At 42.6% G+C, this 62,157-nt stretch overlaps 3 protein-coding genes across 3 annotated transcripts in view; 1 reads left to right on the top strand and 2 right to left on the bottom strand.

Moving 5' to 3' along the window:
* Positions 1–6,729: 6,729 nt before the first annotated feature.
* On the top strand, positions 6,730–34,362 carry ptk2bb (protein tyrosine kinase 2 beta, b). The gene is made up of 31 exons (XM_080790533.1): positions 6,730–6,855; positions 12,457–12,701; positions 14,679–14,857; positions 16,043–16,130; positions 16,641–16,720; positions 17,698–17,760; positions 17,868–17,922; positions 18,393–18,533; positions 19,359–19,433; positions 20,670–20,771; positions 21,325–21,442; positions 21,736–21,775; positions 22,047–22,084; positions 22,399–22,443; positions 22,545–22,642; positions 22,763–22,844; positions 23,788–23,888; positions 24,440–24,555; positions 26,805–26,905; positions 27,388–27,477; positions 28,108–28,312; positions 29,628–29,748; positions 29,840–29,899; positions 31,067–31,189; positions 32,284–32,436; positions 32,695–32,730; positions 32,985–33,009; positions 33,117–33,151; positions 33,249–33,383; positions 33,660–33,743; positions 34,081–34,362. The coding sequence occupies exons 2-31, from the start codon at positions 12,498–12,500 to the stop codon at positions 34,300–34,302; spliced, it is 3,015 nt and encodes a 1,004-aa protein (XP_080646659.1). The 5' UTR covers positions 6,730–6,855; positions 12,457–12,497; the 3' UTR covers positions 34,303–34,362.
* Positions 34,363–37,943: 3,581 nt separating this feature from the next.
* On the bottom strand, positions 37,944–49,668 carry chrna2b (cholinergic receptor, nicotinic, alpha 2b (neuronal)). Its single transcript, XM_080790253.1, has 6 exons — positions 49,534–49,668; positions 44,459–44,610; positions 43,491–43,535; positions 42,668–42,777; positions 39,691–41,062; positions 37,944–39,236 (listed from the first exon to the last, which is right to left on the bottom strand). The coding sequence occupies exons 1-6, from the start codon at positions 49,607–49,609 to the stop codon at positions 39,111–39,113; spliced, it is 1,881 nt and encodes a 626-aa protein (XP_080646379.1). The 5' UTR covers positions 49,610–49,668; the 3' UTR covers positions 37,944–39,110.
* A 6,449-nt stretch (positions 49,669–56,117) lies between these two features.
* LOC308333912 (uncharacterized protein) overlaps positions 56,118–62,157 on the bottom strand; it is a 16,151-nt gene continuing 10,111 nt past the window's right edge. Inside the window, exons 2-3 of the mRNA XM_080790437.1 lie at positions 59,464–60,059; positions 56,118–58,175 (exon numbers count right to left, since the gene is read on the bottom strand). Of these exons, the coding sequence (XP_080646563.1) occupies positions 58,037–58,175; positions 59,464–60,050 (726 nt within the window). The 5' untranslated portion in view covers positions 60,051–60,059 and the 3' untranslated portion in view covers positions 56,118–58,036. The remainder of the gene's footprint in view (positions 58,176–59,463; positions 60,060–62,157) is intronic.

Here is a 62,157-nt window from a genome sequence, read left to right as displayed (position 1 = left end):
TGGGTACCCAAAGTCGCTTTACAGAAAGAGGTACAGACATATTTATTTAAAAACGATTTAAAAAGGTTTAAAAGGTTAAAAACTAGAAATCAAAATCAAAAGAGGGACAAACAAGAAGGGGGTGTGTGTGTGTGGGGGGTTATGTAGGGAAAGCCAGTTTGAAAAGTTGGGTTTTGAGTGTGCTTTTGAACATTTCGAGGGTGGGGGCAGCTCTGATGTGAGTTGGGAGTGAGTTCCAGAGAGAAGGGGCAGCCACTGCGAAGGCCCTGTCTGTCTCCCCATGTCCGTTTGTTAGACTTGTGGGGTTCCAGTTGGTTGGCAGTGCTTGACCTGAGGGAGCTGGAGGGGACATGGCGGTTGATGAGTTCAGAGAGGTGGAGGGGGGCCTACTATCAGTGTTGTGTGAAATCTCAGCCTCTATAGCTGTGATACAACAATCTGTAAACGTTATTTCCAAACTGGGGTGAATATTTGCACACCCTACGTATAATAACTTTCCCCCGCCATTAGTGTGAACCCCGTCACGCTGTCAGGATTGACCTCTGTCATGTTTCTACACCAGCTGATGCCCCCGGGCAGCTGGTGCCCCTTAAATCCATCCAAGTATGCCCCCCGTCCATGGCATCGCTGGCCTTTGTCTGTGTCCCAGCAATCCAGGAATATTAACACTGAGTGACATACCGAGGATGGTTCTTTTACGCAGTGTCAAAGGGGTATGACTGGTAAACATCTCCACGCTAAACTATATGTGACCATATTTGACTGAGAGTCAAGGGGTATGACTGGTAAACATCTCCATGCTAAACTATATGTGACCATATTTTTGACTGAGAGCCTGCTGCCATCGCGCAAATTCCAGGAGAAAAACTTTTTTTTGAGTGGTGCAACCACTCCAAGGAACAGCAATGTCCGTGTTCACCTATGTGTGCGCCTATGTGACGTTAACCCACCTATGTGACTGTGAGCACCAGTATGGCTATTAGTACCAGTAGGGGCACTGTTGTGCCAGAAACAGAGAGAGAGAGATAGTGCTGCACTGTTGCCTGCTAATGAGGGGGGGGGGGGGGGGGGAGTTGCACCACTCAGTTCACACGGGTGTGATTTTTCACATACTAGAGCATGTCTGAAATAAGTGTCAGAGCTGAAATCCACATAAATATGAAATAAATGCTTAAAAATGTAGCGAGGTGTAATGTTAGAGACCACAGAAGTGAACCTTTCAAGCCTGTTTTCTGTAAGACATTATACTCTATAAGCCATATCTCCAAAACTGGTGGTCAAACTGAACAAGCAATATGTCAATTTGAAGCTATGATTCCCTGCTTTCATAAGACATGAAAAAAAAATCCAATGGCAGTCCCTCAGTCAAATTTGGTCACATTAATTATGTCATGCTTCACTTTGTCAAATCTGAAGTAAGCACAACCATGTTACAACCATAAACCTAACAATGCAATCACTTATTCATTGAGGAAATAATGTTTGTACAACGTACAGGAAAATAAAGGTTTGAGTGATGGCCGGTCGCTTTCGTCATGAATCATGGCCTTTATCTGTGGTGAATCACTCATATACAGTACGTAAGCATAATTGCTAGACGTCATAGGTTGAGATGACCATCGACTACTGTACTTATCAGAGGCTGACGTCTGTGTACAGTACAAATGATACAATGTTCCTGCCCATTCTGTTCATATCCTTGTTTTCCATATCTTCTGGTCACGTCATGTGTCAACTTTACTTTATTTTGACAGCATTATATTCATGAACATTACAAATAATTTGCAACGTAAATACCATCAGCAAAGAGGTTAAATTCCATCCGCAGTCCCCACTCAAAACATAACAAAAACAAAACAGGGCATGCAGGCAGGCTAGCTGTGGACATTAGCGGTACATTACGAGATAAGGCATAATCAAATGAAATCAAATGAAATCAAACTTTATTTATAGGGCACATTTAAAACATAAAAATTGACCAAAGTGCTACAGAGTTAGATAAAAAAAAACATCTGCAATTAGTGCAATAAACAAACATTAAGTGCGGTTAAAAGCCAAAGAATAAAAGTGTGTTTTGAGAAGTGAGTTTGCATTTTTTATATATAAAAGGTCAGGCTGTTCCAGAGCCTATAGGAGCATAAGAACATACGGTACACATACAATAAACTAAGTACAAGGTATGAAGTGCATCTATATGGTTTAGCAGCGTTTTTAAAGGCCAATGCAGAACCTCAATTTATTTATTTTAGCAGTTAATTGAATAATTTATGACGCATGAATCTAAAAGAGAGGCCTTGTGTTGTGTTGCATTTTGGGCAAACATTACACTACTGTAAAATAAAGTCATGACTTGAAGGTTTACAGAAGACTTGCAACATGCTTCTCTTTTTCCACTTTTGACTCAATTTATGTATTTAATCAGTTAATTGAAGAATTTATGACGCATGGATCTAAAAGAGAGGCCTTGTGTTTTGATGCATTCTGAGCAAACTTTACTTACACTACTGTAAATAATGTATTGTAAATCAAATGCAAAGTGTTATTGTGTTATCCTGTCAGCCTTATCCTACTAGTATTGACTAGTCTAACCTGAGTTCAACTTTCTGTTGTTTTATTATGGGCCACCATTAACTAGCCTGGGTTCCAGCCTGATTCGCTGAGTTTCGCAGATCTAAAAATGTCACAGTGACTTCTTCCAGATCCTCGTAACGCAGCGAATCAGACTGGCCGAAACCCAGGCTAACCATTAACCACCGTGAGGCCTCACACCTTGGTGAACACAGAGTGTGTTGATGGGATGAAATGACCCCCCCCCCCCCCCACACACACACACACAGGATTGCTACCTAGTGCATGCAGCCATGCACGCACACCCACACACACACGCGCGCACACATGCATGTACGCACGCACACACATGGGATTACTCATTTAGATTACTCACACATTCACTCATACCTACTACCCCCCCCCCTCCCCCCCTCTGCCCACATGAAACCAACCCTGTCTCTGCTCCATTGCCCCGGGCTCTTATTATCTCTTTATCTTCTAGGAGGCCATTAAACAGGTCAAAGGTGAGCAAATACAAAAAAACGATGGGCTAAACATTATATCCAAACACAGCCGTGCAGCAGCCGGGAGGTGATGTCATGTTGGTCAACAGTGACAGCATCGTGTGTGCCCTGGCTGGGGGAAAAAAAAAAGAAGCCATTGGGTGAAAGAATGTGGACTTAATGACCATCAAGGGAAAGATAAATATTTTAGACATTGACGTGGCGGGGCAGAAGAGGTGGGATGGGATGGGGTGTAGACTTAAAATACGTAAGATCAAAAGCATTCCATGTGACCTATTTGCACAGAGCTTTCAGTGGGACATTGACTTAAGGGTGGAGGCGTTGGGTTATTGGGTGGGGTGGTTTTAATGGGAGAGGGAGGGGTCTTTTGAGCCGTAGTAATACTTAAAAAACCAGCCACTAAAAATAACACCAGGTCAAAATATATAACAAAATATTGCGGCAAAAAAGAAAAAGTCCCATGAGTAAAATGGTTCTAAAAATGCTGTGTTGTATTTCATTGAAGAAATGCATGGCACTACACACACACACACGCACGCGCGCGCACACACACACACACACACACACACACACACACACACACACACACACACACACACACACACACACACACACACACACACACACACACACAACACACAGTTGAAGAAATAAAATGGGTATGCCTGAAGGGATGCATTACCATTCATTTTTTTCCAAGCCTTTCATTGCCAGAGCGTTTTTTATCTACACATCATAAGTCTGGGATGATGAAATGACATCCAATTTTGCGGATCACAGTCAATCATATTATTAGCTCCTGATGTGGCATTTTAACACCGTCACTCAGAATGTACGGTTACATTTCCCTCAACACGTCCCCAGGCAGCTTGTGAATGTCCCCGGAGAGGAGGAGAGGAGTGAAGCACGTATTCTAAAGGGGAATGCCAGAAGGCCAACTATCCACTGTGCCCTGAGCTTGTATTTCCCAGAGATTGGCAGCGCACCACGTACTCTTGTGGTATAATCCTCCTCACTTTCCAACAAGGGCACAGACTCTGAGAATGAAGTGAGACCAAGAAGCACTGCCATTACCATTACAATCACTTACTTCTACTAGTACTGCTTAAAATGACAACTTCAATTATAGTAATAGTCATAATGAGGGACACTTTGAAAGATAGACATTATACCAGCTGTGCAAACCTTACCGGTGACCTTCTGCTTACTAGATAGCCTCGATCTTCTACACCCACTAACTAACCTATAGTGTGTTTTCAGTTAATTAAAACATGTATAATATAACAATGCAATTGTAAACAATACATCTTAAAAGTATTTCTTTAGTATATAATACATATTTGGGGCTTTTCAATAAACCGTGTTAAATAAAGCAATGGATGCAATCATTAATCAAAAGCTGAAAAAAATATTAGTTAGTGGGATAAATAGTTCTCCCATTAAATGATAAATCATGTGATTTTAAAATATTTGTTTAAGCGATATCATCTACCATGAGTGCCCTATCTGAAACCAGTGGTGGACTGCAAATAAAGTACATTTACTTAAGTACTGTAGCATTTGAGTATTTTGTTTCTTTTTTTTCTCCAAGCTGATGTCTTGTTTCAATCTGCTACATTTTAAACAGAGATGTTGTACTTTTTTTTGGCTCAACTACATTTCTAGGAAGGGACTTCAAAAATATATTTGGACCCACCAAAAATATATAGTTTTAATGAATCACTTAATATCTAATTATATATTAGTCCTATTTCGAATATAGGCTATAGTGAACCGATCTTCTGTTTTCACCACTTCTGAACATTTATGAAATGTTCAGATTTTTATTTAATTAAGTGCATTGATATTCATGATTAAATATATATATATGGGCGTGACATAATAATAATGAATTGAATTGCATTTTTATAGCGCTTTTCCAAGTGCTCAAAACGCTTTACAATGGTTCATTCATTCATACATCATCATACCTGGAAGTTATGCGGGAACCACCTAATGAGTGGTAACAAAAAAACTACTTTCTGCAAGACGACAGCCCATAGTATACATCCAAACAGAAAAGTCCCATTGGATTGCATTAAACAACGTTAAACAATGTAAACAAACTCACTTTTCCACTCAATTTGCCACTCACTTTAAGCATGCAGCGCATACCATACCATACAGTGTCACCAGGTCCACCCCTGAAAGCGTGTGTAGGCCTACTAGTGGCACCTGTTGCAGAGTATTCTGGTCCTTGACACTGACTGTGGCGTGGTGGCAGGTGGGTGTGGCTCTTGGTCTTGCCCGACCCTGCCCCAGACTTGAACTCACAGCTGTCATCATCATCAACACACAACTATTCAAGACTTTCTAGCAAGCAAGAGCATGTTGCTGCTGAGGCTGGCATGCTGGCATGTTGCTGCTGAGGCTGGCATGCTGCTGATGCTAGTGGTACTAGTGGTGGTTAAAAGTACTCAATTTTTTTACTTAAGTAAAAGTACCAATACTGCAATTTAGAAGTACTTTGTTACAAGTAATGTAATATGGAATTGAAAATGTACAATCAATGCGACGCATTGTGAGCTTGTAGAATCAGATCGGCTATTTTCAAATGGCCGAAATGTATAGCAGGGTTGAAGTGGTTAATGTATGTTTTCTAATCAAAATTAAAATCTCCAAAGTAACTAAAGTTTTCAAATAATTGTAGTGGAGTAAAAGTACAAATTTTGGCTCTTAGATGTAGTGGAGTAGAAGTAAAAGTACTGGGAATTGGAAATACTCAAGTAAAGTACAACAATTGTACTTAAGTAAAATGATGAAGAAGAAGGAAATTGACAGCTGACTGAGCAGAATTTAGTGGTGATCAATAACGTCAATTGTTTGTTTGTGTACAAAATGCTGTACCCCCTCCAACTGTAGGCCTATATACTTTCCCCATTTTCAACTGTTTTTATTGTAGTGACACTCATGCCAACAAAGCTCCTTTGAATTTAATTGAATTGTTTGTTATAGTGATTTCGATATAGCAAATTATTTAGCTACTATTAACATTATTCTATTGTATTGTAACAACCATGAAGTTGTGCTATATATGAATGGGATGGCCTGACATTAAGTTCAGCCTTTTCTAAGCTCATGGCCCCCTCTGCTGTTTGATTTAAGTATTACATAAATACATGATTTAATTTATTCTATTTTATTAATGCGTAGGAAGGCTATCTAGTGGAAACGATAGTGGAAGAAACGTTCATGCATTTGTATATAACCTACGTATAGTAGCCTATAGGCCTGTTTAAAAGTTTAGTTTTTGTCTTTATAGCAGTTTCGTTTTAATTTACCCGACTTTTAACTAGCGCACTATACAGCAGCGAATTAGTTATTCTCAACGCCATTATCTTTTAATAGTCGTTTATTTTTTTAAATAGCCTATTTATTGACCAGCCAGTTAATCAACCGACCAGCAGGTGTATATATATGTGGCTTTAATAACTTAACTTGTTTCTATCCGAAGTTTACAATAGTGTGGTTTTCAAACAATAAAATGTTTACATTCTTTCCCTACTTCTTATTTGTAGACTATCAATAAGGAAGCGCGTCCCCCTTTGCAGTGAACTGCAGAGGTGAGGGTGTGGCTCTGTAAACATTCAGTTCCCATGCACCTTACGACAACTGGGAGACAAACTGTCTGTCAGGCCTAGGACTACAGCTCCGCAAGGAATAAGGAATTATATTTTGCAACAACAACAACAACAACAAGCTGTTCGTCTCTGATTCTTGGACGAGAACAATCTGCATAAAGGTGAGTCTAAAATGCCCTGCACTGATAGTTCTATTCACTTTAAATACAAACGGGGTGCGCCGACTGATCCCTGGAGAATGTCACAGTTATAGTAGTAGGTTAAAAGCCTTCCCCAGGCTACCCAAAAGCGTCCCAAAGTGCAAGTGGCAGCAACACAGGCATGTAGGCTACAGCAGGCCATGTAGTATAGCTGTTTAATAGGCGCAACATTGATGTCCGCGCTGTTCAAAGGTATTAATTATTATTCTAAACAGTTGTGTATCCAACCATGACACAACACTGTTGTTGGATACAAAGAAAACGGCGTTGCCTCTTGTAAATATAAGAATGTATTTTCTATTGCTTTGTGCAAAACAAAAGTTAATTAAATGTGGCCACATGAATGACTGAATATTTCTATTTTTTTTAGGACAATGAGATGAATATAACACCATGATGTATCAGAGATAGCCTGTTAGCCTAACTGCCATAGCCTACTGTAAGTTTGCTGCCTGTCGGGTGCATGCATTGCTTTATCAAAGCAAGTCTGTGCAGGTGGTGAAATTGTTGGCCAACATTCCACAGGCCTGGGGACACATGACGTTGCAACACGGCCGAATCTCTGCTGCAAAACGTTATTGCTTTCCCTCTCCCTCAAGAAGATATGACAGGCTTTCTAGATTTACTCTTATTATTGTGGAGATGTAGATTAATAAACTAAACATGTTTTTTTTTTATCACAAAAGTCTCCAGACTGCACCAGTAACTATTCACTAAAGAGACCATGGTGGTTGCTAATTTAATATGGATATTAATCCAGGTACAACTGCATTACATGTTCAGTCATGTCATATACTGTACAGTTGGCCTTACAGTGGACACACACACACACACATGCTGACACATCCTACTTCTCTTTTCACACTAAACTAAACAGTGCCTTCTTCTTGTGTCACAGTTTAGTTATTGTTGCAGTGTGTTTGAGCAGTACTGTCAGTAGTGAGTGACGAGCTGTTTACCTAGGCCTATATAAGTTGGTCCCTAGCAACACAACAAGTGTCTATTTGTACGTCTCTAAATGGTTTTATGAATTGAACAAGGTGGACCCTCTTGTAAACAAGTGTAATGCTTTATTTATTGGGTCGTCCACTCACAGTTAACAGTCTTTGTACTGAGGTTGTGCTTGAAATAGATACAGCTATAGATACAGCTCTTGAAATTAGAAGTACTAGTAGAACATTATAGCTAATAGGATACTTAGTACTAGATAGTAAGTTGGCGTAACAATAGCTCTGGTTAAACAGTTACGGTTTATAAGTCAACCCAATATCATTGTGTTAACCATTACCCAAATCAGAAGATAAATGAAAGTCATATATAACAAATATGACAACATAGGCTATGATACAAAAATGCTATAAATGCTACATATATAAAGGAGTATTGGATAATACCTTATTACCTTGCAACATTATAGTATGACACATTGTTAGGTTAGATGGTTCTCTGCTCATTACTACTTAAATACAAATTGGACAAAATCAATTCTGTGCTGACTGACACTCTTATTTTTCTGCTTTAGGCTACATGGATTTATTTATTTCTGTGGACTTAGTTAGAATTACTCCAAGTAAATAGATGTATTTTCTGCCAAGCACGCTCTTGATTCAACTATTATTTTCCCAGCAGTTGGGAACCTGAAGTGGAATTCCCTCTCTTATCTGTCAATAGAAATCACCCAGAAATGGTTCACACTTCACAGTTAGTGTCATTCACTTTATATCTCTCAAAAATGAGTAGATAGGATAATAGCCAGCTCTAGCATGTGCTATTGTGATTTCCCCTGAAATCAGCCGTCATTTGAGGAGCCAATTGTTCTGTATGTCACACACTAACAGGGACGTGCACAGTCAGAGTGTCAGGGAGGCAGGGGCTGAAATCCCGTAAAAGAGGGCACTTTTGGACAAAAACAGCGAAAATAGCTGATCTACAAGCTCACAACGCTTATGGAGATGCAGGTGTAACGACATGCATTTCTAAACAAAATTAGTTCAACGCAAAAATGCTGCGTTCAAGTTCAGGAGACTGAATGCTGCCTTCCGGTATGGCATGGAAAGGAGAGGAGAGGAGAGGAGGGCATGTGCATTTCTTTCACCATGTAGTAATAGTATAAATGCTGCATTCGTGGTCTGGAAAGGGCAGTGTTCCAGGCGGGTAAAAAGGCAGGTGCTGAAGCCCCCCTTTGATGTCTACTGTATGTGTGCATGCGTCCCTGCACACTATAACGTATATTAGTCACTATTCCAAACGTCCTCCTTGCACATGACCGGTCTTGTGGCTTGTTGTGGTGAAAGTGTTGCTTCACACACACACACACACACTACTGTAGTTCTTCAGTGATTGTGATAAAATCTCCCACAGGAACGACTCGAGTACCAACATGACAGTGTCTGTGAGAAACATCACAAGTGTGCCTGGAAAGTTCACAGTAGCTTTTTTCCATTCAATATAAAGGACTGTCTACAGCATCTTTAAAAAAACAACAACAGGCAGATATAATGAGTTGGTTGCCAACTATTAAAATACACGAGGGTTCCTTTCCTTGTGCATGTAATAATGGCATAGTACACAATAGTTAATCCACTGTTGAGTTGTGTTGATTTAGTGTAATTCTCTCTGTGAACTTTGTTTGATAAGACCTTTCTAAGCCATGGACTAGTAGTGGCGTAGGGGCATTCCAAATAACACAACACACAGCTTGTGAAAGTGTTCACGTTTAGTTCTAGCATGCTTCTGCTTTCCCTTTAGGTGAAACCCAGTCCAGCTCTCCCATCTATGCTCAATTGTTCTAGGTTTTAGCGTTTGCCTGCCAAAGTAAAAAAAACCCGACAGAGATCAAGTCTCACACACTCGTTATCCGAACCGGTCTAGAGGGGTCACAGACATGTTGCTCATTCCAAAGAAAAGAAATACTGTATGTCCACAAGTTACGCACAGCCAAAATGGTTTGGGTTCATCATGTAGGGCTATTTCACTTTCTTTTAGTCTAGAACACACATAGTAAACAGTAAACACAGCTATTTTCTTTTAAAACGGTAATCAACATAACACATTATATGTTGGTGTTATTCCTCCTTCTGAATAATGTTGTTTTTAAGATTGTTATGCCTTTGCCACCGTGGCACATGTTGTGCATTGAATATTTACCTCTGTTTACTGTCTGTGTCATATGCCATGTGCTATTAAATTCAGTCCAGCTCAATTCAATGATCAAAATATATAAAGATAAAACATAAAACGTAAGTATGTAAGTAAACGTAAGTAAACTTACGCTCTCTCTCATTCAAAGGAGCTTTATTGGCATGAGAAAACGTACGTTTACATTGCCAGAGCAAAGCTCTCTCTCTCTCTCTCTCTCTCTCTCTCTCGCTCTCTCTCTCACACACACACACACACACACACACACACACACACAGAGAGAGGATGTCCACATTTCACATAATTATATGAATATCATACATTTTACTTTATTATTACGCCCTCTCTCTCATACCCTCTACCTCATGCCTCCCACACCTGTGGTGTTGCAAGGTGCTGGCAGACACATGCATCTCTCTGCCTTGTCCATCTCACATGCACACACACTCTCTCTCTCTCTCTCTCTCTCTCTCTCTCTCTCTCTCTCTCTCTCTCTCTCTCTATCACACACACTCACACAGTTGAGGAATTCATGGCCTCGGGCTAACACAACAGTACCCTCTGCAACAGCAGTGAAAGCCATGAGAGAGAGAGAGAAAGAGAGAGAGAGAGAGACAGACACACACAATTCAGCTACCTTTAACAGAGCAGACTAACAGTGTGGACTCATCATTTATGAAGACACGTTATGACAGTTACGTATATTTCTGATGGACAGTACGGTGAGTAAGGTGGGTACAAGTCTGAGGTAGAGGTCTCTGTAGCTGTAGTAGTGATGTTTGCAGGGTCAACTTGCCTTCTTTTTAGCTAGACTGACAGAGTATCAACTCTCTAAATATCCTAGGAATGTGTAGTCGGGTATGGACAGGTTATTAGCGCATATACAGTAGTAGATGGATGCAATTGTATTTATTTGAGACGCAGCTTTATAGTTCGATGCCAACCACCACGCGAGAGTGAACATTATTAAGGCAATTGTTGCAGGTGTGGTATTCTTGCTGTGTGCTATTTGTGATCATTGATGACAGTGCAATGAGTAATGTTTTTTTATTTCGTTCTTTTCTTTTGAAGCCAGGCAATTTGTTGCAAAATCCCCTATCTCTGGAACATATTTCCTCCGAGTGGTCAATGTCTTAAGATGGCTAGAACAAACATAATGACTGCCTCCTTCCTAGATTACAGTCTGCGTACTTTGTTTCAAAGCACAGGGCCTTGTGTGAACAAAATGCACCGTGCTTACATAACTGCCCAGAGCTATGAAAACACTGGAGGGCTGTTCTCTACGCTGTCCTACTGGTAATTGTTTCAGATCTAGTGGTTTTTAGGGTGTTTAAATTCAATTTCCCCCCCAAAAAAAGTTCAATTTGTTTTGCAGTCCTTAATCCGATTCATGGCAATCCGTTCATTACATTTTGTGATATAATATTGTACAGGTTTGGCCGAATGGTTTGCAGAAGGGGAGGGAGGGGGTAATGGGGTGACTACAATAATCAGAAGGATTCGTTCATCCTCTGCAGAGCAAGAATGTGCACAGCTAATTCCATGGAAATCCAGCCAGCAGTTTTCCAAGATATCTTGTTTGTGAACAAGTGGTCGAAAAAAATCCTTGCCAAAGGAAAGGAAAGTTACCATGTTTACCCAGGGTAACTGGACTAAGCTCAAGAACTTGTTTACAGCCAGGCCCTGCTCATAGAAGATTTCATGGTAGAGGTTCAATGCCTTGTCCAAGCTCGGCACTTCAGCGGTGGTAATTTTAACGTGCCGGTCCGGGGATACGAACTATAGCGACCTTTCCGATATCAAGACCGCTCCGCAAACCGTTCGGCAAACCGCTGCCATAGCGCCACACTGCTCAAAATGAGTGTATTTCCACTAGTGTCACTGAAGATGCAAGAGTTGTGAATCACAGGCCCTCACTTGAATTAGTAGGCTGCGAGGAATGTACTGTAATCACCCCATCTCAGTCAGAACTGAATGATTTGAGTCATTGCCACATACAGTATGTACATTACACAGGCTGATAGAATGAATGTGAAACATACAATAATATGACCTTGATACTCTGACATTAGCAGCTTCTAGAACAATACAATACAGTCAGTAACGTAGTGTACTGTACCACTATTCGTGAAACGTGTATTGAGCACAACATGCAAGTGAAAATGTGTTTGGATGTGCATTTAAACCAAATCAAACGATGGCATGTTCACCATGAACGTGCCATCCTGGCCTCGGATAAATAGCTGCAACAAACCGCTGTTATCTTGTTCCCTTCCATGATTTCTCTTCACTATATGTTCTTTATTGTATCTTATCCCTGTACAGATTAAACAACAAGTCCCTAATTAATAACACATGGGGCTTACTATTAACAACGTAGACCCGTACGGTCTCTAAATATAACTCTCTTTTTGTCTTTGTCAGGATGATGTGGGTATGATGGTGTCGTTGGCCCTGCTGTGAGAATGTACGAGGAGATGTTTGGTGATGCTCTGGGCTGGAAGGCCACCAGCCCAGGGCCAGAAGGCCCAGCTCCCGAGCCCAGCCCGGAATCATCGTTCATCGGGGAGAACGGGCCCGTCAAGATCCTCAAAGTGTGCTTCTGCACCAACAACAATCTGAGCAAGAACTTCAAGTTGGTCAAATGTGACAGTACCTGGCAAATCAGGGTGAGTAACAGTGTTGTTTTAATGTGACAGTACCTGGCAAATCAGGGTGAGTAACAGTGTTGTTTTAATGTGACAGTACCTGGCAAATCAGGGTGAGTAACAGTGTTGTTTTAATGTGACAGTACCTGGCAAATCAGGGTGAGTAACAGTGTTGTTTTAATGTGACAGTACCTGGCAAATCAGGGTGAGTAACAGTGTTGTTTTAATGTGACAGTACCTGGCAAATCAGGGTGAGTAACAGTGTTGTTTTAATGTGACAGTACCTGGCAAATCAGGGTGAGTAACAGTGTTGTTTTAATGTGACAGTACCTGGCAAATCAGGGTGAGTAACAGTGTTGTTTTAATGTGACAGTACCTGGCAAATCAGGGTGAGTAACAGTGTTGTTTTAATGTGACAGTACCTGGCAAATCAGGGTGAGTAACAGTGTTGTTTTAATGTGACAGTACCTGGCAAATCAGGGTGAGTAACAGTGTTGTTTTAATGTGACAGTACCTGGCAAATCAGGGTGAGTAACAGTGTTGTTTTAATGTGACAGTACCTGGCAAATCAGGGTGAGTAACAGTGTTGTTTTAATGTGACAGTACCTGGCAAATCAGGGTGAGTAACAGTGTTGTTTTAATGTGACAGTACCTGGCAAATCAGGGTGAGTAACAGTGTTGTTTTAATGTGACAGTACCTGGCAAATCAGGGTGAGTAACAGTGTTGTTTTAATGTGACAGTACCTGGCAAATCAGGGTGAGTAACAGTGTTGTTTTAATGTGACAGTACCTGGCAAATCAGGGTGAGTAACAGTGTTGTTTTAATGTGACAGTACCTGGCAAATCAGGGTGAGTAACAGTGTTGTTTTAATGTGACAGTACCTGGCAAATCAGGGTGAGTAACAGTGTTGTTTTAATGTGACAGTACCTGGCAAATCAGGGTGAGTAACAGTGTTGTTTTAATGTGACAGTACCTGGCAAATCAGGGTGAGTAACAGTGTTGTTTTAATGTGACAGTACCTGGCAAATCAGGGTGAGTAGCAGTGTTGTTTTCGTCGACTAAAACTAAGACGAAAAATGTTCGTCGACTACCTTCTTTCACTAACTAAAACTAAATGGAAACCAAATGAAAACTAAGCCATGATGACTAAAACTAAGACTAAATATACTGACAATTTCGTCAACAAATAAAAACTAGACTAAAATGTTAGGAAGGGACTAGTGGACAAGAGATCCAGTGTAAGTCATTTTACACTTGTTTGCATGCTGAAAATAGCAGATCTACAAGCTCAGCTCAGCTTGTAGATCTGATATTTTCAGCATATGTAAAATCTGCCATTACGACGGCATCAAGGCCCGCCAAAATGCATTTTAGTCGACTAAATCAACTGTAGATTTAGTCGACTAAAATCTCATGACATTTAGTCGACTGAAACTAGACTAGCACTAAAACATTCCGGGTGACTAAAATGTGACAAAAACTAAATTAACACTATTCCAAAGACTATGACTAAAACTAAAATAGAAACTTGCTGCCAAAAACAACACTGGTGAGTAAGATATAGATTATACGTTTATTTGCACATGTTGACTAATGTAAGAAATATCAGAAATTGGAGTCTTACTTAGACTGCTTATAGTGTTACAGACCATTTTATTTGCCTCCTTAAACACTTAAGCCCTATCAATATACTTGGTCATTAACCAAATAGCGAAAATAGCCTAGCGAAAATCAGCTACCGTAATTCCTGGACTATAAGCCGCTGCTTTTTTCCCATGCTTTGAACCCTGCCCCTTTACATCTATCTCTATGGCCTCTTGTATAATTATGTACACGTTCGTTTTTTCCCCCTAAATTCAGCTGGTGAGGCTTATATTCAGGTGCGCTTTATAGTCCGGAAATTACGGTATTTATTTATTTTTAATGAAAATATTCTTGAAATGATGAAATTCACTATAAAACATCAGGTCTTTTGATCTATAATACGTGTCCTTCAGGCCATCATCCATTCCATCCTGATCAGCGGTCGCCTGGGGCCAAACATCCAACACAGCGGTTGCTATGGTCTCCTCCTGAAGCACCTGAAGTCAGAGGAGGTCCACTGGCTTCATCCAGACCTGACCGTGGAGGAGGTGGAAGAACGCTATGAGAGCCACCATGTGGAGGCGGAGTGGAGGTGAATCAATGGATTATTGACACTGAACTAAAGGCCTATTCATAGTCTGGATTTTCGGTGGTGAGGTGACCACCGCTCCGGTGGTGAGGTGACCACCGCTCCGGTGGTGTGCTGACCACCGCTCCGGTGGTGAGGTGACCACCGCTCCGGTGGTGAGGAGACCACCGGAGCTGAAATAACGTTGAGCGGTGGTGAGTAAAAACAGAGAGAAGGGCTGGAGCAGTGGCGGTGGTTTGCTCTTCACCGCGGCTCTGTGACGTCATGTTGTAGTTTGGTGGTCACCTCAGTGACGTCATGTTGTAGTTCGGTGGTCACCTCAGTGACGTCATGTTGTAGTTCGGTGGTCACCTCAGTGACGTCATGTTGTAGTTCGGTGGTCACCTCAGTGACGTCATGTTGTAGTTCGGTGGTCACCTCAGTGACGTCATGTTGTAGTTCGGTGGTCACCTCAGTGACGTCATGTTGTAGTTCGGTGGTCACCTCAGTGACGTCATGTTGTAGTTCGGTGGTCACCTCACCACCGAAAATCCAGACGATCCAGATGTATGAGCCTTAAGGGGGATTCATACTTAGTTGTACGGCTGCATGATTCTTGCTCAAATGTAATAATTAGTGAGAGCAGAGTGACATCCTCTCCTCTGCAACTAAATGTGAAGTGACATTGACCATGAGAAGTGACAAAATTAAATAAATATGAATACAAGATTAAATAAATATAATTGAAGTTGCTTGTGTTCTTAGCATTAGAAAATGAAGGCCAGGCACAGGCAGCTCTCAGAGGTCTGCGGCAGCGCTAACTGCATTTCTGCATGACTTTGCCTGAATATTTTTGAGTGGTGCAACCACTCCTACAGACAGCTATGTGTGTGTGTCCCTGGGTCTGTCCCTGGGTCTGTCCCTGTGTCCGAGCACGAAAATATATAGCGTTTGTTCACCACCACGTGTCACTGTTGCACAGCCTAACACACAGACACACACAGGCCAGGGAGGAGGGCTTGTGCAGTACAGTACAGTACAGTACAGTACAGTACAGTACAGTACAGTACAGTACAGTACAGTACAGTACAGTACAGTACAGTACAGTACAGTACAGTACAGTACAGTACTAGTGGCTTCCTGATCAACAAAAAAATCATAATACTTCAGAATATTTGATGACAATATTTGTCTTCCTCTTGACTACAGATATGATCTACGTGTGCGATACATTCCTGTTATCTTCCTGGAAAAGTTCAAAGAAGACAGAACCACATTATTATATTTATACCAACAGGTAAAACACTTCATAATATTATTTTGGATCAACGTCCCTACAGTTTATTTAGTTGTAAATGTAATGATCATATCTCACTACACAGTGATCTATAGTTGTAATGTAACAATTGTCACCAAATTGATTGTACCGTGTTTTAAACCCATTTTGGACGGGAACCCCTTTTGGTGTTTTAAGCATTATGTTATACTTTAGCTATTGAAAAATAGCAGATCTACAAGCTCATAGCGCAGCACCGAGTGCCGCGCTATGAGCTTGTAGATCTGCTAGTTTTCAATTTTTTTCAGATGGGGGTCGGCGGCCAAATACATATAATTTTGTGGGTCCTCATGGGCATGAACAACTTTGAGAACCTCGGATATAGAAACACAGGGGTTTTCAGAAAACTGTCAGGATTTAGAAGACATTTGTAGAATCGTCCTCAGGACAGGCCTAAATGGGTTAAGCTCAGTACTGTAAAGATGGCGAACCATACGTGTATAACGAACACATATCTGTGGGTTTTCTCAGGTACGAAGTGATTACATGCAGTATCATGCTAATAAGGTCAGCGATGGGATGGCCCTGCAGCTTGGCTGTTTGGAGATCAGGTGAGTTATCGCTGTAGCTAAAAGAGTGACTTTGAGATCTGTTTCCCCTACGTTACAATGGAAGTCTATTTCTAATATTTACTATTAAACTGCACAATGAAATGGAACTAGTTTGCTCATAAAAAGGTAAGAAAACAAACCCTCTTTCTGAGGTCCACAAATGCGTACAGCAAATATATTTATTGACACTGCTTATTAAAGGTAGGGTAAGTGATTTCACTTAATTCAAATATCACTTATTTTTTTGTTTCGTTGTGATAATCCTCTCTACTATAGAGTGTGCTGACCATATAAGGAGTTCCTCCCTGTCCCCAGTTAACCCCTGGGGGTCAAAAAACCTTAGGTTTCGTTTTTGGTTCTCTATCCTGATTGGATGAAAGCTTGGGTCCCACAGCCAAAAACGAAACCTAAGGTTTTTTGAGTGAAATCACTGAATATACCTTTAACCATTTTGACCAGCATTGAAAGCTTGACCAGAATGCTAACCTAGTAACCGTCGCTATCGTGGTATTGGCTAAGAACGGGCTTGGGGGGTGGGACTTTATAGCCAACGGCTAATTGCCTCACAACTGACATTTCTTTCTACAACTCTGAGACATATACTGTTGTAATTCAAAGGATGAAACTTGGATGAATTGTGAGAAATGTATGTATTTATCGAGTGGCGTAAATGTGCTTCCATGATAAGCAGACAAATTGATTTAGTATTCAGGTTATTTTTTATTTCATCCGAGTAATCTGATTTAGTCACGATTTAAAAAGCACATTCTTGCCGCACAATTCCAAATTGTAAGCAGTAAAATTGTGCAACAACTAAGTAATCCTTTCCTGAGTGTTAATTACAAGTCCATTTGGTTGTACATTTGCACACTCAAATGGCTAAATGAACACTTGATTTGGTATATTATCATTATTGGTGTCAGATTTATATTCGAAGGCAGACTATATGCTTTTGCTAATATCTGTATCTCTTACAGGAGGTTCTATAAAGACATGAACGCTAAAGGTCTAGAGAAGAAGTCTAACTTTGAGCTGCTAGAGTAAGTAACGCTTTTTTACTGACAACATATTACCACTTTGGTTACTGTGGTTACTGTATATCTGATCTTTGATTTTCTTTTTTCCTGAATGTCGGTGACAAATCCAGGAAGGAAGTGGGCCTCAATCTGTTCTTTCCCCAGGAACTGATTGACAGCATGAAGGTATGTTTCCTTTGTTCTTGTTGACGCCAACACGCTTTTATCAATTATTGTATCTGCCCGAAGTTAGAGAGAAGACACAGCCCTGCATAATTTACTGCAGAGCTGTAAACTAAACCTTCATATGATTCTCTTCTCTTCATTTATTTTTGAGTGGTGCAACCACTCCAAGGAACAGCAATGTCCGTGTTCACCTATGTGTTAATACCTATGTGCCTATGTGTTGGTTATTGAGCACCAGTATGACTATTAGTACCAGTAGGGGCGCTGTTGTGCCAGAAACAGAGAGAGTGATAGTGCTGCACTGTTGCCTGCTAATGAGAGAGAGGGGGGGGGGGTGGGGGGAGTTGCAACACTCAGTTCACACAGGTGTGATTTCTTTTAAACCTCAGCTAGTTGTGAAACAAACACAGTCAAAATGTACCTGTTGCAAACACATTCTAACATTAGCATTATATTACCACGTGTTTCAGTCCAGACAGCTCCGGAAGATGATTCAACAAACGTTCCAACAGTACGCCACGCTGAAGGACGAGGAGTGCATGGTCAAGTTCTTTGAGACGCTCCGAGAGTTCGTCAGCTACGATGAGGAGGTGTACCCCTGTGAGCTGGTGGTGAGTTATGTTAAGTTACTATGAGGAGGAGGTGTACCCCTGTGAGCTGGTGGTGAGTTATGTTAAGTTACTATGAGGGGTAGGTGTACCCCTGTGAGCTGGTGGTGAGTTATGTTAAGTTACTATGAGGAGGAGGTGTACCCCTGTGAGCTGGTGGTGAGTTATGTTAAGTTACTATGAGGAGGAGGTGTACCCCTGTGAGCTGGTGGTGAGTTATGTTAAGTTACTATGAGGAGGAGGTGTACCCCTGTCAGCTGGTGGTGAGTTATGTTAAGTTACTATGAGGAGGAGGTGTACCCCTGTGAGCTGGTGGTGAGTTATGTTAAGTTACTATGAGGAGGAGGTGTACCCCTGTGAGCTGGTGGTGTGTGACAACATGGAACTCAGAGACATGGCCAAAGCATTTACGGGGGTCCCACCCAGCCAAAAACGGAGGCGTGATCAATGCTCTTTGGCCACTCAGAATAGCCAAATGGCATTGATCACGCCTCCAGGTCTTTAGTTTACTCAAGTTAGGGAATAAGACCTGGTACTTAAGACACGCAAAATACAGCCCCCAGTTTCCCACCAAGTTTCATGAAAATCCAACCCATCCATTTTATTTTATTTTAGTCGTGTTGTTCATGGAAGGATACACAGACACACAGACGGGACCCATTTCAATACTCTGACACTCAGAGAGTATTGACGGCAGGGTAAAAAGAAAGTCGCCAAGAGAATATTGTTACTTGTCTAGTTTATATATGATTTCAGTGATATTTCTAAATGTATTCGGTTTAATAATTATTTTTTTAATATTACACCCCATTGTTATTTTGTCCACAGCAAGGCTGGAGTTTGGCAGTGGAACTGGTCATCGGTGCCAGAGGCATTCGCCAACGAACACAGAAGGATGCCGCGGTAAGCTTGATGGAATATTTCGTAGTACTGTATAATATGACAGAATGATAAACATGTTCTTGTTGCACAAGATGCTTTTATTTTCCATTGACGATATGTTGTTGTAGTTCTAAACTGACCTTGTCTTAGGAAAAAAAAATTGTGGTAATAATATATATTTTTCTTCCAAATGTCTGGTGGGATAAATAAATTCTGTGGTGAGTCACTACAAGTCTACCAACAAAGTTTGTAGACTTTGAACATTGAAAGGATCTTTACAGACATAAAACAAAACCACAGCAATATGACCATGTATAAAAATGACACAAAAAGTAATGAAAAAAGTTTAAAAGCATGAACAAATATAGCACAAATATATATTTTGACTGTCTCAAGTGATACTACAGTATGTCAGTGGTACTCAAAGGGGGGTCCAGGGAATCTCAGGGTTCCTTGAGGCGGTTCTGAATGGACCCTTACTGGACTGTAAGGGCCGATTCATACTCCTATTTTAGAGCCGAATAAAAGTCGGTTCGGCTCTGTAGAGCCTACAATGTGACGTCATTTGAGGTTCGGGGGGGGGGGGGGGGGGGGTACCGTCCTAAAGTCGTCTCTTCGGTGCTACTGAAAATTTCTGACGAGCCGAAATAATTTCGGCACTACAGCGCCGAAACAGCGGTAAAATATAGTATGTAAAATATAGTATGTATATAGTATAGAGTATGAATCGGCCCTAACTCTTGAGGCGGTTCTGAATGGACCCTTACTCTACTGTAACTCTTGAGGCGGTTCTGAATGGACCCTTACTGGACTGTAACTCTTGAGGCGGTTCTGAATGGACCCTTACTGGACTGTAACTCTTGAGGCGGTTCTGAATGGATCCTTACTGGACTGTAACTCTTGAGGCGGTTCCGAATGGACCCTTACTGGACTGTAACTCTTGAGGAGGTTCTGAATGGACCCTTACTGGACTGTTAACTCTTGAGGCGGTTCTGAATGGACCCTTACTGGACTGTAACTATTGAGAGTGTACAAATGGAACCAAATGAACCCTCTTACAGGTCCATTTGGTTACGCTCTGAGATTCATGGGCGACTTGAAAGTGTGAGAAGCAGCTGCAGCATGTCATTCATTAACAATAATAATAACACAATGCCTTTTGTAACCTTTGTAAGTACAGTACCATAATAAATACTGTTACAGTTATTGTGTGCTTCAGTGGGACCTTAATGTCTTTACTGTACCCCTCCCCCCCAGCCTGTGTTTCTAGCTGACTTCAAACAGATCAAGAGCATCAAATGCTTGTCTCAGTGTGACGGCAAGGCTCTCATAACCGTGGACATAGAGAAAGCCAGACAGGTAAGAACATCTGAACCAAACTACGCACCTCTATGCTGTTTGTACATGGTTCATAATAATAATAAAACATAATAATATATTTATGTACACTAGTACCATATCGCCGCTGTTGGGCGGAAACCTTTGTATGTCCAAAACCTTACCTTTTCAGGAAATGGAAAAATATAATGTGTGGATCCAATAATTTACTATTTAGTCACAAGATCTTAAAATACTTAAAAATATCTATAAAACTCATAGATAGATTTAGGCACATTACATTTACTTTTTATTTAAATTGTTGCATAGCAACATGTTGGAAACTTGTATACTTTTGTGCGACATTGTCATATACAAGTAAGTAAAAGTAAAAAGTAAGGCTTTAATATATGAAAAAGAACTAAAACACAAAAAGATGAAACATGGACATACACCTTTTCTGACCAACAGCAGCAGCACAGTATGATAACCTGGTATGCTGCATGTCATGTACAGTATGATAACCTGCTATGCTGCATGTCATGTACAGTATACGTGTCTTATAAATGGATTGTATTGTATCTTTTTGCGACAGCCTCTTTCCATCAACGTGGCCACCTTTGCCATGGCAGAGAACATGGTGGACCTCATGGACGGTTACTGCCGCTTGGAGCACGGCACGGAGGAATCCTTTATTTCACGACCAAACAAAGGTGTGTTCCCACCCCGGAGATTAAAGATGAATGTACTGTATGTGGGCTTTCTGGGCTTATAATCTCAGCTCTTCATAACAAAGTATAATAATTATGGGTAGCAGCTCTGAGGGATTTGTTGATTGATGCAGCATTACTGATATTGAAAGAGAGATCTTGATAAAGAGGCTCGTCCTCAGAGAAGTTTCCTTTAAAGTAATTACATTAAAAGGGCTGTCTTATTGTTATTTAACGCAATTTTAAATTGTTCTTTTTTTCTCTTATTTCTCTTATTTATGTTCTTGACATCATAGATGCAAATCTACAAACGGCTCTGCCTGATATCCCTACAGAGTGAGTGGATTTCATTATATCTTACTATAATACAGAGGTTCTCAAGGGTGGGTTCCAGGGGGTCCCAGCAAAATGAGGAACAGTTTAAACAGGTTTAACTGAGTTTATACTGTTCCACATTTTGCTTGGAACTCACCCTCGGACACTTGGGGGTCCAAGGACCCCACTTTGAGAATCACCGATATCTCCGACTGTCAGTGCTCTAAGGAGCTGTAATGCCATGCAAGATTCATGTCCCAGTCTCTCTCTCTCATATTCTCTCTCCTCTCAGCAACAAAAGGGACACCGGCTCTTTCAGATACAGTATGGGTGAGTAATCTTTATTTTATTTTTTTTAGATATTTCATGGGGCTTTTATGGGCCTTTATTGATAGATTACCAGTAGTTTGACAGGAAACGGGGAGAGAGATTGGGTGGGAAGACACGCAGCAAAGGGCGTAAGGATCGGGACTCGAACCCGCGACACGCTGTCAGGCTGGATTACCAGCCTGTAGGTGCCTGGACCGCTCGGCCGGCCCAGGCCTCAACTGTTTTTCTTAATGTCTCCCCGAATTAGTCACTGTCACTATAGCTGGCAATGAAATGTGTCCCCTAAATATGTTTTTTTCCCTTTCTATTTCCAGGGTCAGATATCTATTGTGAGATTATGGATGAAAGGCCGCGATCCGGTAGGTGGAGGCCCGTCTACTCTTGAGCAAAAGTACCCTTTTGGAATTCACTTTGGCCAGAGACAAAATGTTTTACACGTTCCTGTTCTTCCTCTCTACAGTCGTCAAGTATGGGATCGACCGTAGTCACGTCGTTCTCGGCCGAATACTTGGTTCAGGGTTTTTCGGGGAGGTCTACGATGGAGTTTACAAGAATCCGGTGAGCATGTTTATCTGGCATCGCGGTCACTATATGGCATTGTCCATGTACAGTACTGTACACCGCTTGTTGTGTGTAAACTCATGTCTCCGTGTGATCTTTGTGAATGTTGTGGAATAGAACGGAGACAGACCCAGTGTGGCGGTCAAGACCTGCAAAGACTGTTCACCCGATGTCATGGAGAAGTTCATGAGTGAAGCAGGTGATTCAATAATGCCTCCACTGTTACCAACGACACTGCAACATCTTAGAGTGTAGATTTAACTCTAAGAATGTTAATATGGAACATTTTTACACACATTGTGTGTCACATCAGACTTTTATTCTGCCTATGAGGGCGGATTCTGCTAGCCTCGCATACAGCACACACCTACACTATACATACACCTGAGCTTCCATGCGCGGCCAAAAGCCGCTGTCTGCTGGCGTCTCTTCCTGGTTTTTAGACAGCTGGTGGATGGAAATTAAGCTCCACCCATGCGGCAGAATGCAAGCTTTTCCGGGAATCTGGCCGACGCGGCATTCTGCCACGTGGGTGGAGCTTAATTTCCATCCACCAACTGTCTAAAAACCAGGAAGAGACGCCCGTAACGAGCGGCTTTTGACCACGCATGGAATCCCAAGTGTGCTTACACCCATAGCCAGCCAGCCAGCCAGCCAGCCTTCATCTGCCAGGCAGATGAAGGCTGGTCCCTCTCAGTTGTGGGAGGACTTCACGGTCCGAAGTAGTGACGAGCCAACCAGATTCGTCCGGAACCAGGCTTATAACCAACCGGGGCCCAGTATGCAAATATTGGGCGGGACATTGCGGGAGCACATGGAATGCTGAGACGGACCGGACGAGACTAAATATCCACACAGTGGATAGTATAGTATAGTATCATAGTATAGTATAGTAGCATAGACTACTATGCTGCATAGTACAGTAGCATAGTATCGCTATGCGAGGCTAGGATTCTGCCAATGCATTTCAAAGGAAACAGAGCTTTTTATTGGCAGAAATTGGCAATTTACAATTTACAATTTAGGCATTTAACCTCTCCGTTCCCATTTGAAACACTGCCCTCACAGGCAGAATCAAAGTTTGCTGTGACTGCACCCTAATGATGATGATGATGATGTTGACCTTGGCTGCTGTGTTCTAGTTATTATGAAGAATCTGGACCATCCACACATCGTTAAACTGATTGGGATCATCGAGGACGACCCCGTGTGGATCGTTATGGAGCTCTACGAACACGGGGAGGTTGGTCAACGTTCTGTTCAGCTCGTATAGAGCGTCGCAGTCCCGCCCCCTTTCAGAACCACCAGCGGCCCAAGAAATTAATCCCAATGCATTTTCCCTCATAGGCATTTCAAAACGTATTTATTTAAAGACCTTTTAAGCGTCGTACGAAGCCAACTCTTGTCGTGACAAATCATGACAACACAACACACACAATATTTTGGACCAAACAAATGATTACCAAGAAGAAAAACAACAAAACCTGTTTTGTAACCTGCCGTTTTTTTCTACTTTCTAATTTTTTGTTTGGCCCGAACATGATTTGTCACGACAAGAGTTGGCTTTGTCCGCGGCATAAACGTCTTTAAATAAATACTTTCTGAAAAGTCTATGAGGAAAATGAACAGGGATTTATTTTCCGGGTCTCTCGAGGGGGCGGGACTGCGACGATCTATACAGAGTAGGATTGAGGTACATTTTTATTTAATTTTTTAAATAAAAGCCCTGTTGAGCAACCTATATGATGTTAAACTTCATTTTGTATTATCCTTCCTTGTCATAATTATCTGCAGCTTGGCAACTACTTAACGAATAACCAACAGAAGCTGACCAATACGACCCTAGTCCTGTTCAGCATGCAGATCTGCAAAGCCCTGGTTTACCTGGAGGGGGTCAACATGGTGCACAGGTGAGGGACGCAACCTTTGTATTTATTACATCACTAGGTTAGTTAGTTAGTAGGTCACTAGGTAAAGGCAGACATTGAAACCAATAAAGAAGAATAGAGCGCTGAAGTCCTGACTTCACTCGCTCATCCCCTGGTTCTGCCTGGTTGTTCACAGAAGTAATTTCTCTATGGAGAATAACATGGGGTCATCTTAAAATCCTTTCATAAGCGTTGTGGTTCAAAAATAAACAAGCTGTCTCAGCGTTATTGTCAGGGAGGTGTCTCTGTATCGTTTATGACAGTCAGTCACTCAGATATGATACAGTCTGTTTCTAGCGAACTAATTCAGTAGCAGTAACATTACCGTTTTCTCTCAGTTGATTCTTCATATCAATATGAGTGAAACAGTTATTATATTATGAGGTGATCTAAAATCCCCCCCTATGGGGATTACAATGCAAATAAAAGGTACATGAACCTGTGGATTTGCGCCCTCTCTACCGATATTGACGTCAGACTTCGGTGCTCTATAGGAGAGAAATGTAAGAGAGACAAGAGCACTGTTTAAGTTCACAGTGCATGGGCTTCTGTCCACTTCCAAATACACTTGTCATCTTCTTGCGCCACCTTCTGGTGATGTTCATGTAAGAGCATTCTGTCAACTACAGTATCATTACAATAGCACTAATAATAGATTGATGCTGTTCCTATCACATTGCATATTGTTAATAAATAATAACACAACCTGTGTGAATTATAGACCCAGGAAAATATTGATAATAATAATATTAATGAACTAGAATAGTACTAAAAGTTGTATGTAAAACCTAGTCCAAAGGGTGCATGCTGGGACTTGAGTTTTCCCCCATAAATGATTAAGATGTCTGCAATGACTTTGAACACAAATCAATGTGTTTTCAAATATTTTTTTCAATTAATAATATTGATATTATATTGTTATATATATTGCAGCAAAACTGAGCAGAACCTCTGCCCTGAAATGTTCACAATAGCACCACCAGGAGGCCGATTTTTGCATAACACATTTCTTGGCAGTACTCCTACTGATTTTGTCCAAACATCATTCAAATCAGTAGGCATGCACATTTCTATAATACTCATTTAACCAAACAAGTCTTTCAGATTTTTCATTTTACACTTGGTTGCATGCTGAAAATAGCAGATCTACAAGCTTTCAGCAAGTGTAAAATCAGCCATTACGACGGCATCAAGGCCCGCCAAAATACATTTTAGTAAATGACTAAATCAACTGTAGATTTAGTCGACAAAAATATTATGATATTTAGTCGACTAATACTAGACTAAACACTAAAACATTCCAGGTGACTAAAATGTGACGTTTCAAGAGACTGACTAAAACGAAAAATAGAAATTTGCTGCCAAAAACAACACTGCCAAAAATGTCCCTGCTAGGGATTTTCATGCTAATCCAATAGTTTATCTCTTGTGAGTGACCGAAGCCAATCCACGTGATGATTTTAGATGTTGGCATTTGTCCATCACTGGCCACTTTAAACCTACCTTTCTGGGACCGTAGATCTATAAATCTCTCAAAGCCTTAGTGTACAGTAGCTGCTAACCTGATTTACAGTAATGCAGACATCCAGTTCAGAGCTTTCAGTGCTTGAAGTATCTGAAGGACAGCAATGAATCACCATGGAAATAAACTGTAGGCTGAATTCAAATGCGAAAACTAAATGTAAACTAAATGAAAACTAAGCTATGATGACTAACAGTAAGACTAAATATATTGACAATTTTGTAAAAAACGAACTAACATGTTAAGGATGGGACTAGTGGACAAGAGAGCCAGTATAAGTCATTTTACACTTGGTTGCATGCTGGAAATAGCCTGCGACGTGTTGTGAGCTTGTAGATCGGCTATTTTCAGCAAGTGTAAAAATAGTAATTAAGACAAAATATATCTGAAATCTTATGATATTTAGTCGACTACAACTAGACTAACACTAAAACATTCCAGGTGACTAAAATGTGACCAAAACTGACCATTGTCTTGTGTTGTGACGGGGACATTTACTAATTTTACTGTACCAATGTCTGGTTGTATTGTGACAGAGTCATTTACTGTACCATTGTCTTGTTGTGTTGTTTCAGGGACATTGCTGTGTGGAACCTGTTGGTTGCCAGTCCTAACCATTGTCTTGTTGTATTGTTGTATTGTATAACAGGGACATTGCTGTGCGGAACGTGTTGGTTATTGTGTTGTATTGTGTTGTATTGTATAACAGGGACATTGCTGTGCGGAACGTGTTGGTTGCCAGTCCTGACTGTGTGAAGTTGGGAGACTTTGGTCTTTCCAGATACATCGAGGAAGAAGAATATTATAAAGGTAAGGACGATGATTCCTCTCAGACACAGTGTTGCATCTTTACGTCTTTTCTTGTATCATTTGAGGGATCTATGGATATATTACACCTGGTATTATCTAGATACCATATTCACATTCCTTACCACTTATTATTTGTATTTACGGCGGGTTCTTCCCGGCGAGTTCTTCCATGATTATTCTTTTTTCTTAATTTCTTTCACTATTTATTTAATATTGATGTCGAAAATGCGTCACACTCAATTGTTTTGTGCATAAAATGTTACAAATAATTTTTAAGTTAACATTTGAATTTCAAGTAGCCAGTAAAACATGCCAGACAGAACCAGACAGTGGCCTTGTGGTTAGAGTGTCCGCCCTGGGAAACTGGAAGGTTGGGGTTCGATCCCCGGCCGGGTCATACCAAAGACTGTAAAAAATGGGACCCAAATCCTCCCTTGGCACTCGGCATCACCAGCATCACCAAAATTATCTTTCTGTTTCAGCGTCCGTCACTCGATTGCCAATCAAATGGATGGCCCCTGAATCCATAAACTTCAGACGTTTCACGTCAGCTAGTGATGTCTGGATGTTTGGTAAGTTACTAATTTACTAATTACTAATAATATAAGTTCCATGTTCTTTTTCTCAAGACAAAAGCACTCTTAACCATGAAGAGATAGAGGGCTCCTTTTAAATCCCAGTCATGACAATGTGAGTTTATTTCACAATTAAAAAATCACACCCGTGTGAAGTGAGGGGTGCTTTACCAACCCGTATCATCGTGATATCATAACATGACATCATACGCCGGTTTGCTCAGTGACGCTACAAAACAAATCATACTTCCCGTTGTCGTTCATCTCCTCTGGGGTGTTTTGGCTACATCTAGCTACTTCAGCTACATCCAAGATGGCGCCTTGTGCACCTTGAAATGGGCCCTGAAGAAACAAATCGCTGGGCGTCCTGATTTTCATGGTTACAAAACAAATACCCCCGGGGCGTTCTAGGTGTTAACGTTCTCCAACAGCTCTCCCGTCTCTGTGCTCCTGGGGAACAATGCACTGTTGTCCTTCCTCCTAATGCTGCGACCTTTAGACACTGATTTATTATCACTACAAGTCCTTTAATATTAGCGGCCCTTTCATAATGAATACACGACACACGTTCATGTGTGCAGCATTTTGTGGCCAACATGCTGTCATTCTCCATGTCCTCCTCTTCAGCCGTGTGCGTGTGGGAGATAATGAGCCGGGGCCAGCAGCCGTTCTTCTGGCTGGAGAACAGAGACGTGATCAACCAGCTGGAGCAAGGCATCAGGCTGCCCAAACCGGAGGACTGTCCCGGGACCATCTACTCCCTGATGACGCGCTGCTGGTCCTACGACCCCCGAGAGAGACCCACCTTCACGGAGCTGGTCATCAAGATCAGGTGCTAAAGTTCACACCTTTCACTAGTCTGTTGGGATTAACCCCCTCTAGTCCAGTCACAGTGGACCCCATTTGTCTCCGTACCTGGACCGCTGTTTTCCATCAACACAAAGGGCTGTATTTTGCGTGTCTTAAGTACCAGGTCTTATTCCCTAACTTGAGTAAACTAAAGACCTGGAGGCGTGATCAATGCCATTTGGCTATTCTGAGTGGCCAAAGAGCATTGACCACGCCTCCAGGTCTTTAGTTTACTCAAGTTAGGGAATAAGACCTGGTACAATCTCATTGCCATAAATAAACAAGCTCACAACGCACCGCATTGTGAGCTTGTAGATATGCTATTTTTGGCAGTGATAAGTCTTAAACTGAAGTGAGAGTCTTAAACTCGAGTGGTTAAAGCAGACCTGTAGTGCTTTACATTGATTTGATCATTTGAGAGACAGTATAGGCTTCTTTTTGGACTCACACAAAAGGCGATATGCGGCCTCCTCACACCTACGTCACAGAGATATTTGTTTGCGCATGCCATGACGACATATATTTGGGCATAGTCGTGATGTCAGAGGTCTGCACGCCCCTACCAGCCGTTCCTCCCATAAGCCAATTGTAATAGACAGTATTTAAATATTAAGAAAAAAAGAAAGAATTTTAGTGAAGTTCAACATTTTAAACTCTACTTGAAAATGGAGATTGGCTAAAAAAAAGATTACGTCTGAATATCTTGATTCCATCGTCCAGACTCGGGACTCATGGACGGTCAAATCTTGGTTCTGCTGATTTGGATTTAATTAAATGTCATAGATAGAGTCGGAGGAGAATGCTCTCTAGCTGCACATCGCTGTGCTTTCATGTTCTCTTTACACCACCTTCGTGAAAAGTACATTTGCACACAGTTCAATCATGGCTTTGTGATAAAATGTAAAATTGCCTTGGGGGGTGGGCTACAGGCAAGGGCGGCCTTAGGAATCTGGAGGCCCGTTTCAAGACCAAATATGAGGCCCCCATATACCCATGACATTATTTTGTTGATACAGCCGTATATTGATACGAATAGTTTGACTGTTCAATATCACACGCAGCCATTACTCTCGACAATTAGCAACAACACCACCTCTCCTCATTCTCTCCTCACCCTTCACAAATTAAAGTGTCTCCCCTTTACCTCCCAATGCTGCACATTTTACCACGGTTATTTACATAAAATAGGTGTAACTTAACATTGTGGGAGAGAGCAAGGCAGTGAGTGAGCGAGATAGAGAGGGCCAAGAGTGGCGGGGGTTGACTGACTGATAACATATTCTGGCCTATTTATGCAGTGATGTCCACAAGATGGAGCAGGAGCAGGACCTGGAGAGACAGAGGGACAGAGACAGAGGGATGCGCTCCACCAAATACTTTGACACCGCAAGGTTTAACTTCACCGAACCTCCGCCTAAGGTACAGTATACCAGAACATTAAAACATAAAAAAAACTGGAAATAAATGTGTAACCGCTTATTGCAACAAAAGTATTATACTTTTTCACCAGCCTTCCAGAAAGAAACCTGGGCGCTTTGGGAACACGCTCAGCATCGGCCTTCACATTCAGGTACAGTATATAATATACTGTATATGATGAATTCCTGATCTGTTCTTTGGATAAATAGAAGTGTATATTTTATTTGTACGTCTCTAAATGTTTTGATGAATTGAACTGAAGGGTGGACCCTCTTGTAAACAAGTGTAATGCTTTATTGGGTCGTCTACTCACAGTTAACAGTTTTTGTATTGAGTTGTACTATATATATATTCTGCAAACTGTTAATAAATACTTCAATATATCAATAAATCAATAGTGTGACCACTTTTACATACAAGGTAGCCCATTTTCCCTTTACTATGAGCTGTGTGTGTGTGTGTGTGTGTGTGTGTGTGTGTGTGTGTGTGTGTGTGTGTGTGTGTGTGTGTGTGTGTGTGTGTGTGTGTGTGTGTGTGTGTTGGTTTCGTCGACTTTTTTCACTGACCAAAACTAAATGGAAACTAAATGAAAACTAAGCTATGATGACAAAAACGAAGACTAAATGTATCGACAAGTTTGTCAACAAATAAAAACTAGACTAAAATGTTTAGGAAGGGACTAGTGGACAAGAGATCCAGATTAAGTCATTTTACACTTGGTTGCATGCTGCAAATAGCCGATCTACAAGCTCACAACTCGTCGCGAGCGTTGTGATCTTGTAGATCTGTTATTTTCAGCACGTCGTAATGACTTACGACAGCATCAAAGCTCGCCAAAATACATGTTAGTCGACTAAATCAACTGTAGAGTTAGTTGACTAAAACTAGACTAACACTAAAACATTCCAGTTGACTAAAATGTGCAATTCAAGAGACAATGGATGTATTTTGCGTGTCTTACTGTAAGTACCAGGTCTTATTCCCTAACTTGAGTAAACTAAAGACCTGGAGGCGTGATCAATGCTCTTTGGCCACTCAGAATAGCCAAATGGCATTGATCACGCCTCCAGGTCTTTAGTTTACTCAAGTTAGGGATTAAGACATGGTACTTAAGACACGCAAAATACAGCCCTTATATGGCTACAACTAAAATCGAAATTTGCTGCCATAAACAACACTCCTCTGTGTGTGTGTGTGTGTGTGTGTGTGTGTGTGTGTGTGTGTGTGTGTGTGTGTGTGTGTGTGTGTGTGTGTGTGTGTGTGTGTGTGTGTGTGTGTGTGTGCGTGTGCGTGTGCGTGTGTGTGTGTCTCTGTGCAGCTGAACGAGGCTCTGTGTGCCAGTTCCCCTGACCTGGCCAGCCCGTGTGAATATCAGTCTCCTGTCGACTCCATGAGCATGCTGGCTCTGCCCAGGATGTCCCCTCGACCACGCAGCATGGGGGTAAGAAACACAGCATCTGTCTGTTTATGTGTGTGTGCGTGCTTTCGTGCGAGCCTGCAAAATGGTTGTTGCTCATACGTGCCATCATGCTCATTTCCCTATCTCAACTTTGTTGTTTTCCAACCTGTGTTGTGGTTCCTCCTCTTGATGCTCCATGTAATAAATGCTAAATGTAATGTCCGATAAACGCCTAAATTACAGTACATACAGTACAGAATAGAATAGATCATCACCCAGGCATTTGGTTATTACATACTCATGTCCATAACCTTATTTATTCATGATGACATGTACAATATCAATATGCCGTGAAAATAGCACTTTTAACCACGTAACATTATAATCACTTAAACCTAGAATACTTTATTGGCCCTCAGGGGTCTATCCTTTTTTTGTAGCTTGTAGATCTGCTATTTTTGCCAAATGTTCTCCCCCAGAATAGGGATGCTAGAGTGTTTGTTTATGTGGTTAATAATAATAGAGTACATTTTTGATTGGTTTATTGGTTAGTGTCAATGAGGAACTGCCTCTGTGATTGATCGTCATATTTCCCAACAAGTTAACTGAAAACAATGCAGGCTGCCTGCCGTTACGTTAACATTACGTTAACATAAAGTTAACTGAAAACAATGCAGGCTGCCTGCCATTACGTTAACATTACGTTAACATAAAGTTAACTGAAAACAATGCAGGCTGCCTGCCATTACGTTAACATTACGTTAACATAAAGTTAACTGAAAACAATGCAGGCTGCCTTCCATTATAGGCAGCCATTCTGTCAACCATCACACTTCACAGTTTTCTGCTCTGTATTTGGGCTCCTTTGTGCCCAGATAAACCCCATCGTCTCTCCTCAGCCATGAATACTATCACATTTTGTGTGTTTGGTGGCATGGCACTGTATAGCTTGAAATGATTGGTCAGCCGCCATATCAGCCCTAGGGCTAATGATATGGGCAAGCTTATCTCTGGCAAGCTTTTTATTATCATCCCCCCTCCTCCCCCCCCCCCCCCCCCCCCAGGGGCGCAAAGATAATCTCTGCATATATTTTGCCAACCCAACGAGTCTTTTCATTCCCCGTCTCCACCACCAGGAGGGAGAGTTTCCCCGGGTGGAGGCCAACAGCAAGGAGGAGGCCCAGCGTCTGTGGCAGATGGACCGGAACCGCATGCAGGACACGCTCCGCAAGCAGAAACGAGAAATGGCCGAGGACGAGAAGTGGCTGGAGAAGGAGGAGAGACAGCTGGTGGGAAACAGGACATCATTAACCTTTGTCAAGCCACTCTCTCATGTGTCTCTTCTTCTGTGTCCCCGTCCCGGTGCTCTTGAAATGAATGTGCCCGGAGTGACGGCCACATGGAACGGACGAGACTTAAGCCTCGTCGACCCGTTCGTTCGTTCTCGACGCGCCGGCGCTCTTGAACTGAGTCTGCCCGTAGTAACGATTCCTAAGCGAGGTAGCTTATACCTGTACTATGAAATGAACCTGCCTGTTCTTTTGCAGGACCCCATGGGACCAGAGGACCATGTCGGACCAGCGGTACGTGTTGTGTACCCGTTGTTGCATTACAAAGAATTATTATTATTAAACTTGTGGTGTTTGTCTTGGTGGAGTGCTTCTTTATCATGTAAATAATCTGTCTCGAAAATATTTTAGTTATTATGTCATGACTGTTGATTCATGAATATATCGCATGCTATTCTGACACTAAACTTTTTTTGTCTATTACAAGACATTCATTCTATTATTGTCTATTTTGTGTGTATTTATTTTATTTTATCTTATTTTCTTAGTCCCCTGAAGCCGAGACAGAACACGGTGAGTGCTCTTTAGTCTTTAATAAAGATTATTACGTCAATAATGAATACTTTATTAGTTTGTAAAGTTCAATCTCATCACTACCTACTGTATTCTTCACCCTACAGCAGCACCAGATAAGCCCCCTCGCCTCACTGCTCAGGTAACCACCAAAGATTCATATCCGTGGTCAAGTATTTCTTTCTTAAATCAATCAAAAGGCCAGTCAGAGTAACTTAGCATTCCTTTGGTGTTCTCAGTCCACCCCGACCGCAGAACTGGACCGTTCTGAAGACAAGGTGTACCAGTCGGTCATGAACCTGGTCAAGGTTGTCGTGCAACTCAAGAACGACCTCAACACACTGCCGCCCGAGCAGTACTTCACCCTCGTCAAGGTACAGCAAGAGAAATCATATTTGCTATTTTTAATGTGAGTAAGTATTAACATTCAAGTGACTGTTTTTTTGCGTGTGCATACAAAACAGCATACACAGCAAGCAGGGACATTGTGTGATTTATATAATTACATCTTTGGAATGGAGAGTTGAGCTGGACTTTTAAAACCCAATTCCTGAATTGTGTCTAAACTCTTGCCAAACCAACTGGTGTTGTGTTGTCCATGATTCAGTGTGATCTGATCAGTGTCCTGTTTGTCTTTGTGTTCACCACAGTCTGTTGGACTGACTTTGCGAGACCTGATCCAGAGTGTGGATGAGATCCTGCCGACCTTACAGGATTCCAGCAAGAAGACGGAGGTACGTTAAACACACTCTCTGTTTTTCTCCTTCCTTCCTATCTGTTGAATCTTCATACTTAACCACAGTTTGACCTGAGATCAGATTCTAAAAATGTCTTCTATACATCCTGACAGTTTTCTGAAAAAGCTATGTTTCTATATGTCAGTCGTTCTTCGATTTTTTCAAAAATAGCAGACCTACATAGCGCGCCACCGAGTGGCGCGCTATGAGCTTGTAGATCTGCTTTTTTCAATAGCTAAAGCATAACATAATGCTAACACCAAACGTCCCATCGAGTGTGACCACTCTGGCGTGCCTTTCTGTTTCAAATAACGTTCTGGAACATTCCGTGCAGATCGAGGGCACCCAGAAGCTGCTGAACAACGACATGGCGGAGCTCATCAGTAAGATGCGTCTGGCCCAGCAGAACGCCATCACGTCTCTGAAGGAGGAGTGCAAGAGACAGATGCTGACCGCCGCGCACACGCTGGCCATCGACGGCAAGAACATGCTGGACGCTGTGGACCAGGCCCGGGTCAGAGCCAACCTGGCAACGCCAAAACTATTGGAGTCCTGAGTGAGACCAGGCCCGGGTCAGAGCCAACCTGGCAACGCCAAAACTATTGGAGTCCTGAGTTGAGGAGAGACTGGATGCGTTTTCATCCCCCTCGAGGTCAATAATCACACACCGCCAGCTCCACAAGGACATGGTAGACATGTGGAAAATCAAAGACTTGGTTCGGAAATTGAGTAAAATACCACTGACTGAACTGAAGGGACCCACAACAACTTGGAGATAAGTGGATACTGTACATGGGATCACCAAAGCACAGAGTAAACAACAACATTTATACATAGACAGTATACGTCAATGTGTGTGGTACCGTCGTACACATTTAAATTGTCATTATCATAGACATTTCAATTTCATGTAAAAGGCTCATGTTTTGTTATTTTAAGTGTGTTTTATAAACTAACTGTCTGACGACGCAGTTATGTAATTTTATTTTTTTATCTTTTCAGAGTTGTTGCACGTCGAAAATATGCATGGTGGATGCATGCATGCAGTGTGTTGTGAGCTTGTACTGTCTGTAGGTCTGCTATTTTTTGCTATGCGACACCGACATGCGATGGAGCATGCATAAGGGGCCTTGCAAAGGGGGATCAACGACTCTCGGTCTGCTACAGGTCTGCTCAAGAGGGCCGCGACAACGCAAGCGTAAAAGAAAAGCTGGGTAGGTACCCTCACAAAAAACATGCAGTAATCCTGGTCACTAACTGCCTCCCCCTGGCCAGCTGGGGCGCCTGATGGAGGGGAAAGGAACTGGTTGGAATAACGTTCCTTCCACGACACGCGCTACGTCCAACCAGGGAAACTCCCCCCTGTCAGGTGTAAAGGAGCAACTTGGACACTCGGGCATGAAGGAAGCATGAGTTCAAGTCCGTTGCTCTCCCCTTGTCCCCCATATATGGGGACTAGGTTGCTCTCCCCTTGTCCCCCATATATGGGGACTAGGTTGGTGGAGGGTGTGTAGAGCCCAGGATCACATTAGATAATTGACACAGGGGTGAAAAATGGGTTACAAAATCGTGGGATAATTTTTTTTCTTTTTAAAGCTAAACCGAATCCAGGTCTGGTGAGTCGCGGAGGGGGGGGCGTGTGCACAAAACGCGTGCAACAAAGTGAATTTGTTGCCGCGCTCACGTAAATACGCTTGCGTTGTCGCACCACGATCTGCTCCGAGCAAAAACGCAGGTCTTGTTGAAAATGAAATATAGACGCGTTATATCGCTTCACGTTTGCGAGGCCCTGTAGACTTTAATCTCTCAGACATGTCAGCAGCTCATGAGAAATGTAAATACGATAATGTAAAGACAGAGGTTGGACTCTAATAATAATATTCACAATGGCCTATTTCATGAGCTTTGTTGCATTTCAGCCATGGAAGTTATGTTTAGATTCCCCTGTTCATTAGTAAAATATGTAAAAAAAAACTAAAACTGAAAAAGAAAAACACTAAAATGACAAATAAATAATCCCATGGAGTACGTTAATTAAATGCCATCTCTAGTGAATAATTGGAGATGCCTTACTGTAGGCTTTTCATATTGTAGGCTGTCATCATCATCATTATTACTGTAGGCTTTTCATATTGTAGGCTGTCATCATCATCATTATTCACCTGACATCATTAGTGAGAAATCCTTCTGGGGCTACAGCGCCTTAAACACACTAATTTGTACGTTATAATGAATAGCTTATGACTCTGAGGCATAGACAGTTCAGTTCAGGCCAGTCCCTCCATTAAAGAGTTTAAATTAATTATGTTTTTAATGTCCCCCCCACCCCTTCACTAAAGCTTTAATGTCCCCCAACCCTGACAGCATAACGGACTAGAGCCCCTTTGTAGACATCTCTGTGGTCCAGTGGATTCTGCGCCACTGAACTCTCAAATGTATATTTGTCTTTGTGACTAGGGGTAAATGCCTGTTGTTGCATTGACCTATTGACCTTCTCTCTCAGCCATCTGAGGAAGTGCACAGTACTGCTCTTCTATGTTGGGTCTTCTTCCTCTTCCTTTGGTGTTTTGGCCTGAGCTAACGTGATAGGTTTCTGGTCTAGAGGGGGGGCGGGTCGCGGCAGAGATTTGCGCACGCCCTGATTGGATCTCAACGATCTGTCCGTCACCCTCGGCCCCTCCTCTCCTCACAAAGACAGTATACCTAAACCTAATCTTAACTCAAATCCTCCTTATGTCTACTCTAAACCTAACCTTAACCTCACAAACACAGTATACCTAGCCCTAATCCTCCTAACCTCATAGAAACTATGTCTAAACCTAACCTTAACCTCACAAACACAGTATACCTAATCCTAACCTCATAAACTATGTCTAAACCTAACCTTAACCTCACAAACACAGTATACCTATAGCCCTAATCTTAACCCTAATCCTAGCCTCAAAACAGTATCACACTATTAACTAATGCATACGGATCACAGTCAGCCTGTACAGTATGTGTGCCTTCGACCACAAATTCAGACAGATTGTTTTTACTGTACTTCCTGCCAAACACGGCCCAATAATGAGTCCTCCTCCAGTCACTTAGATTAGAATGTACAGTATCTCTTACCATCTTTGTCGAAGATTGAGGTCAACTTGGGCCTGCTCAACGTCTTTATAGATTCCAGAGTGCACGATAGGATGTTAATTGCTTTGTAATTGCTGTATTCATGTCTCTCCACTCATTTATTCATGTAACACCATTCTGTATATAATTAAATTGTGCATGACATGAATACATAAAAGAAACATTTCGTGCACCATATTCAGGCATGGTCCAAAGATCAGATAAACCTCCCCAAGACCTCAGGCATGGTCCAAAGATCAGATAAACCTCCCCAAGACCTCAGGCATGGTCCAAAGATCAGATAAACCTCCCCAAGACCTCAGGCATGGTCCAAAGATCAGATAAACCTCCCCAAGACCTCAGGCATGGTCCAAAGATCAGATAAACCTCCCCAAGACCTCAGGCATGGTCCAAAGATCAGATAAACCTCCCCAAGACCTCAGGCATGGTCCAAAGATCAGATAAACCTCCCCAAGACCTCAGGCATGGTCCAAAGATCAGATAACCTCCCCAAGACCTCAGCACTCCTTTTGGTCAATATGACATTAATCACTGCTGTCAAAGGTGGGTGTTGCTTCCGTCACACATAAGCGACATTACTCAAAACAAGAGGGTTTTTGGCTGGGAACCCCTTTTGGTGTTTGAAGCATTATGTTATACTTTAGCTATTGAAAAATAGCTAAAGTATAAGCTTGTAGATCTGTGGCGCAAATTTCGAATATATATATTTTTTTAAATAACATTTTTAACTCAAATCTTTGCTTCTGGGGGGTCCCTGGAACAACATATTTTGAGATGGGGGTCGGAGGCCCAGTGGTTGCCACCATCAGTGTGTGAATGTGGGAAGTGAGGACGCTGGCGTCGACTGTTCGCGACTTCACCTCCCAATGTATGAATGAATGAACCATTGTAAAGCGCTTTGAGTAAAGCACTCTCTGCATAGAAAAGCACTATAAAAATGCAATCTGTCCATTATTATTAATTCACAATGTTCAACAAATGGCAATTGGCTTGCCAAAGGTTTTCTTCGTGGTCTTTATTACACAGTCATTCAAACAATATGCTTCAGTACAACATGGCCATGGATAAAGATGTTTCAGTAATTTAAAATGCTTCAGTATGGCAACATGGCCATGGATAAAGATGTTTCAGTTATTTTAAAACAGTGCGGTAATATTTTACTTAAAGGTGTTAAGAGGACAGAGTTAAGAGGTTTTGTCCAAAGCACTTTTTACTACTTTCCATTGGTTCAATATTTTCGAAACAACACACAGACATAAAAGGTGTTCAATAGCACTGATTTATGCCCCCCCCAAAACCCTCAAAAATGAGGTTTCATCCCGACAGCAACGATAGTTCTGGCCCAGCTGTGTGTTTTTCAGTGTTTTCCAGGTTCCCAGGAATGCATGTCGGGGATTTACGCTCCTTAATTATTCCTCTCGTTAGTCCTCTTGTACTTGACCGCGTGCAGAGCCAACCAAAGCAACCAGGTCTCTCCATCTGGGCCTGTCCTACACGGGCAAGGTGTTGGTCTCAACATCTGGGCCTGTCCTACATGGGCAAGGTGTTGAGAGCTTGTGTTGTGTGTCAAAGTCACACTACATGCTTTAAGGATTTACACTCCAGTGTCGCTCAAGTGTTCTGTGCAAGTTGTGATAAAACTGGACAAAGAGATGGAGGACAGACCAGTGGCAGTGATGAGATCCTTCTGCGGGGCGATTCTCCTCCACAGCAAGAAGCTCTCCATCCATGATGATCTTTATGATGAACAGAAAGGACATCTTCAACATACCTAGTAGGGCTAGCAAGGTCAGTCTCATGCCGGACAGCATTTCGTGTGAGGCGCAAGCCGCGCAACCAGATGTTGTAACAACGGGCTCTACGTTCTCATTTGACGTCAAATATTTTCCTTCTGACGTAGAACATATTTTCATTGTTCCTCTGTTCTTGTTAGGGCTGTTCTTTGTTGCATGTGGTGTGTAACATACTGAGAATACTGCCAATCTACAAGCTTACAATGCGTCACACTGCAATGTGTTATGAACTTGTAGATCGTCTATTGTCATCGGGTGACACTGACACACCGCACTCGATATAAAATCGTCTCCATCAACCATCCAGAAGACTCTCAGTCTCAGAGTAGAGTTCAAGTACAATCTGAAATGGTTTGTAGTCAAATTGAAGATTAACCAACATTTCCAAGCGTTGCTCTTTTTGTTTGTGAGAAGGTTTTCCTCTTAATGATCTACAGTCTTAGATCATGCCAGCGAGCCACGGGGGCAGGAAGAGACCAATAGTTCCAAGTCCACAAACGATGATGAACATCCACAGGAAGATGCGGTCGATCACCATGGCAACGTACTTCCAGTCTTCTTTCACCTTTTGAGAGAGAGAGAGAGAGAGAGAGAGATACATGAAAGGTCATTATGGACAACATCCAGGTGTTTTGTTGAAGACATGGCCTGAAGGTCTGTAAAGTTGCCTTATTTCTTTTTAATGTTTTATATGTTTAAAAAAAAACAGATCTACAAGCTCATAGCACGGCACTCTGTGCCGCACTACGAGCTTGTAGATCTGCTGTCTGAAAAATCGTGAAAATGGGTGCACATCTTTGAATATGTATTCTTTCACACTCACAGTGAACGTTTTTAACTCAAATATTTGCTTCTGGTTGGGTCCCTGGAACAACATTTTGAGATGGGGGGGTCGGCGGCCAAATACAGATAATTCTAGGGGGTCCTTGACATGAAAATGTTTGAGCACCACTGACATAGAAACATGAGGGTTTTCAGAAAACTGTCAGGATTTAGCAGATACTATTATTAATACTTACACTAAAATCAGCATCCTCTGCCCTCAGGTGGTCTGCGATGTATTGCACCCCCTCTAGAGCGCGGATGACGCTCGGCGACAGAAGCAACGAGGACTCTGACACCATGCTGTCGACCTTGGCCGCCCGTGGACTTCCTACCAGCTGTCTGTTGGGCCCTCCAGTCAGCAGTGGACTGCCGTTCGCCCTGCTTCCTACCAGCTGTCTGTTGGGCCCTCCGGCCAGCAGTGGACTGCTGTTCGCCCTGCTTCCTACCAGCTGTCTGTTGGGCCCTCCGGCCAGCAGTGGACTGCTGTTCGCCCTGCTTCCTACCAGCTGTCTGTTGGGCCCTCCGGCCAGCAGCTCCTGGCGACTCTGGAGGGTTTGGACGTTCTGCTTCTGCTGCTGCTGTGGCGGAGGGGGGGGAGGGGGAGTGGAACCAGGGGGCCTGGGCGACGGCGGACGGAAGGAGAAATAGGACGTCAGCGTGCCCAGCTCCAGGTCCTCGTAGCAGGGGACCTGCTGGCCCGGCTTGCCCCCCGCCTTGCCGTCGTCCCGTAGCCAGTTGGCCGAGGTGCTGAGGCAGTTCCCGCTGTGGCGGTACATCACCGCGGCGGCGGCGCGGTGGTCCTGCCGCCGGCCCACCGCCGCCTCCTGCTGGAGGAGGAGGAGCCTGCGGTGGCGCCCGTCGGGCGCCGGCCGCTGCATGAACAGCCAGCGCGGGATGAAGCCCAGGAACACGGCGTGGACCCAGCGGGGCATCTTGTGCGTGCCCGGCGAGCGGTGGTGCACGTTGAGCACGAACACCGTGATGACGATGGAGAGCGTGACGAAGATCATGGTGAACAGGAGGTACTCGCCGATGAGCGGGATGACCAGCGACGTGGAGGGGATGATCTCGGTGATGAGGAGCAGGAACACGGTCAGCGACAGCAGCACGGAGATGCACAGCGTGATCTTCTCGCCGCAGTCCGACGGCAGGTAGAAGACCAGGACGGTCAGGCAGGAGATGAGGAGGCAGGGGATGATGAGGTTGATGGTGTAGAACAGGGGCAGCCTGCGGATGATGAAGAAGTAGGTGATGTCCGGGTAGATCTCGTGGCAGCAGTCGTACTTCTTGGTGTTGTACGTGCCGATGGCGTTGATGATGGCCCACTCGCCGCTCTCCCAGTAGTTGTTGAGGTCCACCGTGGTCTCCACCGGCTCCAGGTCGATCTTGGCCTTGTCGTACGTCCAGGAGCCGAACTTCATCTTGCAGTTCTGCTGGTCGAAGGGGAAGAAGGTGACGTCGATGGAGCAGGAGCTCTTGTAGATGGCGGGCGGAACCCAGCGGATGTTCCCCGTGTGGAAGAGGTGCGCTTTGGTCATGTGAGTGACGGCAAATTCACCATCAGCACTGTGGGAAAAAATAACAACATTACATTATGGAACATTGAACTGTAGGCCTACTGTGGATAAGCAATGAATGATATAATCAATAGTAATATTGTGTTATGTCACACAAATCATCGTTCAACATATTGATTTCATTCAGTCATCATTGGATGTTTTCACATCCGTGTGTGAAAACCTGGAGGAAAGAATCCTGCAGGGATGAGGAGTTATGGTTTCTACAGGAATAACCTGCTGCTGTAATCAATCAATCAATCATCTCTACGACATAATTTAGTTTTTTATTTCTCTCCACATGAAGCAAAGTGATTCATCCCTTAACCCATTCTGAACGGGAACCCTTTTTTGTGTGTTTTAAGCATAATTTATGTTGTACTTTAGCTATTGAAAAATAGCAGATCTACAAGCTCGTAGCGCGGCACCGAGTACCGCGCTATGAGCTTGTAGATCTGCTATTTAAAAAAAATAGCAGATCTGGCACAAATCTTTGAATATATATTCTTTCAGAGTGAACATTTTTAACTCAAACTTTGCTTCTGGGGGGGTCCCTGGAACAACATATTTTCAGATGGGGGTCGGTGGCCAATTACATATATTTTTGGGGGTCCTTGACATGAAAATGTTTGAGAACGACTGACACAGAAACATAGGGGTTTATGATCGGAAAACTGTCGGGATTTAGTAGAAGGCATTTGTGGAATCTTTTCTCAGGTCTAAACGGGTTAAACTGTGCTAATAGCAGCTGCTGAAGACATAATTATGAGTTCTTATCATTATCATCTGTCACACAGCACACCTTTTTAATTTCATTTACTGATTGTGATTACACAGCAGGCTTTGAAGTGGAACTACATCATCAGCACACCTCTCACTTTCTCAGAATCACTAATCTCTCCTGAAATTAACCCAGAGGGCGGGATATGATTATTACAAATAGTACATTTCGGTACAGAGGAGGAAAATGTTATTAAACAGCAGCTTTCCCTTCTGAAAGTGTGAATAGTGCCAATAGCACGATTTTATTTAATTTGTATTCACAACATGTCATAGGAGTCTTCTATACATTGCAGAGCAGCAGATTCCTGAGTCCACTAGATGGTGCTATTGTCATAGAATCTGTTAAGTCAAGACACATTTCGACCTCAATCTATCATTTTAAGAGTTTCAGAGGCTTTACTGTAAATCCTGCTGTGTGAACCATGTTCTGTACTCTGTACTGTACGTGCTTTTGCTTTTAATATTTCGGCAAACTTTTCTGTGCACAGGCCGAATACTGTGAACTTGGGCTTGATTGTCAAACAAACCCTTTGAAACAAAAGATTGTTATTTTTGATTTAACCCATTTTGGTGTTAGCATCATGTTATGCTTTAGCTATTGAAAAATAGCAGATCTACAAGCTCATAGCGCGCCACCGAGTGGCGCGCTACGAGCTTGTAGGTCTGCTATTTTTGAAAAATCGAAGAACGACTGACATTTTTAGAATCTGATCTCAGGTCAGAATGGGTTAATCAGACCAGTGTGTGTGTCCAGTGGAAACCTCGTATGAATCTGATCTCAGGTCAGAATGGGTTAAGCCCCATTACCTCTATTATTGCCTCTCTCACTTACTTGTTGTAGAGGACGATATCTGGTACCCAGATGAGCTCTGACGGCACTCTGATGGATGTCACGTTATCGTAGTCAGACGGCTTCCAGCGGAGTTTATAATCATTCCATTCCTGAGAAGATTAAAAAAAAACCTGCCTTTTTATTATACGTGTTGGTAATGCCATACATCTCGTAAGAACAGACACTGAATTTGAACATTTTGTCTAATGAATGTAAAAGTGGCATCATAAAGATTTTTGCCAATTACTGTCCCAGAAAAATATCTTTATCAATTAATTCATTTCATACCTGAATTTGTTGTATAGAGGGTATATGCGCACAGTGAATGGCACATCGAGTGGCAAAGCAACATGCAAAGTTAGTTTAACATTGTTTAACGTTGTTTAATGCAATGTTTTCTGTGTGGGCTATCAAGTAGTTTTTTGCCACTCAGTAGGCATTCCTGCATAACTTCCTGGTTTGATGATTATGTCACACACATACCCTCTATAGCATGAACCTGTCTGAGTTCATACCTTCATGCCTAATCTGACATGAATACATGGGTGCAGTACTTAGTTTAGACAGTTTTTGGTTTAGACTAGTCATTGGTTAGACCAGTCATTAGTCCTACAACTAGAACCTATCTCAAACTCTCACCCTAAACCTAACCTCCCACGGGGCAGCACACCTAAACCTAACCTTAACCCATGTGTAACCAATTGACTAGTCTAAACTAAGTATGCACCCCGAATACATACTGAATTGAAGCCAGACACTCTGTTTGCACCACTGCTTTCCAACGCAACACTGGGTGACATTCTTTGCTATTTCTGCTGCTCACCTGTTTAAGCCACACATTAGTTGTCATCATTTGGTTCTTTTCATCCTGAAAGAGAGAGAGAGAGAGAGAGAGTAAGACAGAGACACAGACACAGACAGACAGGGAGACAGGCAGACAGACAGGTTATAGATGGTGTGAACTCTGGGTGTAGTCCAGGAGAATAATGGAGTTTTGGGAGCCCGTTCAAGGCATCTCCAAACATTGTCAGCACTATCAGCGATATCACTTTAATATCTTGATGGATGTGAGGCCGTCTGGCATAAGTTGCTGCTTTGATGGAGCTGAAAGTCTATAATCTAGTTTTCACAAGTACTTTCTGCTGCTGTATGTAAAGAGGCCATTATGGATATGGTATTGGCAGCGGGGGCAGTTTTTTTGAGCAGCAGTGGTTTTAAAACAAAAAGTTTAGTTCTGGAAAAAAGTATACAGTAGCAAACTGTGGGAAGAGGGCCAGTATTAAAGTAAAGTCCTGTACTAGATTATTCTACAATGGAGAAGCTCAGCAGTCACCTACTTTCACCAGTTGGACCATAAAAGCCATTCTACTCCACTTTACTGATTTTACCTTTACAGTAAATGTAGGATTTGAGAATGTTCACCCACTATTAAAATCAACTTAAAGCCAGAGGATAGTTTCTCTCAGTACTGCAGATTTAAACCCAAATGTAAATGTTTTAATTTAGAGACTAAACCCCTTATCTCTAAACTTCTTTGCCTTTTTTTTTTTACTGTTTTGAAAAACATTTTTGAATAGTTCAACTAGCCAATCTACATTGACACGTTGTGAGCTTGTAGACTGGCCGTTTTAACGATTCAAAAATGTTTTGTAAAATAGTAAAAAAAAAGGCAAAGACGTTTAAGGGGTTTAGCGGTGACAAAAATGGAGCCCTCGAGTACTACATTAGACAGCTTCAGCTGAGATGGTTTCTGATTTCAGCCATGGATATACAGTATGGATATACACTCACCACATCAATGAGCTGTGCTATGGACAGTCCAAACTTGATGATGACCACATCTGAGATGTTGGACACGGGTCTGGACCACTTGTTGTAGCCCACAAACAGCTTCTTGAACAGATCATCCTCAGCATGAGAGTGGGTCTTTTCATAACAGAAGACTGTATGGGAGTAAAGAGTTAAATTGTAAGAGTCAGTGTTTTATTTTAACACATGAAACACGCACGCACGCACGCACACACACACACACACACACACACACACACACACACACACACACACACACACACACACACACACACAAACAGTCTTATGCAAATAGAAAAAAGACAATTCCACATATTTTACACATTCCATTGACATCAGAGTTTCCGTTCTGCTGTGAAATAAATTAGCATTTTGGTTTGAAAGAAATAATTTAACATATATCCACATCTATTCCTGGAACTAAATGGAATTAGGAAAACCGCACCGCACCATGTTAATATAACATGGTTATGGGAAGAAAAAAAAAAGTAATTAATATTTGAACAAAACCTCCTCTGGTATTTTGACATTGAGGTCATGTGGGCTGTGTTTTAGCCAACGTGCCTTTCTTTAGTAGCCCATTGGCAATTTAGTTGAAGGGAATTGGATGATGCAGCATGAAAAGAGAGTGTGCAATAGGGATGGTTATTAACCAGGATACGTTAGAATGATATTGAACAGAACAGAAATTGAGTCATGTGGAAGACAAGCATAATATAGACATTTGGAACTTGAAAGATGTGTAGCATTAAGTCTTATCTCGCCACTCCTCTTGCCTAGCCGGCCATTACCCTTCTAGTTACTAATCCACTATGGCAGGCCAGGCTAACGTGATAGAGAGGGATAACAGGGTTGAAGGGCATTGATGTGATGTGAGCACTGCGCTGCACATATACTGTAGGTACCAGAGCATATACAGTATGTATACAGTATACTGCATATCTTAATAAATCCTTTCTTCATTTTCGTTTTCAACATATTCAGCAAATCCTTTGATCTCAGCTCCCAGCATGAGCACTGAAATGTGAGCATGGGCAGAGCAGCAAAGGTGAGCAGGCAGACAGTAAGTAGCATGTTAAGTAGTATAGCTTACAGCTATTACTTAAAGGTATATTCAGTGATTTCACTCAAAAATCATCTGCCTCCATCTCACCCTGTCCTCTCTCGCCACAGCCAATCATCTGCCTCCATCTCACCCTGTCCTCTCTGTCGCCACAGCCAATCATCTGCCTCCATCTCACCCTGTCCTCTCTCTCGCCACAGCGAATCATCTGCCTCCATCTCACCCTGTCCTCTCTCTCGCCACAGCCAATCATCTGCCTCCATCTCACCCTGTCCTCTCTCGCCACAGCGAATCATCTGCCTCCATCTCACCCTGTCCTCTGTCGCCAGAGCCAATCATCTGCCTCCATCTCACCCTGTCCTCTGTCGCCACAGCCAATCATCAGCCTCCATCTCACCCTGTCCTCTGCCTCCTCTTCTCTTCTCTCACACCAACTAACTTCATGTCCTCTTGTTAATCACTACATCCATAAATCTTCTCTTTGGTCTAACCCTCTAGGCCTCCTGCCTGGCAGTTACAACCTCTCTACGTGTCCAAACCATCTCAGTCTGGCCTCTCTGGCCTTTATCTCCAAAACATCTGACATGCGCTGGCCTGTCCCTCTGATGTACTTGTTCCTGTGATCTACTGTATCCTCGTGCATATGTTTACTGGTGATATTTACACTTTACACTTTACACATTTACACTTATATATTGATAGAACATACATGTTAACTCAGTCAGACCCCAGTGTCTACTGTTAAGACTCTTTAAGTCTATTTTGTATACTCATAACTGTACCTATTTTGTGATTTTGTTTCACACTTACTGCTGTTATTGCTATCCTATGATGACACCTGAATTTCCCATAGATTATCATAAAATGACTTATCTTTTGATAGATTATGTTAATTTATATGTCCGTAGGTTGTCGGACTAATAGTATGTCTAAACTAAACTAAAGCCTGTACCCGTTGGAATGTACAGTATGAAGTGTTATCCTCTTCACAGGGAGGTTCATCTAACTGACTGACTGTGCTGTGTATTCTAGGCACAATTTGGGGACAAGAGTGACCAAAATAGACAGGAACCCCTCCCCTCTGGGATTAACGTTCAACTCCTCATCAACGTAATCAGATTCAATTACACACATCGTTACTTGCTGGCACTGAATTGCTGCTGCTAAAGGAGAGGTGAGCTTTAATCCCTTCAAAAGCAAAACAAGTGAGTTTATATTCTGGAGCTGCTGAAGTGTCTGTCAATCTGTGAGAGACACTGACGGCATAAACGATTAACAGATGTCTTTCACCTGAAGCAAGTGTACCTGTATATTGATATTGTTGCATATCTCCATACTTTAAATGAATGCCCTGTCATGCTACAGTCTCACACAAAAGTAGCAAAAATAGCAGAACTGAAACGTCAAACCGTGTTAAATTTGAATCCTGAAAAGTAACAGCTTTTAGGACATAATGGTTTCCAACCGACAGTAACAACGTATCGGGTGTGATTTAATTTGTCCTTTTATCCTTTATCCACTTAATTGCTATAATATTACAGGACAGGTGATGCTGGATGGTAAGGAGAAAAGCCACCATCTCCTCCACCAGTCTCTTCCTCTATAATTGGCATTCACTGAGTGAAATGCAAACATATAACCTTAGGCTATGTCTCACACCTTAAGTCAAATCCAGAAATCAATACTGCAATTCCATTCCAATGAATTATGGGATTCACACCATTAACACATTAGAGCTATTTTCTTTATATTGGACAGCCCAATGGGCTGTTCTATCGTTAAGGGACATGATATTATTAGCCCATTCTGGGCGGGAACCCCTTTTGGTGTTTTAAGCATTATGTTATACTTTAGCTATTGAAAAAATTGTAGATCTGCTATTTTTGAGAAATCATGAAAATGTGGCGCAATTCTTTGAATAGAGTTCCCTGGAACAATATATTTTCAGATGGGGGTCAATTATATACTGTATATTTGGGGGTCCTTGACATGAAAATAGTTTGAGAACCACTGACACAGAAACATAGGGTTTTAACCCTGTGAGAACCACTGACACAGAAACATAGGGTTTTAACCCTGTGAGAACCACTGACACAGAAACATGGGGTTTTAACCCTGTGAGAACCACTGACACAGAAACATGGGGTTTTTCAGAAAACTGTCAGGATTTATAGAAAGCATTCGTAGAATCGTCCTCAGGTCGAAATGTGTTAGAGAGAGCTTGAAATGCATGACCTGCATCTGGGAGGAGGCACGTTTGCTTCTCTATACTGTACCGTTGCCCATACAGTAGGTGCTTCTATATACTGTACCGTTGCCCACACAGTAGGTGAGTCCAAGTTCTGAGGATGCCACTGATGATAAGTAGCTCATAGATGTGGACAATAATGTTGTCAAAGTGAGAGCTTAAGATGGGATTGTTTAAACCGTTTAAAGACAAACCTTTGAAAGTCTATTAAGTGATTTATTTGTCCACGATAATTCACTGGCCGGGGAGCTTGTCCCAATTAATGTGTCTTGATTATTCAAAATCAATGCAACACACGCACTCACTCACGCATGTGCGCGCACACATGCATGCACGCGCACATACTGTACACACACACACACACACACACACACACACACACACACACACACACACACACACACACACACACACACACACACACACACACACACACACACACACAGTGTTAGATTGTTGCCTGTAAACATAATCATGATGTGGGATCGCAGCCAATTTGCCTAAACATACAATGACATGTCTTCCTCTGACGTCAAGTCAGTGCACAAGTCAAGTCAGTGCACTGAACACACGTTGAGGTTCTGGCAAAGAAACACGCTCCAGGGACTTTAATTATTACGCACGCTCCTTTCCAGTCAGGAGGACGCTGTCTGTTCATCTCTGCTATAGTCTCTCTTCTTCCTTCTGGGATGGAACAGATGTGGGGCGTGACAAAAAGAAAGCTCTGACTGTGGATCAAAGCCTCCCGCAAAGAGATGACACCTCCTCCATTCAGGGACTGACTGACTGATGACTGACTGACTGACTGACTGACTGACTGACTGACTGACAGGGGCTCTCTTGCTTCTTGGACCCTGGCCAAACGGACGGGCTCGGTGAGGTATAACTGAACCACGTACGGGCCGGCCAGTTGGAAGAATGAGAGTCAGCAACTTTCCAGGCCAGAGCTCTGAGAGCTGCTCTTGTTAAAATTGGACCGTCCCGCTATTTAAAAGCGTCACAGACCACAACATCCACAACAGCTTGCTATAAATCGATGTCGATATTAGTGCCATGTCAGTTCCATAAATACGTGAGCGTAATAGCAGATAACGTTGACGCCAGGATGATTGGTATTACTATTCTATGTACAGTATATCCCATATGGGCTATACAGCTGGGTGTCAGGCTGCAGGCAGATCTTGAGTTGAGTGATGGGGGAAAATGTCATGAAGACATCAGGCTGTGATTGACACATAGATTCAGTTGATGCAGCCACAGACTTCTAACATAGAACTTCTAAGTTATAACTGTTGTTATTATAATTGCTGTTATAGTGTCAGTATGCATAGGAGAAGAAAAAAAGCAGGCTTTTGGAGATTAAGTAAATTGAACAAGCTTTGTCAAAAGACATATGATGAAATCCTGTTCTGTTCTTTGACTATATAGAAGTGTCTATTTGTACGTCTCTAAATGTTTTGATGAATTGAACATGGTGGACCCTCTTGTAAACAAGTGTAATGCTTCTTTGGGTCGTTCACTCACAGTTAACAGTCTTTGTATTGAGTTTGTGCTTGAAATGTACTGTAATTCTGCAAACTGTTAATACATATTTCAATAAATCAAACATGATTTGCAATATTGCAGCCACACTTGTTAAAACAATACCCTTTGTTTAAACCTTTAGCCAGAACAGGTAGACTATACACATTTGTGGTTTCCAAACGAATTTGAAATATGAATTATAAAATGTAAAACAGAACTTACTTGAGCTGCACAGGAACAGCAGCCACGAGGCGTTAGTCGTCCTCAGAGAGAACAGGTGGTTGAATTCGCATCCCATATTTGACCCGGAGAACGAGCACCGTGATCGGCTTCACCGGAGCGCGCGGAGGTCGTTATCATGCCCACCACTTCCACCAAAGCCTTATGTTGAATCCATGACGCGCCAGGAAAATGTGTCATCTTCGCAGGTATAGACAGTCGGCATTTCAGGACAACGTGAAAAAGTAGCATCTGTTATTGTGAGATCTAATATAGATCTATGATGATCTGCCTGTTTTCTTGTGGGCGGAGAGTATAGCTAACTGACGCTGTTGACAGTTTGACTGAAGTGGAGATCTGATCTGCGGAGGAAGACTCGTGAGTAGCCTACCAGACAGACAGTCAGTCAGTCCCCTTTCTGTTCCTCAATATTTGCCCAGGTTAAAAAATAAACAAATGAAAGATATCCACACTAAACAACACGGTTATTTTTCTAGGTTTGTCAAATTAAAAAAGAAGCATCGATTGGGCCGATATATATTTACTCTGAAAAAATAGTTATCCCGAATTTAGATTCCGTGCTCGCTGTTTGTACGGAGGACTCACCACGCGCTCCCCCACATCTCCAAATAATCACTCCTTTTTGCGCACGGTGTTTACGCATGTTTGGCAACATAAGTGTCCATTCTTGCAGTAGATATCTCATATCTAAAATTTCATGTTTTTGTCTTGAGTCATCATTCCTTCTTCTGCTCAGTCAGGCCAGAGGGAAGTGCCGTAAAACTCTCCAGTCTCCACCTGCTCCTTTGAGGACAAGCCGCGTTTGTTTGACTGACTGGCTCCACGTTTATCATCAACACCAACCTCGGCTCATCCCAGACTCCGGTCTCTCCCCTCCTCCTCCTCCTCCTCCTCCTCCGCCCCCCACCCCACAGTCCACCAACCCACCCCTACCCTACCCTGGTGCGCACGCACGCGCGCGCACACACACACACACACACACACACACACACACACACACACACACACACACACGTACACACGCGCGGCACAGTCCACCACCCCCCTACCCTGGTGCGCACACACACACACACACACACACACACCGCAATAGATCATGCAAGGGTAAATAAACTGTAGTTTCACTGATATATTCAATTCCGCAGGTAACAGTAGAGTTATACATTATTCTCACAGATGAATAAAGGCTATTTTATTTATTTATATAGCCTACCGCTAGAGGGCAGCGTAGGTAAATAATAATCAGCAGGGGGTCACGCACAAAGGTGTTAGGACAAACAGCTGTCTGGTCCGTGCCAATTTTTGATTTTGAGAAAGAAATTATATGCATTTATTTTATTATAATGTAGCCTATATAAAAATATGTCTTCTCAAAGTCAAACTATAGTATTCACAATCTAATATTTCAAGGGGCTTTCCTTTAAATATAATTCCAATATATATTTCCTGAATGTGTATGAATTAGCCTACGTAATAAGTGTGAAGTCGACACTTCACATGATGACGGACGGTCCGTTCGGAGCGCAGTGAATCTTATTAGTCTGCATATTGTGCAGTGACAGTGCGCTGTTTCCCTACGCGCTGATTAGTAATTACCGCCCGGAAGCACCTGTTTGTGTTTGTTTGCATCACGGGTGTGCTCACTGGAGGAAGAGGAGGGAAAGAAGTCTTGTGGAAAGCACTGCAGAGAGATATTTGACTAAATGCACGTTTTCTGCCATTATATGTCACATGGATATGAAACTAGACGACACTTTAGCTGCTGACCCCAAGTTATAATTATTGGGTGAGTACAAGAAGCAAGCTGCGTTACAACTTACAAGTTATAACTTTTAATGCGGGCCCAGTCGTGTTGCTGAGGCGGAGTCCTTTGATGTGCATGTGTTGTGATGTAAGTTACCGTTTGTAGCCGCTGGCTATTACTGTGCGGCGTGCGCACTATACAGTACAGTACAGTACAGTACAGTACAGTACAGTACAGTACAGTACAGTGTACATTACAGTACATTCGAAAAGTCTGCATATCGATATTGCACACAGTGACAGTGCGCTGTTTATCATTACCGCCCGGCCGCACCGACATCAAAGCACCTGTTTGTGTTTGTTTGGAGGAAGTGGAGGGAAAGAAGTCTGTGTTGTTGTGGGAAAGCACTGCAGAGAGATATTCGACTAAATGCACGTTTTCTGCCATTATATGTCAAATGGATATGAAACTAGACGACACTTGCTGCTGAGCCCAAGTTATAATTATTGGGTAAAGTACAAGAAGCAAGCTGCGTTACAAGTTATAACTTTTAATGCGGGCCCAGTCGTGTTGCTGAGGCGGAGTCCTTTAATGTGCATGTGTTGTAAGTTACCGTTTAAATAAACGTAGCCGCTGGCTATTACTGTGCGGCGTGCGCACTATACAGTACAGTAGGCTACAGTACAGTGTACATTACAGTACGTTCGAAAAGTCTGCATATTGATATTGCACACATGACAGTGCGCGGTTTCCCAACGCGCTAATTACCGCCCGGCCGCACCGACATCAAAGCACCTGTTTGTGTTTGTTTGGAGGAAGTGGAGGGAAAGAAGTCTGTGTTGTTGTGGGAAAGCACTGCAGAGATATTTGACTAAATGCACGTTTTCTGCCATTATATGTCAAATGGATATGAAACTAGACGACACTTAGCTGCTGACCCCAAGTTATAATTATTGGGTGAGTACAAGAAGCAAGCTGCGTTACAAGTTATAACTTTTAATGCAGTCCGGCCCAGTCGTGTTGCTGAGGCGGAGTCCTTTGATGTGCATGTGTTGTGAATTGTGATGTAAGTTACCGTTTAAATAAACGTAGCCGCTGGCTATTACTGTGCGGCGTGCGCACTGTACAGTACAGTACAGTACAGTACAGTACAGTACAGTGTACATTTCAGTACATTCGAAAAGTCTGCATATTGATATTTTTACGGTTTATCATTACCGCCCGGCCGCACCGACATCAAAGCACCTGTTTGTGTTTGTTTGGAGGAAGTGGAGGGAAAGAAGTCTGTGTTGTTGTGGGAAAGCACAGCAGAGAGATATTTGACTAAATGCACGTTTTAAGCCATTATATGTCAAATGGATATGAAACTAGACGACACGTACTTAGCTGCTGACCCCAAGTTATAATTATTGGGTAAAGTACAAGAAGCAATTTTGCGTTACAAGTTATAACTTTTAATGCGGGCCCAGTAGTCCTGATGCTGAGGTGGTTTCCTTCTCCTTTTAATGTGCATGTGATAAGTTACCGTTTGTAAACGTAGCCGCTGGCTATTACTGTGCGGCGTGCGCACTATACAGTACAGTACAGACAGCCTAATATGATGTGTCATTAATATTATTGTCGCTGCTGGCTGCTGCTGAATGTCGAGTTTGTCGACGAGAGAGAGAGAGAGAGAGAGAGAGAGAGATGATTTGTGGGTGGGTCTCCAGATGAAGGCTGCCTACATGGGTCTTCAGAATGGCAGTAAAGTGGCAACTTAAGAACTTTTAATACCTAAGTTTCCTAGCTAATAATGCCTAAAAATGTATAATAATAAATGAAATAAAAAACATTAAGGACGAAGGATCAACATATACAGTATGGAATTTCAGAACAGGTCAGCTTATGGAGATCTATAGGGTTTGAGGTCAGATGCTGACCAGCTCGATATATGCAGATCTAGGTGATGATCCAGTCTTCTCCAGTATGCTTATCCAGAGTTAGATGAGGTCAGAGTCATGCTCTTCATATATGAAGATGGCCATATAGTGAGACGTGTCACGTGGCGTGACCATTATACTGAGGTGTGATGTCACAAGGCGTGACAATACGGAGGTGTGATGCAGGTTTTCATAGTAAAAACTTGTCAAACATTGGCCTAATAATGTAAGAAAGAGGTTAACTGGCTGTCTGATCATGTTATTTACATAACATTGACGATGATGTGGTGCTTAAAACAAATAGCCTATGGTATAATAATTTGTCAAATATTCCTATTCGCTGCCTTCCCCATTCTCTGCCTATGGAGCTTGTAGGTCTGCTATTTTTTTTTAATTGTAAAGATGTGGTGCAAATTTGGAATATATATTCTTTTAGAGCGAACATTTTTAACTTGAATCTTTGCTTCTGAGAGGTCCCTGGAACAACATATTTTCAGATGGGGGTCAGTGGCCAATTACATATAATTCTGGGGGTCCTTGACTTGAACATTTTTGAAATGACTGATATAGAAACATAGGTTTTTCAGAAAACTGTCAGGATTTAGAAGACTTTTTTTTTAAATTTCGACATCAGGCCTAGAAAACTCTATTGTGATTTGGAGTGACCTGTAAATTACATCGAAAAACATGCTTTTGAAAGAAAAACTCAAGGCTTGACTTCTTGGTGCCGATATCCTTTACTGAATACAGCCTAACAACTTACATCATATGGGACCATAAATAAATACATTTTATGACTGCAACAAACACTAAATCCATATTTCTCCTGACTGGGAGAACAAGACAGAGTAATGCGTTGGGACGATCAATGAATGCTCCCTCTGGCCTCTGCTCAGATATGGTACAGATAACGTGATAAATCCAACATATGTACTGCTGCCCAAACATGCTTCCTGCCTTCCTCTGACACGTCAGATCTGCTCGGAAATGTGGCTGCAATGTACAGTATTTTCAACGCATTTATCAATCATCTACGCACACACACACACACACACGTGTGTGTGTGTGTGTGTGTGTGCGTACGAGAGAGAGAGGTCCTATACACTAACAATCTCACATTAGCTTTACTCCGATTGAAGCCATTCTGAAGACAAGAACGGTGTTTATATGGGTGCAGGTCTTTTTTCCGACAGCATATTGATCCGAAACCTCAATCCTAACCTAACCCTAACCGCAAGCACGGGAGCAGCGCATGTCGGACCATCGCTTTTTCGCATCGCAGCGAATGTCCCCCCGCTGCGGATCGGACCGTTGCCCCGTCGGCTAGAATGCTGTCGGAAAAAAGGCCGCCTCCCGTTTATATACTGTAGTTTATTCCATATATATATATATATATAGTAGTGTAAAATATTAACATACATAAGCTTCCATTAGCAGAGATGTACTTTGCTGCTGGAACAGATTAAATGTATTGCTATGGAATGATGCCATAACCGGACACACATAATATGGAGAGTGTCACACACACACACACACACACACACACACACACACACACACACACACACACACACACACACACACACACGCTGTCCTTCATGGGTTGATGAGTTATTTTTATTAACCCATTTTAAACCCATCTAAAAATGTCTTCTACATCCTGACAGTTTTCTGAACAAGCTATGTTTCTATGTCAGTCGTTCTTCGATTTTTCAAAAATAGCAGACCTACAGCAGACCTATAGCAGACCTATAGCAGATCTATACAAGCTCATAGCGCGCCACCGAGTGGCGCGCTATGAGCTTGTATAGATCTGCTATTTTCCAATAGCTAAAGCATAGCATAATGCTAACACCAAAAGGGGTTCCCGTACAAAATGGGTTAACAGAGATGTACTTTGCTGCTGGAACTGATGAAACGTATTGCTTTGGATGGATACCATAACCGGACACATAGTGTCACACACTGTAGTCCTTCATGGGTTGATGAGTTATTTTTATTAAGTGTGTTGACGTGGAAAGGAAACACAGCATTGTGATGGATTGGAAACATCCATTTATTTCTCTGGTTTATATTTATACAATGACCATATAGTCCCATACTCCCATACATACTGTATGACAATCAGGGACAGATTAAACCCCCACCAGGGCCCCTGGGTCTTTTTACGTGTTTTTATCGTCTTTTTGACCTAAATTTAACACAATCAATGGCCAATGAAGGGCCCCAGACGCCCTTTTCAGGGCCTCAAGGGCCCCTGAGAGACAAGGGGCCCCTGGGCCACGGCCCCAATGGCTAATTTGTCCCTGATTGACAATGTATAGCATTAACAAGCATTATCCTTCTTGTAACCCCTCTAAGTCTAAAGCCTCATTTATGCCTGGTTGCGTGCTGGTATCGTGCTCGGTAAATGGCAGATCTACAAGCTCACCACCACGCGTCACATATGTGATGCCTGGTGGTGATGAGCTTGTATATCTACTATTTACTGCATGCAACACTGCAGCACTCAATCAAGTATAATATGAGGCTTAATTAACAAAGTTCCATTTATTCCTCAAGTGATTTAGGCCTGACGTAAAAAAAAAGAAAAAGTCTCCCGAAAGAATATATATTCAAAGATGTGTGCCGCATTTTTACGATTAAAATGTATAAAGATGTATGGCATTACCAACACGTATAATAAAAAGGCAGGTTTTTTTAATTTTTCTCAGGAATGGAATGATTATAAACTTCGCTGGAAGCCGTCTGACTACGATAACGTGACATCCATACGAGTGCCGTCAGAGCTCATCTGGGTCCCAGATATCGTCCTCTACAACAAGTAAGTGAGAGAGGCAATAGAGGTAATGGGGCTTAACCCATTCTGACCTGAGATCAGATTCATACGAGGTTTCCACTGGACACACACTGGTATGATTAACCCATTCTGACCTGAGAACAGATTAAAAAAATGTCGCAGAGTGCTTCCGGGTCGCGAGATGGAGTAGATTCTAAAAATGTCAGTCGTTCTTCGATTTTTCAAAAATAGCAGACCTACAAGCTCGTAGCGCGCCACTCGGTGGCGCGCTATGAGCTTGTAGATCTGCTATTTTTCAATAGTTAAAACACCAAAAGGGGTTCCCTTACAGAATGGGTTAATCACATGGAAGGTGTTCTAGCTTGATTTCATGTCACAGTAGGAAAAAAGTAAAAACCCCTGGCTTAATGTATCCATTCGTAACGCTGAGAGATGTACAAATGGAACAAAATATATCCATGAGGGTCCATTTGGTTCCAATCAGGATTTTTGCACACAGAAGACCCAAAGCCTACTGTATATTATACAGTATCCCAGCCTCCATCCTTACCCTGAAGTCCAGATGGCCAAAGAGACATTCTGTATTTTCTCCCTAATGACCAATATAACGTAATGCATAAACATACAACCATGGCTTCCCTTTTGCTCCACATACCGTTGCCATCATTTGACTGCCTCATTCCAGGAAACAAATATGTCTTGAAAGGAAAATATTATTTTAACCCATTTTGGACTGAGGTCGATTAAAAGAAAAAAGTTCTTCTAAACATTATTCTGAAAACCCCATGTTTCTATGTCAGTGGTGCTCAACCTTTTTCATGTCAAGGACCCCCAGAAATATCTCTATTGGGCCACGGACCCCCAATCTCAAAATATGTAGTTCCAGGGACCCCCCCCAGAAGCCAATATTTTAGTAAAAAATGTTCGCTCTGAAATATATATTCAAAGATTTGCACCACATTTTCATGATTTTTTCAAAAAAAGCAGACCTACAAGCTCGTAACGCGCCACTCGGTGGCGCGCTACGGGGACGGTTCCCGCCCAAAATGAGTTAAGCACAAGTCAAACGTTATTACAGCATGCAGGGTCGGAGAAGATAACATTTTGTTATTTTTTCTATTTTCTATTCTTTATTTAAATAGGATAGTAAAGAGAGAAACCCGGGAGTTTACAACTCCCAGGGTGCATAATTATGGTCATTCTTATACAGAGGAAGAAGCATTATGACATCCCCATGACCTCCATGTTTCTCTTCTCCATTGCATCGGTGATATGGGAGGCTTACGGCTCACAGTAAATGCATAGATTTCCCCTTTTTTTTCTTCTGAAACGTCTTGAGTTTATTTCCATAAAATAAGCACTGTCTGTAACGCAGTATAGCACAGTTGGAAACAAGGTGGTCGGCCTTCCAAATCCAATTCCAACGCAGGAGGTCGCATTTCTCGTCATGATTATTATTAAAGGACCACTTCACCACTTTTCAACCTGGCTTCATTATAATAGGTCCTCACTAATGATCGTGAAACAATCGTGAAACAATGTTTTTCTACTCTGTCTGTGTCTCATCATAGGAGGGCTGTGGGCAGTTCAGAAACCGTCCTCCAGTGACATCATCGATGGGGAATACAAGCTAATAGAAACGGCAGGCTTTCTAGTGCTGGAAAAAGTTGCAATACGAAAATGGAAGCCATCATTCTCACAATAATGATTTTTTTTTTTTTTTTGTTTTTACAATTTTTTGTAAAAACAATATTGTTTAAGCCTGCCTAATGATGATGTCACTGGAAGACGGTTTCTAAACTGCCGTCAGCCCTCCTATGAGACACAGACTGAGTAGAAAAAAATGGTGCCATTTTATCATGATTATTAGTGAGGACCTATTATATGAAGATCGGTTGAAAAGTGGTGATGTGGTCCTTTAATGATACTGGGCTTACCAAAAGGTAACAAAAGTAACGTGTCTAGATGGCATGTACTGTAACTGTACTGTACATCCTGAGCATCATCTGACCACCGGCTGCCTTAGCGATGGACGGTGGGCGTGTTCTTCAGCTTCTTGGTGAATGATGCATGCAGGGAGCCCGACGAGCTCTCCAGCCTGCCGGCGATGTCAGCGGCCGCACGGAGCATGCCTTCAAAGGCCAGGGACTCTTCTCTGATTCTGATAGAGAAGACAAACAGACAAACATCAGTGCCCATACCCGAAGGCGGGGTTGGCAAAAGGGCCTTTCTGTGTGGAGTTTGCATGTTCTCCCCGTGTCCCCTAGGGTAGGTACCCTCACAAAAACATGCAGTAATCCTGGTCTCTAAACTGCCTCCCCCTGGCCAGCCGGGGCGCCTGATGGAGGGGAAAGGAACTGGTTGGAATAACGTGTTCCTTCCACGCGCTACGTCCAACCAGGGAAACTCCCCCCTGTCAGGTGTAAAGGAGCAACTTGGACACTCAGGCATGAAGGAAGCATGAGTTAAGTCTGTTGCTCTCCCCTTGTCCCCCATATATGGGGACTAGGTTGGTGGAAGGTGTGTAGAGCCCAGGAACACAGTAGATGATTGGCACAGGGGTGAAAAATGGGTTACAAAAACGTGGGATAAAAAATATATTAAAAAAAAAATGAAGACAAACAGTAGGAGTCAGCATGATGTGTGAGGCTAGGGACTCTTCTCTGATTCTGATCAAGAAGACAAACAGGAGTCAGCATGATGTGTGAGGCTATAGCGAGCAAGACGCAGGCCAGAGGTAGATGAGTGCGGCAGCAGCAGCAGGGGGCAGGGCAGTGTTGAAAGAAGTTAAAGTAGGAAAGTCTTATACTGTGTGTAACATTTTGGACCATGGCAAACTGTATTAGACTGTCAACAGTGTTAGGAATGAAGCACGGACATTGTAAGAGTCAGCAGGACACTGTGAGGGTCTGTAATGGAGGGTATGCGCATGCATGAAGTGAATGTCAGATCGAGTGGCAAAGTGAGTGACAAAGTGAATTTAATGTTGTTTAAAGTCATTTAATGCAATCAAATATGACTTTTCTGTTTGGATGTATGGGCCGTCAAGGCCAGAAAGTAGTTTTTTGCCACTCTGTAGTCGGTAGCCATTCCTGCATAACTTCCGGGTATGATGATGATGATGTCACAGTCGCATACAAGTTGTATATAATTATTCCTTTTTGTACACATTTTTGTAGTACACTTAATTGTAGGACTCTCTTGAGTGAGTTTTGTCACTGACATGTTTGGCACAGGTGTGATACATTGAGTAATCAAGTGATGACACTCTGAACCCTGATACTGTCACATTCACTGACTGCTTCATGCCTAAAGGTCAGCTTTGAGTACGTCTGCCTTGTATTGCCTAAGCGATCCCCAGACATTCCCACAGACATTCTAAAAGCTAAAAGCCACCCAATCCGTTGGGTTGCATTTAACTTTTTAAAATAAGTTTAATTCAACCTTACTTGTGCAGCGAACCGAGGGCCTCTGAGACGACGTCTCCTCCCAGCAGCTGTTGTTCTAAATCCTCTATGACCTTCTCCACCGTCCCATGGCAGCTCACGTGCTCCTCCTTGATGCCCACGACGTTCTCCCGGATCACGTCGGCGTAGCTCTGGTCCCCGAGCTCCGCCCCCACGTACTGGACCAAGTTCTCCAGAACCGCCTGGTTCCCGTGCTGGATGGCCTTCAGGTAGGCCATCTCCTCTCTCTGGGCCTTGAGCCTCCGGGCCGAGGCAGGGTTGGTGTCGAAGTTGACCGAGCACCTGTCCGGCCGGGGCTCGTAGAGTAGCGTTGGTGGTGGTGGTGGTGTGGTTGTGGTCGGGGCTGAGGTCGACGCGGGTGTCATCCGCTTTTGTTTTTCCGTCAACCTTACAGGTGCGGCGTCGCCACCGCCAGCCGCCGCCGCCCGGGACACGTTGTTGGCGGCTGACGTCGCTTCTATGGAGACGTGGAAGCCGCCTGAACCCCCGTCGTCGTCCCCGCTCTGGCAGAGCGTCAGCGCTGCCATGGATCCCCAGAGGAAGATGGAAACCGTCCAGTAGCGCCACATGGTGGTGACCTGGAGAGAGAGGAGGAGGAGGAAGAGGTGACTCGGGTGACCTGGAGAGAGAGGAGGAGGAGGCAGAGGTGACTCGGGTGACCTGGAGAGAGAGGAGGAGGAGGAAGAGGTGACTCGGGTGACCTGGAGAGAGAGGAGGAGGAGGAAGAGGTGACTCGGGTGACCTGGAGAGAGAGGAGGAGGAGGAAGAGGTGACTCGGGTGACCTGGAGAGAGAGGAGGAGGAGGAAGAGGTGACTCAGGTGAGTGATATGATATGTTTGTCTTCTAGAAGAAGAGGTGACTCAGGTGACCTGGAGAGAGTGGAGGAAGAGGTGACTCGGGTGAGTGATATGATATGATGTAGTACTTTAATGTCAGTTCACACTGAAATTTGTCTTGCGACACAGCAGCCAAGTATGCAGAACACATATACACACATTTGACATAACACACGGAACAAGACAATTTACATACATAAAGACATGAAGACAAGGGCATTAATATCCACCGCTTAGATTACCCCGTGGCTACTACAACTCCTGATTAAGCCTCAAGGTCGTATGGTGGACAAAGGACCTCTTTAGTCTGACCTTATTGTATTGCTGGTACACCATATCTCCTTCCTGAAGGTAGCAACCTGTATTCTCCTTCTCCATACAACACATGCTTGGTATTAGAGGTGATAACCTTAGGATGCTGTTATCATACGTGTTTCTGAAGTTGTTGTCCAACAAGCTTTGAACAAATGTCCAGTTGTTGCAGCAGTTGTGACTTTAGGGCTGCAGACAAACATCCATACCAGTTGTGACTTTAGGGCTGCAGACAAACATCCATACCAGTTGTGACTTTAGGGCTGCAGACAAACATCCATACCAGTTGTGACTTTAGGGCTGCAGACAAACATCCATACCAGTTGTGACTTTAGGGCTGCAGACAAACATCCATATCAGTTGTGACTTTAGGGCTGCAGACAAACATCCATACCAGTTGTGACTTTAGGGCTGCAGACAAACATCAATGCCAGTTGTGACTTTAGGGCTGCAGACAAACATCCATATCAGTTGTGACTTTAGGGCTGCAGACAAACATCCATACCAGTTGTGACTTTAGGGCTGCAGACAAACATCCATATCAGTTGTGACTTTAGGGCTGCAGACAAACATCCATACCAGTTGTGACTTTAGGGCTGCAGACAAACATCAATGCCAGTTGTGACTTTAGGGCTGCAGACAAACATCCATATCAGTTGTGACTTTAGGGCTGCAGACAAACATCCATATCAGTTGTGACTTTAGGGCTGCAGACAAACATCCATATCAGTTGTGACTTTAGGGCTGCAGACAAACATCCATGCCAGTTGGTACTACAGTGACCTTGAATGACTTCAGCGAACTGACAGAACAGATGATGAGGTGAATAGATGTTTGAATGCAGGCTTTATGGTCTTCAGTTATAGGAGTTTGCAACAGTGGGAAAAAACACATGTACCTAAAATAACGGCCTCGATAAACATGCCGGGGCAGATTTGCAACACGGTTATCCCAGTAAGAAGTGGTAGTCGGTGCATCTAAGGTTAAATATATCACTCTTTAATAGAACATCAGAATCAGCTGTAAAAAATGAAATTCGTTTTTGTGCAAAAGCTCCATATTTTTCCATATATTTCCATAAGAAAACGTGGTGGAGAAGAAGTGGGTGCACGGGGGAAGAGAGGGAGAGAGATCAATACAAACAAAACAAATGATCTGTATATTAGCACATACAGTATACCGGATATCTATCTGATGTGGTACAGTAAGTACCTGAGGTAAGACATAAAGATGTATGAGCATAGCCGAATGTATATACTGTACATGAAGCCACATCTGTCCAATACTATTGCTTTAACCTAGAGACGCTCCGATCAGGTGTTTTGGGACCGATACAGATCACTGATTGTTTTTCTCATGATCGGCCGATACCGATAGGTCCGATACTGATCTTGTGAAATGTTGCAAATTTTAATATTTCCAAAATGATGATGTCAAAACCCACGTCAAAACTGTTCCTGTGTGTGTGTGTGGGGAGGAAGGGGAGAAGGTTTAGGCCTGTCACAAAGATGCAAAATGATGTTATAC

This window comes from Protomyctophum bolini (genome assembly GCF_963924005.1).
Source record: "Protomyctophum bolini genome assembly, chromosome: 19".
Lineage (NCBI taxonomy): Eukaryota > Metazoa > Chordata > Actinopteri > Myctophiformes > Myctophidae > Protomyctophum > Protomyctophum bolini.
This window is presented reverse-complemented; position numbering and strand designations above follow the sequence as displayed.

Bases quoted from the DNA above. Each gene is read 5' to 3' on its own strand.
- chrna2b (XM_080790253.1), bottom strand. From the start codon at position 49,609: ATGGGATGCGAATTCAACCACCTGTTCTCTCTGAGGACGACTAACGCC. The intron at 43,536-44,458 runs GTGAGTGTATAT...TCTCTCTTTCAG, and splicing joins TAGCACAGCTCATTGATGTG to GATGAAAAGAACCAAATGAT. The intron at 41,063-42,667 runs GTAAGTGAGAGA...TTTTTCCCACAG, and splicing joins GATATCGTCCTCTACAACAA to TGCTGATGGTGAATTTGCCG.
- ptk2bb (XM_080790533.1), top strand. From the start codon at position 12,498: ATGTACGAGGAGATGTTTGGTGATGCTCTGGGCTGGAAGGCCACCAGC. The intron at 21,776-22,046 runs GTGAGTGGATTT...CTCTCCTCTCAG, and splicing joins CTGCCTGATATCCCTACAGA to CAACAAAAGGGACACCGGCT. The intron at 33,384-33,659 runs GTACAGCAAGAG...TGTTCACCACAG, and splicing joins AGTACTTCACCCTCGTCAAG to TCTGTTGGACTGACTTTGCG.